The following is a 72,089-nucleotide window of genomic DNA, read 5'->3' on the forward strand; positions in this document are numbered from 1 at the left end:
AAGAAATCACTATATGGCTTGAAACAAGCTCCCAGAGCTTGGTATGATAGACTAAGTAATTTCTTAATCAAGAATGATTTTAAAAGAGGACAGGTTGATACTACACTCTTCAGAAGGACCCTTGGGAAAGATATTCTTGTTGTGCAAATATATGTTGATGATATAATATTTGGGTCTACTAATGCATCTCTTTGCAAGGAATTTTCTGAGTTAATGCAGGATGAATTTGAAATGAGCATGATGGGAGAGCTGAAGTTCTTCCTTGGCATTCAAATCAATCAATGCAAAGATGGAGTCTATGTTCATCAATCAAAGTACACAAAGGAGCTTCTGAAGAAGTTCAAACTTGAAGATTGTAAAGTGATGAACACTCCAATGCACCCTACGTGCAACTTAAATAAAGAAGATGAAGGAGCTAAAGTAGATCAGAAGCTGTATAGAGGTATGATTGGTTCTTTGTTATACCTCACTGCATCTAGGCCAGATATTTTATTCAGTGTATGCTTGTGTGCAAGATTCCAATCAGATCCTAGAGAATCTCATATGACTGCTGTCAAGAGAATCTTCAGGTATTTGAAAGGAACAACTAATCTTGGACTCCTTTATAGGAAATCCTTAGATTATAAGCTAATTGGATTCTGTGATGCTGATTATGCTGGTGATAGGATTGAAAGAAAGTCAACCAGTGGCAATTGTCAATTTCTGGGTGATAATCTTATATCCTGGGCTAGCAAAAGACAAACAACTATTGCTATGTCTACAGCAGAAGCAGAATACATTTCAGCTGCAAGTTGTTGTACACAACTACTTTGGATGAAACATCAGTTGGAAGATTATCAGATAACTGCTAACAGTATTCCCATTTATTGTGATAATACTGCTGCTATTTGTTTGTCTAAAAATCCAATTTTGCATTCAAGAGCTAAGCACATTGAAATCAAACACCATTTTATCAGAGATTATGTTCAAAAAGGAATTTTAGATATACAATTCATTGATACTGAAAATCAATGGGCTGATATATTTACTAAGCCTTTAACTGTTGAAAGATTTGATTTTATAAAGAAAAATTTGAACATGCATTTTGTATCTGATTAAATGCTTGCTTGCTCCTGAATAGGATTTTAGGTTCTGAAGTTAGTTCAGAAGCGGTAGTCCATCAGAAGCTCTTTATTGAGGTTCTGAGGAAAACTCGCTTCTGATGATGACGTCAGCATCTGAAGTCCAGAAGCTGGATTTGTTACTTCTGAATAGTTGAATTAGTGGAAACGTTGGAAGTTACCTTTTAAAAAAGTAACTTCTGGCCCACTAACTTGGTAGTTACTCTGTGAACTTCTTACGTGGCCTGTATGTGTTGGTGTATAACTAAAAGGGCAATGATGATTTTATAGCTTTGAAAGTACTTTTCACGCGCCCCCAATTTTGTCATTAGTGTTATGTTTGTTTGTCTCTTTTGAATTGCAATCGTTTTACTTTTAACACTTTGACAATTCACACACTACTCACTCACAACAAACACATTTGCTCTCAAACCTCTTGCGAAGTAAGCGCATTCTCTCAACCTTAGAACCCTAAAATCTTCATCTTCTTCAAATCTTCGTCAGTCATCATCAAATGGCATCATCAAGCTCAAAAGTTTCAGAATCTACATCAAACAAGCAAAGCGTATCAGAATCTGGGTCCGTCTACAAAGAGAAGACTATGGATATTCCATGGAAATCCTTAATCGTCCAAGTAGAATCACCAGTGGACTTCACTTCACTCAAGAAGTACGAAGTGGACATGGAAGGCTATGTAGAAACTCAGAAACTGTCTGGATACTTCAACATGCTAAATGGGCCAACATATGTGAACTTGGTCAAAGATTTCTGGTTAAGGGCTGAAATCATCAATAGAAAGCCTGTGAAGAGCAGCTGCAGGAGGGTCTGACCAACCCAACAACCAACAGAAGCTAGCAATTTACTTCATGGATATTCTGGAAAAGATAAACTTCCCCAGATATGTAATGGATCATCTCTGCTGGGCCATAAACGAAAGCACTATAAGAGGAAGAAAACAAGTACCCTATGGGAGATTGCTGTCTGAAATCTTTTTTCAAGGAAGGGTGCTGGAGTTCTTAAAGAGGACAAGGAATGCTTCTGATAGATGTTTCGATGTCTCTACTGCTGAAAGGACTATCAGTAGCAGGAGCTTATGCTCTATGAAGTTCATCAAGGAAGCCCCTAAAGATGAGAAGTGGTTAGAGTTGACAACTGCTGAAACTGAGATAATCAGGGACTTTCCTCCCATCTTTAAGGAAAGTGACTCTGATTTCCTAGTTCAATCAGTTGCTGAGTACGTCTTGGAAGAAGTTGCAAATTCTCAGGAGGAAGCTGCTCTTGCTAAAGGAAAAAGGGCCAGAACTAGTACTGTGTCAGAAGCTGCTGTTGCTATAACTGAGAAGCAAAAAGTTGCTAAGTCTGATGCTAAATCTGTTTCTGCCAAGGATAAAGGAAAGTTGCAGAAGATTGGTGCTGCTTCTATTCCTCAGAAAAGAAGAAAAGGTAAGGCAGATTTGGTAATCACCAAAGAGCTGCTGGAGCAAGCTTTTGAAGATATAGCGAAAGAAGAGGCTGAGCCCAAGCTGAAGAAGAAGAAGGCTCCCCTTCAACTTGTGAGTCCTATGGTTGAGATGACTCCAATAAGGAAAAGGATGGCAGATGAACGTGCTTCTGATCTTATATCAGACAAAAAGGATCTAAAAGCACAATACAATCATCAAAGAGATGAAAAGCTCAAGGCTCTGGGTATGGAAGATTGTGATAGGTACTTCAAAGAGAAATTGGTTGAAGTAAGAGCCATTGCTGGTAAGTCTACTGAAGACAATGAGGATGAAGAAATGATGATTTTTATGGAAGATGCTCCAGAAGACGGAACGTCAGAAGTAGTTCCTCAAGCTGCTGGTCCACAGAAGATCACTTCTGAAGGTGGCCCTGCAGCTGAGGTAATCCAGATTCCAGTCACCTCTACTTCCATTTAACCCCTTTCACCACAAGTACCTGAACCAATAGAAGACACTTCTGTCTTAGACAGTCTTGCTCTCCACTACTCAGGTGAGTTACCTATAGACAAATCTACCTCAGAAAAGGCCTCTGAAACAACTCCAGAAGCAGCTGCTTCTGAAAATGTTGTTTCAGAAAACCCCCATCAACAAACACCTGAACCAGAATGGGCTGAGTTGGAAACTGTTGCTCAATCAGAACCTGAAGCTTCTAGTCCTAAGGCTAAGATTACTTCAAAGCCAAAGAACTCTAAGTCAAAGGCTATGATCAAATCTGATTCCAAGATTTCAAAGGTCAGGATCCTGAAAAGATCAGAACCTATTCCTCAGAGTCTGGTGAAACCAAAATCTGGGGTTCTGAAGTCTAAGTCTCAGAAGAAGATAGTTACTGCTTCTGAAGTACCAAAACCTAAGGTGATGGTTAATCAGAAGCAACCCAACTCACAGCACAAGGTACAAGAAGTGAAGAGTAAAGCCTTAAGTACTAACCTTCCAGGACCCATAGAACAATGGGTACCTAAATCTAAAAATGTCAATGATGCAGGTATGTCTAAGAGCAGTGCCAAAGCAAAGATCATGGTACCTAGACAGTGGTTGCTCAAGACACATGACAGGAGACAAGTCCATGTTCCTCAGCCTAACAATGAAAGAGGGAGGAAATGTGAAATTTGGAGGCAACCAGTCAGGCAAGATCATAGGTACAGGAACTATTGGTAATTCCTCTACCTCAATTAATAATGTATGGTTGGTAGATGGTCTTGAACATAACCTTTTGAGCATTAGTCAATTTTGTGATAATGGTTATGATGTGCTTTTTGAAAAACCCAACTGTACAGTAATCAACAAGGAAGACAAATCCATTGTGTTCAAAGGAAAGAGAGTTGACAATGTCTATAAAATCAATTTTTCTGAACTGGCTGATCAGAAGGTGATGTGCCTACTATCAGTGAATGATAAGAAATGGATGTGGCACAGAAGGTTGGGACATGCTAACTGGAGATTAATCTCTAAGCTTAGTAAGTTACAACTTGTGAAAGGGCTACCAGACATTGACTATTGTTTTATCTTGGTTTTCGGGTGTCAAACATTGATTACGTTTGAACCTTTTAAACCGGTGATATCTTATTTTTTTCTTGGGAAGGGAAAAAGTAAGCAAAACCCTTGAGAATCGAGGTCCGGGAGTTGTTTTCGCTACGGGAAGGTGTTAGGCACCCATAACGACTATAGTATCCTATAGGAACCGTCTTTAATTTCTACGCGCGCGCTTTATTTTTAAATGCTATTTGAAAATGTTATTTACACCTAAGAGTTTCTAAGTGAAGAATTGGAGGGAGAAGAATGTTTTTGGATTTTTATTTTAGTTGAATTGAAGGAATTTTGTTCCTTGCCTACGTACCCGTTTAAGGGATCAAATCCACCGTAGTTCTCTTCCAAAAATGTTTTTGTTTTTGTTGGTTGATTTTAAGTTTGAAAATGGGATTTTGAAGAATGGAGATTGAGAGGCCTTAAAGGCATGAGAATTAAGAAATTGTGAGGTTGAATTAGTCATTTGCAAAATATGGTCTAAACATGATTATTTTCATTGAAATTTGATTAAGAAAATGAAAAAGGAAAATACAATGGGATTTTGATCCCAAGGTTTATTTGGAAAATGGTTTGAGTGAAGTTTGTTCATATTTTTTGGAAATTGGTTTTTCTAGGTATAAAGCCTAGGCATTCATCTAAACATACAATCCTAAACATACATCTAAACATGCATATTCTAGCTATTTATCTAAAGTGAAGTGTGTGCATGTGTCGGTGCTTGTGTCGGTGTACATCATTAGAGTACATTGTCCTTTACATCATTGGCCTAGGTACATTCTATGGCCTCTTTGCCAAGAAATTAAAATTGCATGAAAGTAAAATACAAGATTTCCTAGATGTTACATTCTAAGTATTAATATGGGAATTAAAGTGCAAGAAATGAAACTATAATGGAAGAATGAAGTAAGCTTGTGGAGATGCATGAAACATGAAACAAAATGGTTAGTGGCACAAGGAATAATAAGGATTGAAATGGATGCAAGTAAAATAGCATAGGAAAGTAATGAAACTTGACAAAAAAAGTAGAAATCCTAGCACACAAAAGTGGTAAAATATGCCTAAACTTTGTCATAAAATTCCCACAATCATAAGGCCTATAATTTTCATGCCATGACAATCTTCAAAAAGTTTTATTTCAGCTATGACATGAAAATTATAAGACAATATTACACCAAGAATTATGACACATTTTAAGCATATTTTACACTTTATTTCCACAAACAATTATTTACATGACTTGTAAAACAAGAAATTAACAAATCAAACTCCAAAACAGTAAAGAATAGCACCAAATCAGAGGCATACACATTGCAAATTCTCATATCAAGGGTCAATATACCATAGCAAGATTTTGGGATCAAGAACATGCAAGAATTTCACAAGAAATTAACAAAAAGTAACATAAAATCACAAGAAAACTCCACATATATTTTTATCAATTTTAACATGCAACAATTATCACAAAAATACCACAAAACTATCAAGAAATATGTGTGAAAATTTTTGGAATTTTTAGAGAATTTTTTAGACACAAACACATGTAAAACTTCACAATTTTTAACAAAAAATGATAAACTTTTAACAAGAAAATACTACATATTTTTTAACCAAGATTTAACACATAAAAACACCAAAAAAATGTCAAGAAAATGATCAAGAATACATGAAAATTTTTTAGGAATTTTATCAAAGATTTTGAAACATGCGGGGGGGTGTAAATAGCGAGAAATTAGTGAAACATGCAGGAAAAGGGGGGGTTCACGTAGCAGGCATGGCATGAGACAGTTATGGGCTGTAGGAAGTAGCAATGGGCTTGGGTAAACCCTACTGGGTCGGTTTGGACCCATGGGTTAAGGGTTTAAACAAAAATGGGAGTATAAAATTGGTTTGGCATAAAAAAAGGACTTTCACGTTAAAACAAAAACTGCTCTCCTCTCTCTCATTTCCATAAAACCAGCACCGCCCTACTTCTTCTTCTTCGGCCAGAAACAGTTTTCCGACGCGGTGGCCGGCGGTGGCACCGCCGCGTCGGAATTTCGGAACTCCACCATTTTTAAAACCAAACACGTATTCGAACATCCTTTTCGGTATAGATTACGAATCCGCAATTACTTTTCAACAAGAAACAAAGATAATCTCTAGATCTATCTATTTTAGCATCTATCTTTTCCAATCATTTCAAACAGAGAAGAGCACGTAATCAAGCAAGCATGGGGGATGAAAACGCAGCGAAACGGAACGGTTGATTACCTTTATTCTCCACGAAAACGACTTTGTTCCTTCTCTTGATTTTTCACAAATTGCTTCTAGTTTTGTTCTGGATTCCTCTTGCTGCTGTGATTCCGATCCAGTTCCTCTAAACTTGAATCGAACTTGCTGATTTTGATATTTGGAATGAGTCTAATATTGCAGCACTGAAATTGTTGTTTGTGAATGAAGATGAATACCGCAATTCCGAGTTGTGTTCATGATTTGGTTCGGATTGAAACTTGATGATGAATTCGAAATTGAGATGATGATGAAGGTTTTGTGATGAAGATAATGGTTGTATGATGATGATGATGATGATGATGGCTGAAAAATTTACGTGATTGGAGGTGGAAGTGGTGAAGATTGATGAAGATGGTGGTGGTTTGTGGTGGTGGAAAGAGGTGGAAGGTTGTTAAGAATTGGTTATGGTGGTTTTAGTTAGTTAGAGGTGAGAGAGAGGGTTGTTATGGTGGTTGAGTGGTGGAGGGAGGTGGTTAGAAAATTGGTTATGGTGGAGAAGAAAAGGAACACGTGATTGAAGAGAGAAGAGGAAAAAGAAAGAAAAATTTTTGACTTTCTTTTTTTGTGGAATTTTGTAAAAATGATTGGTGAATGAATGAATTGACTCTTTGACCAATTTATAGGCTAAGTCATAGACCTTGGACCAATAGGATAGAGACATGTGGCACTAGACTTGTAACAAACTCTTAAGGACCAATAACATTTGGACACATGGCACTTGGACTCTAACAAACTTAAAAGGGATTAAAACGTAAATGACAAAAGTGCGCGGACTAAAATGAAAATTAAAACTAAAATTGAATTGAAAAAGTAAATTGAAAAATAACGTAAAATGAGACGATTAAAAACAACAAAGCAGATTAAAACGAATCAGAAATATTATGTGAAATGACCAAAATGCCCCTAGGGGCTTAAAACGACTAAAAATGACTCAGATGAAATTTTAAAATGGATTTTTAACAGGAAATTAAAGCATGAACTTATACAAGACTCAGAGACAATTTTTAAGACTTGAACAGAGTTTTGACACATGAAAAGACCAAAATGCCCCTAGGGGCAAAATTGACTCAAAATGACTTCAAATGCAATTTTTTGACGAGGGTTTCGACATAGAATGAAACAAAGACTTATTCACACCACTTGAAAAGACTCAAACAAAATTTTGAAAGACTGAGAGACATTTTTGACAAAATTTTGGATGTACATGTTACATTCTGAACAACAAGCTCTACCTAAAGAAATTTGATGCCAAGGCCCAAAGAGGAATCTTTTTAGGTTACTCTGAAAGGTCAAAGGCATACAGAGTGTATAATTCAGAAACACTCTGTGTTGAAGAATCTATGCACGTTAAATTTGATGACAAGGAGCTTGAAGATAAAACTTCAAAGCAAGGTGAAAGTTTTGCAGAGATACAGGTTCCTGAAGCTACTCCAGAACCTGATCAGATAGCTGAATCTGAAGATAGTCCAGAAGCTGAACCCACATCAGAAGCGCAAGATGAAGCTGCTTCTGATGAAGCACAAGATGGCTCACATCAAGCAGATCCTCCCAGAAACACATTCAAACACAAGTCTTCTCATCCTGAGGAGCTAATCATTGGAAACAAAGATAGTCCAAGAAGAACAAGATCACATTTCAGACAAGAGGAGTCAATGATTGGACTAATCTCAATGATTGAACCTACAACAGTTGATGAAGCACTTTCAGATGATGGATGGATCCTAGCTATGCAAGAAGAGTTGAATCAATTTCAAAGGAATGATGTGTGGGATCTGGTACCCAAACCTCAGCACAAGAACATTATTGGAACAAAATGGGTATTCAGAAACAAGCTGAATGAGCAAGGTGAAGTAACAAGAAACAAAGCCAGGCTTGTTGCACAAGGATATAGTCAACAAGAAGGCATTGATTACACTGAAACGTTTGCTCCAGTTGCAAGATTGGAAGCAATCAGGTTACTTCTTTCCTATGCAGTTAATCATGGCATAATATTATATCAAATGGATGTCAAGAGTGCATTTCTAAATGGTGTCATAGAAGAAGAAGTGTATGTCAAGCAACCTCCTGGATTTGAGGATATTAAATATCCTGACCATGTTTTTAAACTGAAGAAATCACTATATGGCTTGAAACAAGCTCCCAGAGCTTGGTATGATAGACTAAGTAATTTCTTAATCAAGAATGATTTTAAAAGAGGACAGGTTGATACTACACTCTTCAGAAGGACCCTTGGGAAAGATATTCTTGTTGTGCAAATATATGTTGATGATATAATATTTGGGTCTACTAATGCATCTCTTTGCAAGGAATTTTCTGAGTTAATGCAGGATGAATTTGAAATGAGCATGATGGGAGAGCTGAAGTTCTTCCTTGGCATTCAAATCAATCAATGCAAAGATGGAGTCTATGTTCATCAATCAAAGTACACAAAGGAGCTTCTGAAGAAGTTCAAACTTGAAGATTGTAAAGTGATGAACACTCCAATGCACCCTACGTGCAACTTAAGCAAAGAAGATGAAGGAGCTAAAGTAGATCAGAAGCTGTATAGAGGTATGATTGGTTCTTTGTTATACCTCACTGCATCTAGGCCAGATATTTTATTCAGTGTATGCTTGTGTGCAAGATTCCAATCAGATCCTAGAGAATCTCATATGACTGCTGTCAAGAGAATCTTCAGGTATTTGAAAGGAACAACTAATCTTGGACTCCTTTATAGGAAATCCTTAGATTATAAGCTAATTGGATTCTGTGATGCTGATTATGCTGGTGATAGGATTGAAAGAAAGTCAACCAGTGGCAATTGTCAATTTCTGGGTGATAATCTTATATCCTGGGCTAGCAAAAGACAAACAACTATTGCTATGTCTACAGCAGAAGCAGAATACATTTCAGCTGCAAGTTGTTGTACACAACTACTTTGGATGAAACATCAGTTGGAAGATTATCAGATAACTGCTAACAGTATTCCCATTTATTGTGATAATACTGCTGCTATTTGTTTGTCTAAAAATCCAATTTTGCATTCAAGAGCTAAGCACATTGAAATCAAACACCATTCTATCAGAGATTATGTTCAAAAAGGAATTTTAGATATACAATTCATTGATACTGAAAATCAATGGGCTGATATATTTACTAAGCCTTTAACTGTTGAAAGATTTGATTTTATAAAGAAAAATTTGAACATGCATTTTGTATCTGATTAAATGCTTGCTTGCTCCTGAATAGGATTTTAGGTTCTGAAGTTAGTTCAGAAGCGGTAGTCCATCAGAAGCTCTTTATTGAGGTTCTGAGGAAAACTCGCTTTTGATGATGACGTCAGCATCTGAAGTCCAGAAGCTGGATTTGTTACTTCTGAATAGTTGAATTAGTGGAAACGTTGGAAGTTACCTTTTAAAAAAGTAACTTCTGGCCCACTAACTTGGTAGTTACTCTGTGAACTTCTTACGTGGCCTGTATGTGTTGGTGTATAACTAAAAGGGCAATGATGATTTTATAGCTTTGAAAGTACTTTTCACGCGCCCCCAATTTTGTCATTAGTGTTATGTTTGTTTGTCTCTTTTGAATTGCAATCGTTTTACTTTTAACACTTTGACAATTCACACACTACTCACTCACAACAAACACATTTGCTCTCAAACCTCTTGCGAAGTAAGCGCATTCTCTCAACCTTAGAACCCTAAAATCTTCATCTTCTTCAAATCTTCGTCAGTCATCATCAAATGGCATCATCAAGCTCAAAAGTTTCAGAATCTACATCAAACAAGCAAAGCGTATCAGAATCTGGGTCCGTCTACAAAGAGAAGACTATGGATATTCCATGGAAATCCTTAATCGTCCAAGTAGAATCACCAGTGGACTTCACTTCACTCAAGAAGTACGAAGTGGACATGGAAGGCTATGTAGAAACTCAGAAACTGTCTGGATACTTCAACATGCTAAATGGACCAACATATGTGAACTTGGTCAAAGATTTCTGGTTAAGGGCTGAAATCATCAATAGAAAGCCTGTGAAGAGCAGCTGCAGGAGGGTCTGACCAACCCAACAACCAACAGAAGCTAGCAATTTACTTCATGGCTATTCTGGAAAAGATAAACTTCCCCAGATATGTAATGGATCATCTCTGCTGGGCCATAAACGAAAGCACTATAAGAGGAAGAAAACAAGTACCCTATGGGAGATTGCTGTCTGAAATCTTTTTTCAAGGAAGGGTGTTGGAGTTCTTAAAGAGGACAAGGAATGCTTCTGATAGATGTTTCGATGTCTCTACTGCTGAAAGGACTATCAGTAGCAGGAGCTTATGCTCTATGAAGTTCATCAAGGAAGCCCCTAAAGATGAGAAGTGGTTAGAGTTGACAACTGCTGAAACTGAGATAATCAGGGACTTTCCTCCCATCTTTAAGGAAAGTGACTCTGATTTCCTAGTTCAATCAGTTGCTGAGTACGTCTTGGAAGAAGTTGCAAATTCTCAGGAGGAAGCTGCTCTTGCTAAAGGAAAAAGGGCCAGAACTAGTACTGTGTCAGAAGCTGCTGTTGCTATAACTGAGAAGCAAAAAGTTGCTAAGTCTGATGCTAAATCTGTTTCTGCCAAGGATAAAGGAAAGTTGCAGAAGATTGGTGCTGCTTCTATTCCTCAGAAAAGAAGAAAAGGTAAGGCAGATTTGGTAATCACCAAAGAGCTGCTGGAGCAAGCTTTTGAAGATATAACGAAAGAAGAGGCTGAGCCCAAGCTGAAGAAGAAGAAGGCTCCCCTTCAACTTGTGAGTCCTATGGTTGAGATGACTCCAATAAGGAAAAGGATGGCAGATGAACGTGCTTCTGATCTTATATCAGACAAAAAGGATCTAAAAGCACAATACAATCATCAAAGAGATGAAAAGCTCAAGGCTCTGGGTATGGAAGATTGTGATAGGTACTTCAAAGAGAAATTGGTTGAAGTAAGAGCCATTGCTGGTAAGTCTACTGAAGACAATGAGGATGAAGAAATGATGATTTTTATGGAAGATGCTCCAGAAGACGGAACGTCAGAAGTAGTTCCTCAAGCTGCTGGTCCACAGAAGATCACTTCTGAAGGTGGCCCTGCAGCTGAGGTAATCCAGATTCCAGTCACCTCTACTTCCATTTCACCCCTTTCACCACAAGTACCTGAACCAATAGAAGACACTTCTGTCTTAGACAGTCTTGCTCTCCACTACTCAGGTGAGTTACCTATAGACAAATCTACCTCAGAAAAGGCCTCTGAAACAACTCCAGAAGCAGCTGCTTCTGAAAATGTTGTTTCAGAAAACCCCCATCAACAAACACCTGAACCACAAAAACCCACAACACCCCCACAATCACCAACAGCTACCATTGACCCCCCCCCCTCTTTTGAAAATGCCTCAGAAAAGGCCTCTGAAACAACTCCAGAAGCAGCTGCTTCTGAAAATGTTGTTTCAGAAAACCCCCATCAACAAACACCTGTACCACAAAAACCCACAACACCCCCACAATCACCAACAGCTACCTATAGACAAATCTACCTCAGAAAAGGCCTCTGAAACAACTCCAGAAGCAGCTGCTTCTGAAAATGTTGTTTCAGAAAACCCCCATCAACAAACACCTGAACCACAAAAACCCACAACACCCCCACAATCACCAACAGCTACCATTGACCCCCAACTCAACACTCATATATCAACTTCACCACAACAACCATCAACTGAAATTGAACACTCCCCACAACCAACTCCCATGGATATTGACAACTCTCAAGTCAATGTCCAAGCCTCAACCTCTACCGCACACATTGCTTCTGACCAGCCTTCATCTTCAAACACACAAACACACTTTACCATTCCAGTTCCTAACCCTGTTCAAGATTTGGAAATCAGTGATTCTGATCTTGAAACTCTTGAACAACCACCCACAAACATCCTGGAATCTGGATATATAAATGCTGAGCTTCTGACAATCCTTAGTCAAATGCATAATCTGGTGAATCAAAGAAGGTCAATTGATCTCACCAATGCATATGAAGACTCCTGGGTATCTCTTCAGAACCGGGCAAATGAGCTCATTGAAAACATAAAGGCTAAGTGCATCAGAGTCAAGCAAGCTTCAGTCAGAAGGCTTATGGAAAAACTGAATCAGAGTCTCAGAGTAAGAAGTTCTACACTGCTCCTGGCAAACCAGCCTTTCTTCTTAGAAACGGATTACTTGACCAGAGAAGCAAGGTTGTGTAAGCTTCTAAAGAAACAGATGGCACAGCAGCAGCAAGAGGCTAGAGAAAGGGAACAAGCTCTTCTCCAGAGGCAACAACAGCTTGAAGAACTGTTGCAGAAGAAAATTGAAGAAATGGAGGAGATGAAGAAACAACAACAAACCAACCATTAGTTGCACACCTTAGTGTTATCTTTTGTTTGCTGTGTGTTTTAAATTTTTTAGTCCTTGCTTCTGAAAACATCCTGTTTTATTTTTCTATGCTTCTAAATGCTTAAATGATTCTGACTGCTTAGTTGCTTCTGATATTTGGATATTCATCTTCATATACTTTGGTCTGATTTATTTAGTTAATTTCTTAGTATACTCTCTCATGTTTAAGTTTTTCTCAAATCTTTTTGTCTTTTATGCTTATTTTTTATATCATTTTTTTTGATAATGACAAAAGGGGGAGTATATGTGACAAGTATTTAAAGGCTCTGAGCCCCATTAACATTAATGGCACTTGAAATTTTTGAAAAACTTCTATCATTTTTTTTTACCTTATTGGTATAAGCTATGAACGAACGAAGAAGTATCAAAATTCAAGTAAAATTAATTGAACCATTCTTCTTATCTATAAGTTAATTCTTTCAATGATTCAATTTTTTAAAGCTCTGATATTTTTATTGTGCGAAAAATGAATTTAATTAACCTGGATAGAACTTAGGGGGAGCTTACAAACCTCACCTTAAAGACTATCAGACTCAGGGGGAGTTTGAGCTTACAAACCTCAGATTCTGAGCTTACAAACCTCAGAACCCCAAAGTCAACTTGTTAATTAGATTAACAACAATTGATCAATTTTAAATACTTTTGTTTGTCATCATCAAAAAGGGGGAGATAGTTGGAACAAAATGTGTTTAACGATGAACCTTAAAGAGTTTTGATGATAACAAGGTATTAAAAATTGTAAATTGGACTAGCTAATATTTGTTCAAGTGTACAGGACCATAATTATAAAGTTACATCATCATTGGCTCTGAATGAGCAAATAAAGAGCAAAGGAAACAATAAAAATTTGAAGCTTGGACGCTCCTGAAGGCAACTTGTTACTGAAGGGAAAAAGCACTCCTGAAGTTAAGTCGCTTCTGAAGTAAGGATAGTGCTCCTGAAGTTAAGACGCTTCTGAAGTAAGAATAGTGCTCCTGAAGACAAGAAGTCCAGAAGTCATATCATCAGAAGCTGCATCATCAGAAGCTGCAGAAGTCATATCATCAGAAGCTGCATCATCAGAAGCTGCCTCATCAGAAGCTATTTCACCAGAAGCTGAATCTCAACTGGATTTGCAAAAGATTCAAGAATTGAAATGCAAAAGCTGTCTATTGGATTCGAAAACACAAACAAAGGATTAGTGGAATTTTGCAACGGTCATTTCAAAGGTGTTTGAAGGCTTGTGCTTGCAATTTGGACGAAAGCGTTGACATTGTACTTTGTACGAATTGTACAACCACGTTCTCCACCACTCTGTTTTGTGTCCACGCTACAAGACAAGAAAACAGCTCCAGAATACGGTCTCGCCTGCATATATGTTCCTTTGGATAAGGAATGGATTTCAAATTGGTTCTTCGTAGGACAACAACCAAACCAGGCAAAAGATCATTGGTGAAAGATCAAGCTTCAACAACGACTCTTTGGTGTGATGGCAATTTCACAACGTCTCTTTCACACCTCTATATAAAGGAGTGAAGACTTAGAGTTTTGGCAATGCAAGAACGCTGAACGAAAGACTCACAAGATTTTCACAAGTACCAAACCTCTGCTGAAATTGTTCTGCATTCACTTAGAATTTCTGTGTCTCAAAGTCATATCTTAGAAATTCTTAAGTCCATTGAGTCTGTATCTGATTTGTATTGTGAGCACCTCTGATTGTATATCAAGTGTTCAACCTTAAACAATTTTCTGTGTGATTTTGTTTAGTTAGAAAGTCTCTTGCAGTTGTGCTTGAGCAGGAAGTCTCTTGATTGTGTTCTTGAGCAAAGGAAGTCTCTAGCTTGTGTGCTTGAGCAAAGGAAGTCTCTTGCTTGTGTGCTTGAGCATTTGTAATCAGATATTACTCATAGTGAAATCTCCTTGGAAGTGCAAGGGGGACTGGACTACTTCCGGATTGTGGAAGGAACCAGTATAATTGCTTTGTGTCGTTCTTCTTCTCTCTCTCTGTTTTATTCCGCTGCATTTAGATTCTGATTATCACTTCAGAAGCTGTTTCACTTAGCTTCTGATTAGTGTGTTCAGTTTTTAGGAGAAACGAAGAATTTTTCAAAACACAATTCAACCCCCCCCCCCCCTTTCTTGTGTTTTTCTCACCTTCAAACTATATGTTGATTGAATTATGGATGTTGTTGGTGATTGTATATATGATGGTGAATTATTGTCGATTGCATATATACTAAACGTTGGTGATGGTGAGGTGATTTGTTTGTGTGAACATATGCATTGTAGTCGAGTCGTATGTTCATGCATTCATGACTGATGGTGGCGGATTTTATAACCAATTGAGGTGATTACGATGTTTTTGTTGCATCAAAGGTGACGACCTTGAGGTGATTTGGTACCACATGTATGTATGTGTCAAGTTTAGGCATATCACATTGCATGAGTCTTGATTGTTGTATTGAATGACGAATGATGATGATGAGTGTGTTAAATGATTATATACTTGCAATGATTGGGGTTGCTATATGAATGTGGATGTGGAGGTTAAATGTTCATAATGATTAATTGAGAATTGAACTGTTTTATCCATATCAAGTTATTTATATTGATCATGATTGATGTAATACTAATCTCCAGTGGTTTTGACCGCCTACCTGTCGGTACGGATGGGTAGACGCTGTGCAGGAGTAGTCCGCTTGCGGTGAGTGCTTGGATAGCTGGAGTTAGCCTCCGCTATCATTTTGGAGTTATAGTTTAGGGCTCTGATTAGGTCGAGTCAGTGTCTTTTAGTTGTGTTGGACTTATTTTATTTATTTGAGATGTACTGATTGTCGAGATTTGGAGAATTTTATGTTGATGATGTATTTGACCATGGTATATGTATTGATTTGATATGGAGATGTATGATTATACGTCGGCTGCGACTGTTGAGATTTATATCTATGCATGCAAGTTGTTGTTTAGTTTGAGACGTATCATCTATTTCTTGAATATTTTCTATATTCGCGTGTTTTATCGCTTTAATAGAAATAGGGCGTTACATAAAACAACATCAATCCATCATCAGCAACACTATCGATTTCATTAACAACAGTAACAAAGGAGAAAACTATGAATCCAACATCAATCCATTATCAACAACACTATCAGTTTCCTCTCTCTTCCATTCGCCACCATCAATCACCTCTTAACCTAAAACAACAACCACAATGATTAACACAAACAACAATCCTCAGAATCATCATTTCTTGGAAGCATCAAAAACCTCTACGGAATTGTACAAACCCTTGCTCCAGACGATGTTTGGAACAACCCTGTCTACAAACAAATGCTATTGAATCCCATGAATCCATGTGAATCACTGTGCATGAACCTTTTCTTGAATATTGATGACACTGAATCATCAAGTAAGTTTTATGTGTGTGATACTTGTTACAAGTTTACGACTTTTCAGAATCTTGTTTGTACTTGTGGAAAACCCACTAATAAACAACCTAAGAATTTGGATTCTGAGGGTCAGGGGAATGAGTTCCAAAATGGGGTCTTTGTTACTGAAAATGGGTCATTGTTTTTGGTGTATGATGATTTGAAGATTGTGCCTTGTTCTTTGATGACCTCCGTGGAACAGTTGATGGAATTAGGGTATTTAGATTTGAGTAAGTTAGAGGAAGCTCCGGTTGCTCTTGTTGGATTTTTGGATGCGGAAAGTCAGAAGGGATTTGGATGAGTGAATGAAGGATAAAATTGAATTGTTGAAGATGAAGATGGAAAAATGAAAAGAGAAGAATAATAATAAATTAAGAGAAAGAGAATTTAATTGAAGGAGGGTAGTGATGAATGATGATGAAGGAGGGAGTAAATTTAATTGAAGAAGAAGAAGAGACACAAGTGTTGGGTTTTGCAGCTCGTGTTCTTACTTTTTTGTTGTTCTCCTTTTTTTTAATTAAAGAAATACACATGTCATTTATATTTATTCTTAAATTTAGCTCAGGTGGTGAATTTTTTTTAGACATTTCAATAGTGTGGAACTACGTTTTATCACATTATTTATTTTTGGTACAAATATAACAAACAAATTTAGTACGACATTTTGTAAAGATTAGCAGTACAAACTTTATTAGGAGCATCATACTCCTTTGTGGGAAAGGTGAATTTTATTTGCTATTTTTACTTCAATTGTGGGAAAGGAGCATCATACTCCTTTGATGAAAGAAATTCAATAAAATTAAAATACTTTACGAACTTGTTTGCTCAGGAAATACTTATCCAAGACGACGAGTAATAGGAATTAAGCATAAGTCATGTTTTCTTCCTACGGTAAGCCCAAATGTTTCAGTCATATCTATCTCTTCATTCTTCATTCCATTGGGAAGCTTCCAATCAAAGTGATAAAGTAACATAGCAAGTGGCAACTCAACATTGGGTAAGGCAAATGCCATACCAGGACACATTCTCCTTCCAGCTCCAAATGGTATGAATTCAAAGTCTGTTCCTTTGAAATCAATTGTGCTATTGAGAAATCTCTCAGGTTTAAAAATCTCAGCTTCAACCCAATTTCTTTGATCTCTTGAAATAGCCCAAGCATTAATAACGACTCTTGTCTTAGGTGGGATCTCATACCCATTGATTTGGCATCTTTCTCTACTTTCTCTTGGAATTAACAATGGTGCCGGAGGATGTAGCCTCATTGTTTCTTTGATGATAGACTTTAAGTATTTCAATTGGTGCAACTCTGTGTTATCCACATACCCCTTTATGTCGTACACTCTTCTTACCTCAGCTTGGGCTTCATACATTACCCTTGGGTTCTTTACCATCTCGGACATCGCCCATAACAGAACATCTGATGATGTTTCGGTACCAGCAGTGAACATGTCCTGCAAATTGATTAGCATTAATCCGTAGAAGCTTACTTTTAAACAAGCAAATTTATAAACCAGTCTACGAATTTTGAAAATAAACGTGTTAACATGTTAAGTTGTTGACTAACCAGGATGACTGATTTTATATTGTCATCAGTCAAGAGATGCTGCGAGTGATCATTTTCCTGTTGAATCTTGAGAAGAACATCAACTATATCTTCATCCGTGCTTACTTCTCTATGATTGACGATCATCGATGATGTCTTGCAATATTATATCAGTTTCTCTATGAATTTTTTCAAGTTTGGTCTTCTCCTTGCTCACCACCCTTTGAAGCATTTTAATAGAAGGATACAAATCAGCAATACACATTACTCCTAACAAACTCCCAAGTTCCTTAATTGCTGATATGAACACTTGTTCGTGTCTGTTCTTTTTCCCAATAGTTGCTCGTGTCACGATCCCATATGTCATTGAAATAATCTTCTGAGTGAGATTAACAACTGATCCTTCACTTTCAGATATTGATTTAATAAGGCCTGACACCTCTTCTTCTCTAATGGGCTTGAATGATTCGACACGCTTTGCACTTAATAACTCTAAAACACATATCTTTCGTAATTGCCTCCAGTGTTCTCCATATTTAGAGAAAGCAACGTCAGTACCATTGTAACTAAATATTTTGTACATAAGAAAGTCTGGCCTATCACTAAAGGTGATGTCATTTGTTTTCAGAATCTCTTTGGCCATTTCAGGTGAAGTAACTATTACATATGGTACCTCTCCTAATTTTAGACTCATTAAGGGTCCATATTTAGCTGCCAAATTTTTGAAGCAGTGATGGGGAAGTGAGTTGTTGATAATCTGATGTAGGTTTCCTATAAAAGGAAGTGTTGGTGGTCCTGGTGGTAAATTGGGGGAACTGTTACAACTCCACCTTTTAACTATTTTGAATAGCACTAAAAGGAAGAGAAAGGAGACCATGAAGGTGATATTAGAAAAAGGGTTGTGAAGCTCCATGATGGTAGCTTGATCTAGAAATCTAAAGAATGCCTTCACAAAGGTGTCTATGCAAAAGACTCAAATGATGATTACCTGCATTTTCAAGACAATGCAGACATGTTAATTAATACCATACAAATATTAATAAAAAACTAATACAATATTAGCATAAAGACACACATGAAGCATAAGGTGTGCTTGGTGTGGTCAAAATAAAACAACCTGTACACAAGAGCTTGTCAATACATGATATTCCCAAATACACCTAAGCACGTATAGTTTTTAATTTTTTTGACAGCACATATGTACTTAAAATATTGATATCTCCAATCCAAAGCAATTTAAAAAAAAAAAAAAGACACGAGGATGAATAGGCATCATATTAATTATATAATATATATACGATTTGCCTTTTCATTTTCTTTTTTTTTTTAATATTTTTTTCCAAATAATACATGTTTTTTTCAATATATATATATATATATATATATATATATATATATATATATATATATATATATATATATATATTCAAAAGATGTTCACATTTGAAAGAAAAAAAATGTATATAATCAAGCAGTTAAAATCTCTAAAAAAAAAAGACACGAGGATGGATAGGCATCATATTAATAAATTTGAGATAAAGATTTACTTAAAATGCAGCACACGATGTTGGACTCGATTGTTCCCTCAAAAAAAAAATGTTGGACTCGATTGTCAACTTCCCGTCTTCAAAAACTTTCTAAATTGATCCTATCGATATTTTACTGTTAATAATATTAGTAGATGTCTATTTAATTATTTTTCCTTTAACAATTAAGTTGGTCTACACATGAATAAAACATCCACTAACATTTTAAAAGAGCATTTCTAATTAAGGAATCGAGTTTTAGAACAATGTCTTTAAGGTTTTGATGATAATAATATATAAAAGAATATGAATATTGCTTTTTTTTCCAACATAAAACGCTCACTCCAACCAAACTATCCAAAATACCCTCACCTGAGTTAACTCACGCATGTGTATATCCCAGCGTGACTTAAGTCAGCGTGAATTAACTTAATCTGGGTTCTGTTATAAGAACAGAACAACTTCATAGGAATTTCCAAAAATACATATGCGGATTTGATCTCCATTGTTGCAATTTTCTCCATCCTTAAGCCATTCAACGCCAATTACAAACACAAAATCAAGTAAGTGCTTACTATCCTATTGCATTGGCTTTTTTGATTGAATTATAAGATTTTTTGGATAATTTGCCACATATTTAAGTTTTTATGATTTTTTATTTTATAGGGTTAGATGTTTATGAGATTTGATTGAATTGTTAGATGTTGATTTGAGTAGAATTGATTGATTTGTGGTAGAAATTGTTAGGAGTTGTTAGAAATTGTTATGAATTGTTTGAAATTGTTAGGAATTTGAAATTCTAGCACACTAGTTTTAAGATGTTTTATGCGATGTTCCAACTTCAGATGAACAGAAAGCAGATGTTCTGTTTAATGTTCCAACATTATGCAAATAAACAAATAAAACGCAAGAAAATAAATGACAAGAAAGTAAATGGCACAAGAGAGTTGTTAATCCAGTTCGGTGACAAACACACATACTCTAGGCGCTACCAAGCCAGGAAGGAAATCCACTAGTGTAGTCCTTATTTTAAAGTTCTTAGCTAACTCCTCGTTTACAACTTAAGACCTATGACCTACCCGTCTAGACTTCAACCTAGGAACTCCTAGATTTGAGATCCCATCTCACTATCCTGCATGTTGCGGATTCCAATGAGAAAACCACACCAATAACAACTTGATGTGTGGAGCAAGGGATAATTAAGCAACCAAAAATCAAAATGTATGGAACAGTTATAATCACAAGCCAAAAGTAGAAAACAACAGCGAGAGAAAAGAAGAAGAGAACACAAAAGAATTTGTTGACCCAGTTCGGTCCAAATTGACCTAGTCTGGGGGAGAGAGCAGCCCTCCGTTTCACTATATGATGAGTAACAGTACAAAAGAGATGGATTACAAGAATAAGTCTCCCGCCTAATTCTACCCAAATCCCAGCCTCTTCCCGTAACCAAGAGACTCAATCCTAATAGTGTTTCCCAAGGTGAATCAACCCTCAAACCCTAGTGTTTGTTCCAAAGAGACAAACTCTACACAAACCCTAGATTTGTTGTTGCCTTTCTAAACCCTTGTTTCAGCCCCTCTATCTCTCTCTAAATAGTCTGATACAAGGCCTATATTTATAGTAAAAGTTTTGCTTAAAATTTGGAACAAATCTGCACCAGAAAATACGTTTCTGTTATTTACTGCCAACGCACCATCGTGCCACGATGCGACCCCATCGTGCCACGAAATTTCTAGTAACTTGCCTCAAAAAACTGAAACTTCCATCGTGCCACGTTGCCCTTCCATCGTGCCACGTTGCTTCTGCAGATCCTGATTTTAAGTTAACTCTCACACTACAACCAATCACAACCCCTATGATTATCAGATTCAAACACACAAATGGTGAAGTTACCTTCAAACACAAACTACAACCTTGCTTCAAAGCTTTGGTGTAGCACAATGAGTTACAACTCAATAAACAGTCCTTAACATGTATCAAGAAGATACAAGAAAGGCTCACAATAAACAAACATTACTAAACTTGCATCAAACACGATACAAGAGTAGACACACGAAGAAAACGACTCAAAACCCTAAAAAACTAATCTTTTTAGAATGACGGCTAGAATGCTCAATTAGGTCTTGAAGTCTTCCTTTTATACTGAAGCAATACGGGCTCAATAATCTTGTTGGGATTCAGAACAAATTGTAGATCGTTCAGTTGATATACATCATCAGAATCAGTGACAAAAAGGAAAGTCCTAATATGTAGGAAAATATTTAGGAACTTCCAAACATATCCAAATATTCCCTTAAATATAATCACACCTTTAGGAATATAACACAACTGATTTTGAACAGATATGCGCGTTGCTTGGTCAGGAAGATATGTGTAACGCCCACACTAAACGTATCTAGAAAGATTAGCATATGCATTAACTTGATACTGGATACATCAAAATTTACAACAATAAAACTTTGAATGCATATCTTATACAACCATAAGCGTTCGTACAACAAGAATATAATATAACTTGTCTAAAATGTAGTAAATGCATCCTTGTAATCCCATATCATTCTGCAGCGGGTACGAACGAGCACTTGCTGGAATATCCATCCGGCTACTAGCTTTCCATACCAACCTGTTTATCTGAAACAAATAAGGATTGGGATGAGACATAATGTCTCAGTGAGTTCTACCTAGCCCTAGGCTATAGGTAACCTCGGGGGAAACCTACGGTCACCACGTGTCTACAATACAACCTGCCGGTTGAATATACATGTGTGGTCATGCTTGCCTAGACGGTCGTGCACACTAGATCTGTCGTAGGTTCATCTTAACTTGTCATAGCTCTTGCTTACATCATATGTGTCATGGAGGTTAAGGGGAACCTAAGACCGCTAACTCAAAATACGCTAGACGCATCGAGACTTTACATGCTTATTCATGACACGATTCCTATACCGGACGATTAGGGAAACCTAAGATCGTATTCGGTTAACATTCATAACTTGATCTATTGCATAAACTTGTACATGTCTAACATCATATCATAATCATACGTAATCATAATCATTCATACATAGATGTTAGCGTTGAACAAACATATTATCTAAGTTCATTTTACGGAAAGCCCCGGGTGGAGTAACCCCAAGTACAATCCCATACATGACCGATGAAAACCTAGCTAAGGTACATCAGACTCCCTCAGTGACGTACGGGCCCCCCTTGCGGAGCTTATCCCGTTCTCACGACACCTACGTCTTACATACTCATTTACCACAGATCCTTAAGTGATCCTATTGGTGGTAAACTACACATACATCATAGTCTTAATCATACATACATGAAGGGTTAAACCTATACATGCTTGCTCGTTAACCACGGGTCCGTGATCTACCCGTTTAGCGGTAAACTACCTACATAGACATTCTCATCATAGTGAAGGGTTTAACTTAGCTAATCACGGCTTAACATGCTTGCATGGTCATTCTTATTCATGTGCGAAGAGAATACACTAATCACTTCGTGTCTTAACATACTTGGGACTCATGCTTATCATTCTAGTACTCAACAAACTATGTCGAGGCTCTACATTCATTCCCTTCCTTAAAGATTAGTTTGCTACCCGACTTATATCATATCATTCTCTCGTATGCCAATACGTTAAATATTTGTTTCATTCACAAGAAAACCTTTTAAAAGATTATCAAATGGGACCTTGGTTTGAGGGGTTTACTTTCATAAAAACATCACAGAGAAAACCCGACACGAAGCCGCCCAAAAACTGCCTGGAACGAGCCAACAACAAGTTTTGATGTTGTCAGCTCGCCATGGCGAGTACTTGCTCGCCCCAGCGAGGACAGTCCAGAACTTGTAAAAATGGCATTTTTGGCTCAAAAACCTCAAAACCAAGTGACCCAAAGCATATTTTAACTCTATGGATCATAGAATACCTGAAAAACATTCATACAGCAAGTATTTACATGTTTAGCAAGCATGACATGAAAAGGGCAACTAATCACAATACATGAAACCCTAGTTTTTTCATGTTTTCCTTACAAGATCAAACACATAATCCCAAAGGGGTGGGTAAACTATCTATAGAACTCACCTTAACATAATCTTGCAATATCTTCAAGCTCTAAACTTCTTAGCTTCAAACCCTATCTCTCGATTCAACATACATCCATAGCCTTAGCTCATCAATCCAACTTTCTCTTTGATTCTTGACCATGAAGAAACCATAACATGCACAAGTTCATGCTCCAACTCCCAACTTTACCAAAGACCAAAATGTAACCCTAGCCTTGAATCTCTTCTTGTGAGTGAAAGAATTGGAAAACAAGCTTAATCCAAGTTGCCAATCTCTTATAGGATCATGTAGGAACCAAATCTTGATCATAAATTATTAAAGGAACGAGGTTTGATGAATTGGTGAGGATGGGAGAGTGAGAGAGAGACCGATGGTTAGAGAGAATGAGGAGAGAATTTCTTCAAAGAAGACCTAGAGAGAGAAAGAACAAGAAATTATGAAGATTTTGTAACCAAAATCACTTTTATACCCCTTATGCGTGAAAGTACCATTTTGCCCTTCGCCTTAAACGTGTTTAATCCAACACTGATACTTAACTCATGTTTGACTGACATCATGTAATAAACATTTTCCGTCATAATTACTTTCCATAACATTAATCCTCTGGCACGTTCGACTGGTAATATTCCATTAGCTGACGAGTGGGATACTACAATATGGGGACGTGGATTCCTTATTAAGATAAAGTGCGCGTACAAATAAGCATGAAACTAGGCACACTAAACCGTGTCAGGATGTTGGAACATCGTATCCAATATCTTACATAAATGCCTAACATATGTTGGAACATAGTATCCAAAAACACAAACATGGATATTTGTTTTGGCAATAATGCAGCCAATACAAATACCCAACAATATCCCCCTTTAGCAAATTTCTGGCTAAAACAAATTGAGGCCATTTTAAATAAAGCAGAGGGATACACATCTTCCATTTCCTCAAAGAGCATGAACAGACACCTATGAATAAACAACTAGCACACAAAGTCTAAAGAGATACCTTAGATACACTTCTTCAGATCATCATAACTCATCACTACAAGAAACACTACCCTTTGCCAGGGATTTTGTGAGGGGTTTGTAACCCCTGGGAAATTTCCCAGGGAAAATGCCAAGGAAATCCCGTGGCATATAACACAAGGGCAGGCCCTCAATTATTCCCTCGCATTATGCATGGCGCCAACTCAAAAATTCAAAAGAAACATGCTGCAGGCTTGGCAGGTCAAAAGTTGTTGCATGTCAGCCCAAAACCGACGGATAAAGCCAGGGAGAGGTCGTCGGATGTGCAAAAACGAGGGGAATCTCTGCTGTGTTGACTGTTGATGAGACAATGGCCTGGCAAAGGAATCACGTGGCAGCATGCGAGGGGCAAAGGCCGTCGCTTATTGCATGAATCCTTGGCTTATTTTGGAACGTTCTGAGGCTATTCTGCACCTAGTTAAGCTAAGATTTGACCACATATGCGTGGGGCATGGCCGTGGGAAAAGCCCTAGCTTATTTTCTTTCCTATATAAGAATGTGTGCCCCGGTTGGATAGTTTGCCCAACACTTAGAAAATTTCTTTACATAAAACAGCACCCATTCTCACAACAAATTCATCAAACTTCTTTTATTTGGTAAAAAAATACTTCACTTGTTATATTTTTTATCATCATATTAATTTTTACTAATTATTAATGTTATTTATTTTGTATGTTTAATTTTTGCAGCTGTGTTACATATCTACCTCCTCCTGTGGTTAGCTAGTGCTCAACTCTTGCTGTTTGGATTGCATTGCAGATCTGCTATATTGTCAAGCTTCAACAAGTTAGTGATTTTTTTTCTCATAACTCTATAAATGATATACATGTTGATGATATGTTCTAAAATATGCTACTGTCCAATAAAATGATGTTTTTTTTTTATTCTGAAATTCTGAAGAAAAATAATTTAATTATGATTTTTTTTCGTTTTTTCATATTATGCCTGAATTTTGGTTGGTTTATTTTATTCGAATATTTCAATGTTAATTGTCCAGAAATTGATGTTGAATATATGCATGTCTGTTATGTGATATATGCATGTTTTTTTTGTGATAAAATGAAATATATGCATATATGCTGTTTTTTTTTGTGATAAAATGAAATATGCATGTTGTTTTTTGATAAAATGAAATATATGCATGTTGTTGAATATATAGTTATTAGGTTGATTTTTATATATTATAGAATATGGTTTATTTAGTAAAATAGGAGCATAATCTGTTTTTTGTAATTTAGGGCAACTCTTTTTCTGGTATTTTTTAAAAAAAAAAAAAAAAAAAACTGTTGTACGTAACATAATTTGTTTTTAAAAATTTATTATTTATTCAATTTTAAAAACTGGTTTATAAATAAAAATATATATAAAAAAAGAATGTAATAAAAAGGTTTATTGTTGTAAAACTGATTTATAATAAAAAAATAAAACAATGTAACAATGAAATATATTTATACAATAAAGAAAGCAGTTTTTTCAATGTAACAATGTAATAATAAAGCTGATTTTTCAAAAAATAAAGAAAGCAGTTTTTTTAACAAGTTTTTTTTTTTTTTTGAAAGAAAGAAAGCAGTTTTTTTAACAAGTTAAAATCTGTGTATATGTTTATACAATATTTTAAAAAAAATAATGTAATATATATAGTAGTGCCTGTTATTTAAAAATAGTAGAAAACAAGGTAATATAAAGTTTAAATTTTAAATCGGTTTTTATATAAAAATACAACGTTTAAATTTTAAATCTTTTTATATAATAAAAATTAAAATCTGTTTTCAAAATATTATAAAAATAAATCTGTTTTTTCAAAAAATAAAGAAAGCAGTTTTTTTTAACAAATTAAAATCTGTGTATATATTTATACAATATTTAAAAAAAATGTAATATATATAGTTATTTAATACCTATTGTTTAAAAATAGTAGAAAACAATGTAATATAAAGCTGTTTTTTTTAACAAATTAAAATTAAATCGGTTTATATAAAAATAAATAAATACAAAGTTTAAATTTTAAATCTTTTTATATAATAAAAATTAAAATCTGTTTTAAGAATATTATAAAAATAAAGCTATTTTTTCAATACATAAATAAAGCTGATTGGAAATAATAAGCCCTTGTATTGGAAATAATTATTATATGTTTGCACGTATAATTAATAGTTATTACTAATAAGCCCTTTTTATTGGAAATAATTATTATATGTTTGCACGTATAATTAATAGTTATTTAATGTTTGTGCGTAATATTAAATGCTTGCGCGTAAAATTGTTTGTTATAAATTGGGCGTAAATTAAATTAATTGGTATGCGCGTAAAAATTTATTTTATTGTTTGAGCGTAAAATTATTTTTTTGCGCATAAAGCTAGTTTCCTCGATTAAGTAATCATTTTTTGACGTGGAATATGATATGTCAATGAAGTTGGTGAACGTGTAGAAGATGGAGTATTATCAATATTATCGTAGTTGGATGTACGATAGGACGTTTCCGGGAAGAACAGGACTAAAACCGCAATTTGTGGAAGGAGTTGACGGATTTATTTCATGGGCATGGGAGCAAGAAATTTGTAGATATGAGGGAGGAGTTAGATGTCCGTGTCTAAAATGTAGGTGCAGACATATAATTACCGATCCTGGAGATGTGAAGAAACACTTAAAAAGAGTTGGTTTTATGCCTAATTATTGGGTTTGGGCATATAATGGTGAAATTTTTCAGAATTTTGGGGTAGGGGACAATGCAAAAGCTTCTACTAGCCATGGTGGAACAAATGTGGAAACAAATGTGGAGTACAACGAAGATGTCAACACAGAACAATTCAACATGATGGATGATATGGTTGCGGACGCTTTAGGGTTGGAATTGTCTTACGGTGATGATGTTGAAGATGATGAAGAGGAACAACCCCCGAATGAGAAGGCGCAGAGATTTTACCGATTGTTGAGTGAAAGTAATACACCTTTGTATGAAGGGTCTTCATACACTAAGCTATCTATGTGTGTGTGGATTTTAGCTCATAAGTCGAATTATCTTAATCCTGATGATGGTATGGATGATATTACGGAGATGTTGAAGGCCGTGACTCCGTTTAAAGATAATCTGCCAAATGATTATTATGCTGCGAAGAGGTTGGTGATGAGGTTGGGATTATCAGTTAAAAAGAGTGATTGTTGTAGAAATGGATGCATGCTGTTTTATGACAATGAGTTTGGGATAAATGATGGAGCATTGGAAGAATGTAAATTTTGTGATAGTCCGAGGTACGGTATCAGCAAGCAGAAACGAGTGGCGGTTAAGTCAATATTTTACTTGCCAATAATACCAAGATTACAAAGACTGTTTGCATCGATGAAAACTGCTAGTAAAATGACGTGGCATCATTCAAATGGAATTCCTGGAGTGATGCGACATCCTTCTGACGGTGAAGCGTGGAAACACTTTGATCGAGTACATCCTGATTTCGCAGCAGATCCACGAAATGTGAGACTTGGTTTATGCTCTGACGGTTTCCAGCCATATGTCCAATCCTCGGCAAAACCATATTCTTGTTGGCCAATCATTGTAACCCCGTATAATCTCCCTCCCGAGATGTGCATGACAAAACCATACTTGTTTTTGAGTTGTATTGTACCAGGACCAGATAATCCTAAAGCAGGCATAGACGTGTTTCTACAACCGTTAATTGATGATCTGAAGAGGTTGTGGGTTGGAGAATTGACATATGATATTTCTAGAAAATAAAATTTCAAGTTGAGAGCAGCTTTGATGTGGACCATTAATGATTTTCCTGCTTATGGCATGTTGTCTGGTTGGAGTACTCATGGTAGATTTGCATGTCCACATTATATGGAAAAAACAAAGGCATTTACTCTAGATAATGGTGGGAAGAGTTCGTGGTTTGACTGTCATCGTCCATTCTTGCCTCATAATCACCCGTTCAGAAGACTTAAGAATGACTTCAGGAAGGATAAGAGAGTATTTGATGGCCCGCCACCTAAGATTTCATCAGAAGAAGTGTGGACAAGAGTTTGTGATTATCCAAAAGTCGCTGATTATGGCCAAACTGTCCCGATACCAGGATACGGAGCTGACCACCACTGGACTAAAAGGAGTATATTTTGGGCCCTCTCATATTGGAAAGATAACTTGCTCAGACACAATCTTGATGTAATGCACATTGAGAAGAATTTTTTTGACAACATATTTAACACAGTGATGGATGTCAAAGGCAAAACAAAAGACAATGAGAAGGCAAGAAAAGACTTAGAAGAATATTGCAAAAGAAAGGATTTGGAGTTGAAACCTCAACCGAATGGGAAGTTGTTGAAACCGAAAGCCAACTACAGCCTATCTGCCCAAGAAGAGAAATTAGTGTGTCAATGGTTGAAGGATTTGAGAATGCCCGACGGATATTCTTCTAACATAGGGAGGTGTGCCGATGTCAACACGGGAAGGTTGCATGGGATGAAAAGTCGTGACAATCACATTTTTATGGAGAACTTTATCCCAATTGCATTTAGTTCATTGCCCAAACATGTGCTAAATCCACTTATTGAGATTAGTCAATTTTTTAAAAATTTGTGCGCTTCGAACTTGAGAGTTGATGAACTTGAGAAAATGGAGAAGAATATTCCAATCATTATCTGTCAGTTGGAGCAAATTTTTCCACCAGGTTTCTTTGACTCTATGGAACATCTTCCTGTGCATCTACCATATGAAGCTATACTTGGCGGACCTGTTCAATATAGGTGGATGTACCCTTTTGAAAGATTCATGGGTGACTCAAAACGAGCTGTTAAAAATCTGGCCAAAGTGGAAGGATCAATTGTTGCTATTTACACTGCCAAGGAAACCATGTACTTTATCAGTCATTATTTCGTTGATCGTCTACTTATTCCATCAAATACAAGAAATGAAGTTGAGGTTAATGGTGAAAGGGATCCGTCAACCTTATCGGTATTCAATCTTCCTGGTCGACACGCGGGCAAGGTGCTTCAATATTGGATGGTAGATCCGAGAGAGTTGCGGTCTGCTCATGTTCATGTTTTGATTAATTGTGCGGAGGTTAAACCATACCTTGAGTAAGTTAATCAAACCTAACCTTTTCTACTAGCCCTTTTTACAATAAGTTTTAACTCATTTAACAACTTTGTATTGAATTTTGTAATAGGGAATTTAATGCTTATTACGAGGAGTTTGGTGATGGTTCAGCAGTTGGTTCGGTACATGAATATTTTCCAGCTTGGTTTAAACAAAGAGTGTACAATGCCAAACCAACTGAAGAAGTCATTCGTTTACGGTATTTATCTCAAGGTCCTTTACAAGGTGCCAGTGAATTTCACACCTACTTCGTGAATGGATATAAATTTCATACCCACTCTTGGTCAGAAGGCAAAAAGACATATAATAGTGGTGTTTATGTAAAAGGAGTTACCGAAGGAGGTGAAGATGATTTCTATGGCGTGATCAAACACATTTATGAGCTTTCATATAATGAAAATAAAGTGGTGTTGTTTTATTGTGACTGGTTTGATCCCTCTCCTAGATGGACAAAAATTAATAAATTATGCAACACTGTTGACATTCGAGTCGACAAAAAATATAAAGAGTATGATCCGTTTATCATGGCACACAATGTTAGGCAGGTATACTATGTTCCTTATCCCCCAACTCTACCACGCAAACAAGGGTGGTCTGTTGCAATCAAAACAAATCCGAGGGGCCGCATCGAGACCGAAGAACCAAATGAAGCAGCAAATGAAGAAGTTGCTTATCAAGCCGATGATATGACACATGTTAATGAGATAATTGAAGTAGATCAAGTTACAGGTTGGCGTGACTCTCAAGTTGAAGGGGACCAGGTTGACCCTTCTATTTTGGAGATGCCTAATAAAGAGGTTGTTGATGATAATAATGAAGGGGACCAGCAAGACAAGCAAGTTGATGATCGTGATGTCGATGAATTTGACTATGCGTTTGATAATAACACTTGAAGGATATAGTTATCCACATTTGTATTTATTGTAATCTTGAATACATTTGAGTTTGAATGAAGATATGATTTGTTTTAATATATATGTTTGTTGATGATGTAGATATATTGTCTTAATATTATCTTTTTTGTTATTGATTAAAAAAAATATTATCAGATTCGCAATGCCTCCGAAAGATAAAGAGAAAGGCAAGAGCAGGGACCACAGGAGGCGGTACAATACATACGTTGTGGACGCTGCCACACTTGCCACATTGACTCCCTTCCCCAGACCACCCTCTTCTTCTAGCCAGGGATCGACTGGGTCATCCCAGGCTAGTGCTGCTGCACCCAGTGGAGTGTCTGCTGGTTCTGGATGTCCTCCTGGTTTTATCCTCCCTACGGGTTTCTAGATTTCTCCTCAAGGGCAAACCGGCTTTATGATCCCTCCACAACAGCAACCCACACCCCAACATCAACAACCCCCACCGCCCCAACAACAACAACCCCCGCCCCAACCCCAACAAGGTGTTGATGATGATGATGAGGAGATGGCGAATTATCCGCAAGATGATCACGAGCGCTATATCATTGAGCCCAGTGGCAACTCGTAAGTCTTTATTGTATTTTTGTTCAATATGTATGTTGTTATAAATTTGTGTAATGTTTAACTATGAGTTTTTATTGTTTGTAGTTTCATGCCCTGCAAGCCAGCCGCCAGTGCCATTAGAGACATCATCCAGGGAAGGTATCATGGATTTTGGAAGACATATGGTGATGTCCCTGATGATGAAAAAGATGCCTGGTTTGATCTTTTTGAGGTAATATTAATATTTATCATAATATGTATTTTAACTTACATGCACATATGTTATAATCTACTAATTTCCAATAATATGTTAACAAATATGCAGCTGAAGTGTACCTGGAACCCCAGGTACTATGATCGGATCAGGAGAAACTTTCACATCAGAGCTTCTGCCTGCCTCTCTGACATGTTGCGACATGCCCGACTTCGTCACGAGGCTGCTGGAAAGAGGCCCTACTGGATCGGGGAGCCACTTATGAGGCAGCTGGTGGACTATTGGGGGAGTGCAGAGTTTAAGATGAAATCAGAAAAGGCAAAGAAGAACAGAGCATCAAAGAAAGGAGGATGCATCCACACGGGAGGCTGCATAAGCGCAGCAGAGCATGCCCGTCGACTGGTAAAAATAATAACTCTGTTAATTAATTTTAGAATGTATGTTTTTAAATTTTTTGTGGTTAAATAGTGTAATGTTTTACTAACTACTTAATAATTGTGTTTCTTGTCAATTAGGCAAAGAAGTTGGGTAGGGAGCCATATATAAATGAGCTCCACAAGAAGACCCACGCCTATCGATCAGGCCAGTATGTTGACGATCGCTCTAGGCTATGCCAGGTAATTGTTACATAAGTCTATTTTAATTAATTTTATTTGTGGTTAATTATAATTTTTTGTTAATTTTTATTTGTCTTTAACTATTGTTATTATTTATTTTAGGAGGAGTATGATCGGCAGCTATCCGAGTCGCTCTCCAAAGGATGCTCTGTTGACGAAGCTCTCACACTCCGTACCTGTACGAAAGTTGCTAGTGAGAAGAAAAAGGGGCGATTGTACGGTGCAGGAAACTTAGCTGGCAACTACCGCAAGGGTGTTGCTGCCACTCTCAAGTTGACCCTTAATGCCGGGGAGGGATCTTCTCGGCAACCTGAGCTCACTCCCGAGATGCGGGAATTGATCGCTAGGTTGACTCAAGAGCAGCTTGCTGCCCAAATGCAATCCCAAGAGGAGCTTATTCAGGATGTGCTTAGGAGACAGCGAGAATTCTTAGACTCTCAGTTGGACTCATTTAGGCAAGAGCAAGGCTGGAATTTGGATGGGCAAGATGTTGGGCAGCAGGGTGGAAGCCAGCAAAGCCAGCAAAATGTGAGAGCTCCAACGTGTGATGATGATGCGGACGACCCCTATGAAGTGTATGGTGAAGGTGATGACGACGACGACGATGACGGGATCGAGGAGGACGATTGATGCATATGATGCTTGTTGTGTGTTTTATTTATTATTATATTATGGTTTGTATGACTTTCGGAGGTTTTCTATGCTTCCCTGCACAATATTTATTTTCCTGCATGGTCTGTAATATTATTAAGTACAATTAAGTACAATTTTTATTTCATGCCTATTAATTAGACTTAGTAGTGTTTGTGTGACTAAACTTTGTTTATATGCATTAAATTGTGTTTTAAAAAATAATTTTAAAATTTTTTATAATATATTTTATTAATTAAAATGATTTTTGAGCCATTTAATTGTATTTGAAAAACAACTTTTAAAAAAAATTCGACTTTTTTTAATTAATTTTAATACATTTTATTAATTAAAATTATTTTTAAAATATTTAATTAATTAATAAAAAATATGTTTTTATAAATAAAACATTTTTTAAAAAAAAAAAAAATAGGACGTTTGCCAGGGGTTAAACCCCTCGCATGTCCCTGGTATTTTTTGAACTGACATGACTTTCCATCAGAGTCAGTCAGAGCTGCCAGTCAGAGTCAGTCAAAGTCAGAGGCGCCAGTCAGTTGCAGAATAAAGTGCGGGAAAATACCAGGGCTTTTGTCAAGGAAAATGCCATGCAGTTTACCAGGGGTTAAGGCCCTTGTTTTTTTTCCCAGGGGTGCAACCCCTGGCAAATGGTTTGCGATGCGCCGTTTTGCGATGGCTTATGCCCCTGGGAAATTCCCTCACAAACGTCCAGTTTGCCAGGGATTCCGTCCTTTTGTCAGGGGTGCATTCCTCATTGTTTTCAATGTATACTTTTCTATAATTGAATTGTGCCAAGGATTTTTTCTTCGTTTTTATTTAATCTTCATATTTTGTTCAAACTAATATTTTAAAAACATAATAACTTAGAGCGATGTATTGAAATGAGAGGGATTAATGTTTCATGAGGAATGACCAAGACAAAGAGATAACAAAAACAGGCAGAAATACGGTGTCATTGCAACAATGTTTTTGGAAAAACTGAGATTGTGATTTGGTACAGGCAGCAAGACTGTGAAAGCTGCATAGAGTCTGTGTTGGAACGTTTGTCTTTCACCTTCGAAATAGAGAGATAAGAAAAGGGGAAGGATGGTGGTATCCTTGGCCACCGGCTAAAAGTAGCAATGTGACTCAAGGTTCTACCATTATAGTAGTTTAATATTTATCTCTTAATTAATTCGAAATTAAAAACACTCCAACGGAAGTACTCAAAAAGATTTTCTATTTCCTTCTATGATTTTGCGTAATCGTCAACACCATCGATTTTTTGGTTTGTTTCTTTTAATTTTGTGGTTGTTTTGTTTATGTGCATTGGAAGTGAGCATTTGAGAACAAGCATAAAGTAAGTAATAGGAACGATAAGGAGCGGGAGAAAGATTAAAAAGTAAGTATGCATGTTCTGAAATACATTATGAAGTGATTATGTAACAAAGTTTATTCCATTCTTTTGAAATGCAAAGTGCTAAACAAAAATATTTTTTGATATTATAATTTCCTAATGTTTCATTTATATTTCTATTTTATTGTGAATATCTTGGATAGTACAAAATGTGTTAAGTGACACATATGTTTAAAACTGTTTGAAATTACCATGTGTTCTAATCATCTCCTATTCTCTTATTATTTGATATGGACCAGGCAAATGGCCAGACCCAATAAAACAGGCCCAATACTGAATTGGGTCGTCTACACAGTCCACACACCCTCTCTACGAGAGGGGTGCTCGCAACACTTCGGGTGACCAAGTCAAATCGAATTGACACATCATCCACGTACCTGAAAAAGCCTCACCTGACGGCCACGATTACTGAGAATTTGTAACTGTCAAGCACAAGTGTGCCATTCACAGCAGTTCCTGCACCTCCTTACTATTTAAGGGGACTTTTCACAGTCCCCAAAGGTACGATATTTTTCAACCCTAACCCCTATTTTTTCCTCTTAAACTGACTTGAGCGTCAGAGTGTCTGCACCTACACATCATGTTGTTGCAAGAGCTCTCAAATACTCAAAATCATTGCACTGGACACCATCTTTCTGATCAGGTACGATCAATATCTATTTATACCTCTTTATTCATGGAATATCTACTACTCGAAAGTAACATTTTATTTTTCTACCTATCATTTTTGTTTAAATACATGCGTTTGCGCAGTAGAAAAAGCGGACACACGGGCACGGGAGTGCCCGTCTGGACGCTAGTACTAATAACTACAATATTGGTTTTATGAGAGAATGTCTTATTTTATGTAGAACATGAATTTGACTTTATATAGCCTTACACATGATTCAAAAATAGAAAGCGTGAAAATAGATGCAACCACATTACAAGCCTTATAGTGTGTACACTATGTCCCAAGAGAAATAAATTAAACATTACAAAGCCTTATAATGTGTAGACTATGTCCAAAGAGAAATAAATTAAACATACTTACTGGATGATGAACATATGAAGTGACTCATTTTGCTTCTATGTTCCTCCTTTTCTCCTTCTATGTTCTCTCTTGTTCCTCCTTTTCTCCTTCTATGTTCTCTCTTTTTCCTTATGTGTTTCTCTCTATTTTTCTAAACGTGATATCAGTAATGAATGGATAATTGAGAGAGGAAGCCGATGTTTTACTAATAGGTAGTTATTCTCCACTAACTTCCTTCCTATAAATGGGATTTGAGATCATGGGCTACTAGTTGTATTTTTTTTGGTAGTGTATATATTGTTTTTTGGTAGTGGGGCTACTAGTTGTATAACTATGAATGAGAAGTTACAATTTGAATTTTCAAAATATAAATCTATTATTGATTCATTTATTTAAACCAAATGTTGCTAGATATAAGGAGGATTTGCCATATGAACTTTAAAAAAATGTACTTACGTGCAGTATGAATCCTTTCTCTTTTTTTTTTGTTTTCTTTTTTTATTATTTTAAGTCAATGTCAAAATGTTGGAGCCTACATTCCCTTTTAGAAGAAACTATAATTATTATAAATAAAATAAATATGTTTATTTATTGTTAAGGTAAAATAAAATAAGGCCTAAATTAAATAACTAGCAGCATAGACTTGTTGATATAATCATAAAATTATAAATTAATACTGTCACTCAATAAATCACAACTATAATACATTTTATATTTTATATCAAGTTATGATAAATATTTTAGCATAAAAAAAATTAATAAAATATGCGGATCTTACAATCGGCAAATCAAGAACATCGGAAGAGTTGTGAAGATTCAAGAGGCCTCAGAAAACTTACAAATGCGAGGAATTTTGTTCCCAAAGTACCGAGACAAGTTATTTGAAGACGAAGACCTAAAAACGACAGAAAATCGGAGACAAGGCCCAGAAGGAAGACAAAATGTGCCTACGGTATTTAAAACATGCCTATGGCATGATTTGACAAGCCATGAGCCTAGGGAATATGTACCATGCGCCTAGGGCATGCTTTGAGCTAGCCTCTCATGCGCCTAGGGCATTTCTTATACGCCCCGTGCATGCAAAAAGTCGAGGCGCAACTGTCTTTTCCTGCTTTCGTTTTGGGTAAAGCCCGTAATTTTAGCCCAAACCCAGGTAGAAACTCTCACTATAAATACCAGCCTTCCTCATTCAGAATTTCCCGTTCAGAACCGTGGCAGTTGAAGAGGAAGGAGGCTTTGGAGCTTTGGAAGAGTTTCTGTCTTCTCCTTGATTTTCTAGAGTATGTTTTTATCTTTAGTAATTTGTTTTTAGTTACCATGTGTAACTAAATCTTTTTAGTTTAGAGTTCTAAGATGAAACTCTGTATATTTTTGTTGGATATTTATCTATTTATTTAATGTCGTTTATTATTTTATTTATTCTTTTGTTCCCTATTAAGTTTTGTTAGGAAGAAGTTTTATTTCTGTGAGTGCAACCCTAGATTAGGCACTTAGGGTTTGACAGGGCCTAATATTGCTTACTTTTATGAAGTTGAGGAAGATCCAAGTGAAGACGAAGGTACTGAAGCTTTCGAAGACAAAGGTATTGAAGCCTTTGTAGAGAAGGGTATTGATGTTGTCCGAAGAAAAGTACATCCTACAACGCAAGCAGACCAAGGTCGAGAAGGAAGTGTTGAGCATTTCTTGCAAAAGCTTATGAAAATAAAATTTGAAATGCCAACACAAGAAATGTTGAAACAGAATCCTTGTTGCATGCAAATGTTACAACACCTTGTGAAGCTTAAGACACACCCTACTGCAGCAGAATGGATATCATTAGCCGGAGATTACCAGACCAACTCTAAAGCTGACACCAATATCAAGATTAAAGATCCTGGAAGCTTCTATGTTCCAATATCTATTAATGGTGTATTCTTGGAGAATATTTTATGTGATTTAGGAGCTAAAATCAACCTGATGTCGCTTGCAACATTCAGAAAAATCAAAGGACTCATGATGATATCAGCTGAAAAGCTAGCAAGGTAGCTGACGGAACTGAAGAAGAACCAGAGGGTGTAATGCTAAATGGGAAGGTTGTAGTAGAAGACGTCAAGTTCCTAGCAGACATAGTTGTTGGTCTATATGGCCAATAAGATTATAAGCTAGAGGGGGTGAATAGGTTTATGAAAATGTTTTTCGGAGTTTTGATCCAAATTGATTTCAAATAAATCGACTATTGGAATCATGCGCAAACAATCACAACAATACGCACAAAGATAAATCTCTGTGCCATAAGATTCAATGTAGAATTGAGTGATTCACAATACAAATCTTATTTCAATCAAACTTTAATGTGCCTTGTAAAATTTGCAAAACTTAGACAATTTCAATACCAAACCTATATGAACAATAATACTAAGCTATCAATTGAAAACACAATGCATATGAAATTGAAGAATTGAATTGAACTTGCACTCAATTGGTCTAAGCAAATTATTTAAACCTAATTCAATGAATTAGATTAACTTTTGATGAAAAACAACTTAGATCAACCCTAGCAATAATGAAAAATAAAGAGGACAAGGAAGAGAGATAACACAGATATTTTTACAGGTAAATTCGCTCTGTAGCAAACAGATAAAAATTGCAACGTAACATTTATACCATCAAATTTACAAAAATAAGTAACAAGAATTGTTCGGACGAAAGGACAATCCCTGTGGATACAATACACTACTTATCACTTTATTACTTGATGAAAACGACTAGTACACTTGCCATTAGCAAACGCGCTAAGTTTTAGTTTACATCAACGACCAGAATACTTTGTATTCAATGATGACGACTATGATACAGTTGTATCAAGTGATTACGATTTGTACCACATGCATTTAGAGTCGTGTCTAGCTAGGTGCATTGAATACATTTGATAATTGGTGAGTCGTGTCATATTTAACTATGTGCTTGGTGATTATGTGCATTGGTGAAACTTGGTGATTTACGTAATCGGTGAGATATGTGAATTGTTTGGAAATGTGTACATGTTGATGTTTGTTATTTTTTGTGATACTTGTACACTTGGTGATAGTAATGAAACGTGAATTATATGTATGTGATTTGGTGATTTCTTTGGTGACGATGATTTCTTTACTTATACATTTGAAGTGATGAATTGTATTTGTTGATTTGATTAAGCTAAAAAAGAAATGAGGTGAGAAGTTCTTGTATGGGTTAATGTTGTTAAGGTGTTAAACTATTGATGATGATTTTTCTTGCTATGCTATGATAGAATATGATAACATGATTTGTATTGAGTTGAAGATAATATTCATGTGGAGTTAGTATTATAGGAATGTTGAGTATGTATATGTGATATATATGAACTCCTTGAATGCTTATGTTTGATTATATATTATTTGTGGAATGTTATCTAACCCCTAGTGGTCGTTTGGTTGACCGCCTGCCTATTGGTATGAATGGGTAGACGGCTTGCAAGATTAGTTGTTTTGCTTGTGTGTATGCTTGAGGCTAGCTTTCGAGCTACCTCGTTTCTTGCTTTGGAGTCTTAGTCTAGGGCTCTTATTAGGATGTTGGTCTTTTGTTGTTACTTTCATGTTTCGATGAGAGTATTACTCAGTATATTGAGATTTGATATTTATATTTGGTGATGTATTATGATACATGTGACATGACTATTTTGGAGATTTTATTATTTGTTGATGAGATATTATGATATTATTCTGATGCAATGTATTGAAAAATTTATTATTCATATTTTGGACTTATTGAATATATCATCTAAATCCTTTGTATGATTGTATTATTTGCGTGATTTATCGCTTTAAGAGTTTAGGGTGTTACACTGTGTTTATTTTTATTGTGTTTAGTTTACTTTCTTGCTTACTTACAAGTTGTAAGGTTGTGATTCCTAATCTTGTAATATATTTTTAGTACTCATGTATAGTACAATTTCTTATTCTTGGAACACCTGGTGCTTTAAATAATTTAGTAAGTTTTAAAAATATAAAATTGTGTCGTCAAAGTTTCAACAATGAATGTAAAATATAAATATCATTACAAATCAAACTTCATCAAAACTTATATGCATTACAAGATAATTACTGTTATGACACAATCTTTAAATTCAACAAAATAAATTACACATGTGGTGGTTTTTTTTTAGAGTAAAAAAACAAAGAACGTAGAAAGAACAAAATAAATACTCAAATTTCTAAAGAATTGACAAGCAAATCATTAATATATGTCTTCATTAATCCGTCAGAGTGTGTGTAGTTATCTGTATCTTTGTAAAAAACCTCAATAAAACGCGAGAGATTGAGAACACACGTCAGAATAGGTAACGGAACTTCAGTTGGCTTAAGACATTCCTGATTTATATCTTTCCAAGCGTTGTCAATTTTCTTTTGGCATTCTTGAATGGCAGCTTCCCTATTCATATCATATTCCCTCATATAACATTCCAAGTACGAAGAAACATGTCCTCTTTTCTGCTCAAACTGTTTATCAAAGTATATAAATCATATTAGATAAATTAGATATATCAAGAGTCATATTTCTTCATTATGTCAACTTATTATATTAATTTTTTAAATGTTTTTCAAAAATTACCTCGCTTGACACAATTTCATCCCTAAGCCTGCAATGTATAGCAGCAGCATTAACAATTTTTGGATTGTTAGTTACCCAATCAAAGATGTCTTTTGTCGCTATGTTTCCCATTCCAATGTAAGAAGTCGTAGCCAACACTGGGTAACCACTTGATATTGTTGATATGTGCATGTACTCCTCTGTTGTTGGTATATAGTTAGCATTCAGCCATCTGGCCTCACTCATATAAGCTTGGATTATATTTTTGAACTGTCATTAGTATACCATATAAAATAAATGTTAATAGGTTGTGTACCAAAAAAAAAACTATGTAATTAAATGATGTTAAATTGTATTAGCAATTTTTTTTAGTTTTCATCTAACCAGTAATTAAAATGTCAAGATATATCTTTCGTAGAATTAATATTACAAAGGAGCTCTTTTACGACAAAACAAAATTTATTATCGTTATTACTACAAACTGAGTTCATATAACCATGGACAATAAGTTTTTTGCATTAATTTTTATTCTTTGATAGTAGAATTTTGTTTAACATTGCATTGAATCAAATAACCTCATGATGATACATTTTTCTTTGTCAAGTCATCATGATGATACTTTATCACGTTAATGAACTCAGTTAATAAAATCCATGGATAATAAATTTTTTTACATTAATTTTTATTATTGATAGTAGAAAACTTTGTAACATTACATTCAATCAAATAACTTCATGAGGATACATTTTTCATGGCCAAGTGATTATGGTTAATTCCTAAAATGATGTAAAAATGTATTTATATTGATAGTATGTGCAAATAAAATCCTAAACTTCCATTTGATAACCACAAAAAATTTAAATGAAATTTTTGTTCAATAGTTGAATAAATTATAAATCACTAAAAGAAACAAATTTTAACTAATGCTTTATTATTACTAATAACACTAACAATAAAGCAAAACTCTTACTTCTTTTAAGAAGGGGTCAAGGGTGTACTCTCTTCCTTCTTTCTTCATTTCTTGCTCTATCTCTTCATAAACATCCAAGAGTGATTTATAAAGCAACTTCATGTAATCCGGCAGATCCTCCAAGCAATTAATATCCCACCTAAAAATCATTTTGATTGCAATATTAACCATTACTCTATTAAAAGAATTATATCGCGTACAAATACATGTGAAGAAAATGTCTATATTTCTTGAAAAAAATTGACTTAGCGACCAAGATTGAAGATGGATATATTGAAGTTATTATTAAAAAAATTCCAACTCTAAACTAGATTAAAGATAAACTTCATATTGTTTATCTCTAAAGTTTGGTCACGAATTCAATTATTCTTAACAATAATATTGTATGATGTGCTAACCTTTCAATTGCCTTAGTAAAAAGTTCTAATTCATCAATAGTTCCATATGCATCATATGTGTCATCAATGTATGATAAAATGGAGATAAATTTTGACATCATTTTCCTTGCTTGAGAATATTGGGGCTCAAAATATACGGTCATAACCCAAAAGCAACATTCTACTACTCTATCTCGTGCATACGGTAGTTTTTGAGCTATATCCAACTCCTTCCACCACCTGTATATAAAGACAAAAATAGTATAGGAAACTAGTATAATTATTTTTTGAACTCAATTTAATATACTTTTGTATTTTGATGTATGCTCAAGATGTACTTACTTGCTAATGTTTCCAAATTCCTTTTGATGCAGGCTTTGGAGCATATTAAAATCCAATTTTGCCAATGCAAGTAGAATTTCATTATGGGATGAATCTTGCTCATAGATGGAAATGTAACTTCTTGCCACTAGCCTAGGCAAGTTTTTGCGGAGAGATTGTCTTAAGCTTTGTTTTACTTGTGTTGCAAGAGAAGGACTCAATCGGGTGGCCATCGACTCAAGGTGACCAGAAGTAAAAGCCAAAGCCTCTTCCAATATTTTTTCACCATGAACCATCATATGTGAGGCTTCATACAAGTTTAACATGCCCTCAACATCTACGACCAATGTTTCACTGAAGTTTCCTTGCTCGTCCTTGAATTGGTTGAACACATCTAGTATTTTTATTAGACAACCACAATAATATTAAACAACAATTATAGACATATTAATTTATATATATATATATATATATATATATATATATATATATATATATATATATCTGTGTGTGTGTGTGTAAATAAGAAACTAAAGCAAGATTGAAAAATTGATTATGCAATCTAGATAGTGTATAGTGTGTTTCTGAAGTGCAAAAAAGGTTCTTACTTAATAGGATCCTACATGTATGCCATTAATATTACTTTATAATCATTAAGTGTTTATTTCTATGATATAAAAAAATATTATTAAAAGAGAATAATTAAAAGAGATGAGGATATGAACATTACACAGATAAGACACTCCTATTTTATGTAATTTTTTTTCCTATCTTTTATTATTATAAAATTCTCTTTATACTAAAAGTGGTATACCATTTTTTAGACATTCATATTAGACACACCCATGACAAAGTCCAATATTACGTAGTTAATATTGATTTTACGATTAGATTTTTTTAATGTTTACCAATCTAATTTGTTTTACTCAATTAGCGATCCAAATTAAAAACATAAAAAATGAATCATTAATGTGAATAAGTTGAGATATATATACCAGGTGAAACGTAAAGTCCATGTTGCCTCAACACCCTAAATAGCACAGCAAGAGAATGAAGGTTGTCTTTGAGAGTTATTTCTCCATTTTGAACATAACTCTTGTAAATATGTTCCAAAACTTGATTAATTTCGTCTTCAAAATGATAGCTCACACCCAAACGACATATTGAGTCAATCAAGTTGACTTTTTCCAAGGGTTTCTCTGTTTTTGAGACAATCATTTGTCTAACCTCCTTTTTTAGTTTATCAATTTGTGCCGCAGTATTCATATCAGGTTCCTGTATGTATTGAAAACATACATATGATTTTAGAATAAATTGATAAATGACACTTAATTGTTGTTATGGATCAACCTATGGACTGCAGTAAGCAAAATGAGTCTACATTATTGTCATTCATGAGTAAATAAATAGTATAAGGTAAATGAGAGTAACTTGAATCCTGGGCTAATATTAAGTGGTTGGTATTCAAATATGTGTGTGCTATCTATGATGTAAATCCTAGAATATCAAGTTTCATTCCTATAGATAAAAAAAAAAAAAAAAAAAAAGACTATTTAAGGTTAGATCTATCTACCCTTCAATCACTTTTCATAATATATATAACCTTGCTGTTGATTTAAAGAATTACGTACCATAGATTCTGAAGCATAAGGAATGAAAAAATCTCCCCAAACGCTAGGGTGGAAATCTGCAACATTTCTTTGCAAAACCGATTTCTCATTAGGATTGATGTAATCTACTGAAGACATACTTAATATTTCAAATGAATGGGATGCTTAATTAATCAATGGCTCTTCTTCAACTCTATGGTTTGGTTGGGGAAAGAAGAGGTCTTGATCGAAATTTATAGTGGATCAATTAAATACATTAAATCTATTTAAGATGTATACTACTAAACTATTTAATTCAAATCAAGAGAAAAAACATGTGTACGAATTCTAAAAATAATAATTTGATCAGTAAAAGTTAAACACATAGCGTCGTTTTTTTTTTTTTTTGAAGGAACACATAGCGTCGTTTGTCAAGCCTTTTTTGACTAACTATTTTATAACTTAATTTATTGCACATGTTATATGCACAAATAATTACAAAAGATAATTATTTATTATAAGGCCTAACTGAAATATAATTTAATCCATACCACCACCAAAGAAATATAATTTAATCCATACCACCACTAAAGAAATATAATTTAATCCATACCACCACCAAAGAAATATAATTTAATCCGTACCCATATGCTTAAATAAAATTGCTGGTGTGCGCACAGAATGTTTGAAACTTGAAGCCCAGCACCAGCGATAATTCTCATAAACATGTGATCTTAATACACATAAATAAATAAACAAGAAGTCCATATTTTCATGTTAATGGCCATGGATATTATAATGAATACCCCAAGGACATATTTAAATAAAATAAAATAAAAACTAATCGTGGGATTATGTTAATTTTTAATGGAAAAGGTATACATATAGACACACTCACACACATATATAAAGGAAATTCTAATGAATATCCTAAGAGTGTGTTTGGATGAGGTAATTTGGAAATTTTAAAGAATTTAAAATTCTAGGCAATTTACCTCAAAGTATTTGAATTCCCTCATAACATTACATTTCCTCAACATTACATTACATTCCTCCATCCAAACAATGGAATTCACCTCAAAGTATTTGAATTCCCTCATAACATTACATTCCCTTAAAATATTCCCCCATCCAAACACACTCTAAGGATATATTTTGTTTTGTTACCATGATATTGATACAAAGTTTTTACTGAAGCTTAGCAATAAACTAATATCCGTCGAGAAACTTGTGGACACACAAAGTGGAATTTTCCCTTTAACTTGGATTTTTTCCATATCCATGAGCCAGGAATCGAATCCTTGTCCACATGCTTAAGGGGCGCGAGTCCCGTACCACGTTGACCAATCCATTGTTAGTCTCTAAGGACATTCTTCAAGGACCTTAAATAATATTTTTTCTATGTAAAACTTTATGTTTCTTTGCATTCGAAATTGAAGTTAATTTTTTAAATGTATAACTTCTTAATTCGGAATCATTACAGAGTATCCTTATAACACTCGTTAGCAAAACTCTATAAATAAATCAGAAAGAAAATTGATTCTTTTAGATATGTCAAAAAGTTAGCACTATGGTTTCTTCTTTTGACGAAGATTCAACCAAAACTGAATTGCATCCTAGGAGTTGAGTGCTTAGAACTAGGAAGCATGTGTAGGACATGTACACCGTTAGAAAAACTAGTGAGAAAATATTAAAGCAAAAGAAAGTAAAAGGCAATGTATAAAATCGATCTTTGTTCGTAGTTCTATTAATTTTGTCTCTCTCTACGACTATAGTGCAGTTACAGTTCCATTTTATTCATGTGATGAATCAAGGTTTACAATGTTACAACCAATATATAGTATCACGGTTCAGTTAAGATTTTTACCCATACATTGTACCATCTGGAGGCAAGGCTGTGACACCCCCTAACAACAATTAGGTCCTTCTGCTGATGTTTCCAGCATGGCCACTATAGATTGAACTGATGAGTTCCATCGTGTAGGTCCTTCCGCTAAAGTAAAGACATAACATGTGGTAAACATTCTATCATGCATATCACCATCATAGTCTTAACGAATATACTGAGGGGATTCGAAGAATCCTAACCACTGCTTACTTTTCTGCATCAAAAAACAGGTAAATTCGCTCTGTTGCAAACAAATAAAAATTGCAACCTACTTTTATACCGTGCACTTACAAAAATAAGTAACTAGAATTGTTCGGACGAAAGAACAATCCCAGTGGATAGGATACTTTACTTACTATTTTGTTATTTGGTATAAACGACTGGTATACTTGCCATAACCAAAGCGAGAGTTTCACTCGCCACCACATCAATGACCTACTTTTCCGCAACCATAGCAACTAATTATTTTCTCATCACTATCTGATTATTTTCCTTTACTTGAGGCCTTCCTAAAGTTAACAAGATTTTTGTCATTGTGCTTTAACCCGTTCCTTTTAATGTAACGGTTGTACCGTCTTAGAAATAGGCTCACCTCCTATTCATTTATAGCATCATCATCGGATTCATCATCATTTTGAACCGAACAGGTAGAGACGGACGAGGTGGTGTTTAAAGCAATGTACTTTCGCTCCTTCTTCTTAGAGTCTTCCTAGCTTGACTTGAAATGATTGATCTCATGCTCATGTTCCTTTAACTTGCCAAAAAGTGTGATCATACTAAGAGCATTGAGATTTTGTGACTCGTTGATAGCGGTGTTTACCCTGGTTCTTAGTAAACAAACGCTGGTTTCTGAAAACGGTTAGCTTGAGAAATCAACTAGAAGATCTCGGGGGATATTGTGTTAGTGTTTGACAGAAATTGCGATCGTTCTTGACGTGAACCAAAAAAGTGTAAGAATCAGGATTGAACACGCGTCAGATCCTTGAGTAGATTCTTGAGAAAAGGGGATAAATTACAAGGAATTTAAAGGAAATAGGTAAAGTTGGATAAATGAATTAAAGGTGGTACACAGATTCATACATTTGCGACTTGTGTACTCGTTTCTCCTATAGTGCGGATAGTTTGAGCGTGTATGTCTTGTGTGTATGCGAATTGTGACCCGTCTTCCCTATGGAAAACTCTTATTTATACTAAGTAACTGCCTATACAGAAACCGCCGGGCATAACCGCTAGAAACTACCCTAGACATTATTTGAATTTCAAATATTAGCTCTTCAACAGTAACTGATTTTGGCTCGTATATCTGGCACCAACTTCTCTTCGGTTGTTCTGCTTGCTGGTTGTAACGCCCCGGATTTTCATCCAAGACATTACTTAAAATTATTCTTTAGAAACATATTTTGCTGGTTCTTTAGAAAATATGAGACTATATTTTGTTTTTCCAAACTATTTAAAAAAAAACTATTAGAAACATAAACTATTAAAATAAATTGATAGAAAATTTCTCTATAAAATTCATTATTTCATAATGGAAGAAATAATAGAGTTCAAAAATATTTCAAAAGTTACAATTACAAATTAATGGAAACTAGTCTTCTTTTTCATTGAAAAACCCAATTTTCCCCCGTACGCGTTTCATCACAAATCAAGCTTCATATTTCATCGTTAGTACCTACAACATTTTATTAATGTAATGGTCAATTTCCTTATCCAAATTGGTTCATACTCAAAGTGTAACGCCCATCGTAATTATTTAATTATTTGACGAGTTTAGCATATATATATTATATGATTTATATGTGTGATTTATGTGATTTAAGAATTTAAGTAGTTTACATGATTAATAGATAAATTATGTGATTTTCAAGATTGATGTGAAGTATACGATTTTGTGAAGTTATTATGTTGATGTGACTTATTTTATTATTAAATAAAATAAGATATGAAAATAAAATAAAAATATTAAGAAGTGGGGCCGTGATGTGAGATGAGTAATTTTAGTAGTGAGAAAAGAATAGAGGAGTGTTATAAATTAGAAGTTAGGTTGAGAAATAGTTTTAGAAAAAACGTACGTTTTTGGAGAAAAAGGGAGAAAAGTCTGAAAGAGGAGAACAAGAGAGAGAGCTGCGATTTCTGCAATAACCAGGTAAGGGTGAGACTAACTTTCAATATAATTAAGGGTATAATTCTGTAGAATGAATTTAACATGATTAGGTTGAGATTTTGTGTGAATTGGGAATTTAGGTTTATGATCGGTGTTTGATGATTAAACCATGAAAAGATGTTAGAATGATGCAAAACCTGTGTACATACCTTAGATATTACCTAGGGTGATAATTAGATGCTATTTGGATGAAAGAATCATGAGGATAGATGAAAAGTTGAGATTTTTATGTTTCTGGCCGTACTGACATTCATCGCTCGCAACTGCGAGCAGTAACACTCGCAACTGCGAGCTACCCCAGACGCTCGCAACTGCGAGCAGAATCACTCGCCATTGCGAGCTCAACCCAAACACTCGCCATTGCGAGCTCTACCCAAACCCCTCGCCATTGCGAGCAAGATTACTCGTCGTTGCGAGTTAAGCTGTTAGTTGCCCAATTTGTTCCCCATGCGATCCTTTCGCACGTGTAGTCATGAGTTGACCTTAGAAGTGAGAATGAGGGTTGTTTAGGAAGTTTTCAGAAGTTCCAGAAGTCTATTTAGGTGACTGAAATTATTAATGATGAAGCATGAGTAATATTATGATGTTTTATGATGTATATGTTGATGTAATTCATTCCTCCAATGATGTTAATACATTCAAGCACTGTTATATGTTGTAATCTTGTTGTTATTCGATGTTGTTGGCAGTAATGTTTTGAAGTTGCATGAGTAGGTCTAAGTTGTAAAGATTAAAGAAGTTGTCCATGTTTATGGAATTGTAAAAGATGTTCACGATGTTGTCTAAGTTGTAGGAAGATTGAGTCCCCATTGCATACTCATTAAAGATGGGGGCTTGAGGCCCGACAGCTTAATGCTCAAACGATGTTGGGGGCTTGAGGCCCGGCAGCTTTATGCTCACATGTTGAGGAGCCTAATTACGCTCATTTATGTTGGGGGCTTGATGCCCCGAATGGTATCACATGCATTTGCATATCAAGAAGTTTCACGAAGATTTAAGTTGTTAAGAGTTGCATTGTCAAGTTGAGTCACGTTGTCAAGTCAAGTGTTAAGCTGAATATGATGTCTGATTATGATTTTAATGATGAAATTTAATGATGATATTTGATGATGACAATTGATGATGATATTTGATTATGATTGATATGATGCTAAGTAATAAATGTTGATATGTTAGTCAAGATTTATGTTGTTAAATGCATTTTGATGAATTATATGTTTAATTTATTGACTGTGAAATCCCACCCCTTCTGCTTGAAAATGTTGCCATTCGTATGGGTAACTTGCAGGTAATAAAGACTAGAGGCGTTCGTAAGTGGACTCCTCATATTGTGTCTAGGTGCTCTGATACGTAACGGGATGGGGCTTGCTTTACTTCTATTCCTTACGTGTCTTTTATGAACTTTTTATGAATAAGTATTGAACCAAATTATGAGATTTTCTGATAAGGCCTGCGTGCCAAGACTTTATTCATGTTGAACTATTTCCGCTGCGTAGTTTCAAACTTTTATGATGTTGAACCTGGAAGGATAATTATTATTATTATCTATTTTATGACTTTCAAGTAGTATGTGACATTCCGTTTAAGATTTAAATACTCTGATTTATTATGAAATTTTTATGTTGGGAAAACGAGGTGTTATAATTGGTATCAGAGCAGGTCGGTCCGTCCGGTCAAGTAGTGAGTCGAGTTGTGTTGTTATTAGTTGGAATATCATTATTATGTTATTCTAAATGTTGTGTGATGTGCAGAGAAGAAGAAGAGACCTGGAGGCTGCAAATTTTATCTGTTATAAGAGGACTGGAAGGACTGGAAGGAATGATGCTGCGATTGCTGCTGCGTTGGAAGTTGTGGCCCAAGCTGTGGGACAACATCCAAATGTTGGTGCTGGTGTTAATGCTGAAGTGAGAATGTTGGAGGCCTTTCTGAGGAATCATCCTCCCACTTTCAAAGGAAGGTACGACCCTGATGGAGCACATACATGGCTCAAAGAGATTGAAAGAGTTTTCAGAGTTACGCAATGTACTGATGATCAGAAGGTGCGTTTTGGTATGCACATGCTGGCTGAGGAAGCTGATGACTAGTGGGTGAGCCTCCAACCTACCTTAGAGCAAGATGATGCGGCTATTACTTGGGCTGTGTTTAAGAGAGAGTTCCTAAACAGATATTTTCTTGAGGATGTTCGCGGGAGAAAAGAGATCGAGTTCCTTGAGCTGAAGCAAGGAGACATGTCGGTGACAGAGTATGCAGCGAAGTTTGTGGAGTTGGCTCAGTTCTATCCACACTATACTGGTGACAATGCTGAGTTTTCCAAGTGTATCAAGTTTGATAATGGTTTGCGTGCTGACAACAAGCGAGTCATTGGTTACCAACAGATCCGTGATTTTTCTAATTTGGTGAGCAGATTGAGAATCTATGAAGATGATAGTAAAGCTCATTATAAGATTGTGAGTGAGAAGAGAGGTAAGGGTCAGCAAAGTCGCCCAAAGCCTTACAATGCCCCTGCTGATAAAGGAAAGAGAAGAATTAATGATGAAAGAAGGTCGAATAGGAAAGATGCTGCTGCTGAGATCGTTTGTTTCGCTTGTGGCGAGAAAGGCCATAAGAGTAATGCTTGCACTAAGGATATTAAAAGGTGCTTTCGTTGTGGCAGCAAAGGACATACACTTGCAGAGTGTAAGCATGAAGACGTTGTGTGTTTCAACTGCAATGAAGAGGGTCATATTGGGTCTCAATGCAAGAATCCGAAGAAGGCTCAGACCAGAGGGAAAGTTTTTACTTTGACTGGTACTCAGACTGAAAATGAGGATCGTTTGATCAGAGGTACTTTTTATATTAGCGATACTCCTTTAGTTGCTATTATTGATACTGGTGCTACACATTGTTTTGTTGCTTTTGATTGTGCTTCTAAGTTGGGCCTTGATATGTCTGCTATGAATGGAGAAATGGTTGTCGAAACTCCAGCTAAGGGTTCAGTGACCACTTCTCTTGTTTGTTTACGGTGTCCCTTGTCTATGTTTGATCGTGATTTTGAGATTGATTTAGTTTGTCTGCCTTTGAGTGGAATGGATGTGATTCTTGGTATGAACTGGTTGGAATACAACCATGTTCTCATTAATTGTTTTAATAAGTCGGTGCATTTCTCTTCTGCTGAAGAGGAAAGTAGAGCGGAGTTTTTTTCTACTAAGCAGCTGAAGCAGTTAGAACGCGATGGAATTTTAATGTTTTCTTTGATGGCATCCTTATCTTTGGAGAGTCAAGTAGTAATTGATAAGTTACAAGTAGTGTGCGATTTCCCTGAAGTCTTTCCTGATGAAATTCCTGATGTGCCGCCGGAGAGAGAGGTTGAATTTTCTATTGATCTTGTTCTGGGAACGAAGCCTGTGTCTATGACACCTTACAGTATGTCAGCATCTGAGTTGGCTGAGTTGAAGAAACAGTTGGAAGATTTGCTTGATAAGAAGTTTATAAGACCGAGTGTTTCACCTTGGGGAGCGCCGGTGCTGTTGGTTAAAAAGAAGGATGGTAGTATGAGGTTATGTATTGACTATCGACAGTTGAACAAAGTAACTATAAAGAATAGGTATCCACTTCCTAGAATTGATGACTTGATGGACCAGTTAGTGGGTGCACGTGTGTTCAGCAAGATTGACTTGAGGTCGAGTTATCACCAGATTAAAGTAAAATATGAAGATATGCAGAAGACGGCTTTTAAGACGCGATATGGACATTATGAATGTAAGGTGATGCCTTCTGGTGTTAGTAATGCGCCTGGCGTGTTTATAGAGTATATGAATCGCATTTTTCATGCATTTTTTGATCGTTTCGTGGTTGTGTTCATCGATGATATTTTGATTTACTCCAAGACAGAAGAAGAACATGCTGAACATTTGAAGATTGTCTTGCAAGTGCTGAAGGAGAAGAAGCTGTATGCTAAATTGTCTAAGTGTGAATTCTGGTTGAAGGAAGTAAGTTTTCTTGGCCATGTTATTTGTGGTAGTGGTATTGCAGTCGATCCGTCTAAAGCTGAAGCAGTATCACAATGGGAAACTCCTAAGTCAGTTACAGAGATTAGAAGCTTTTTGGGTTTGGCAGGTTACTACCGAAGATTTATAGAAGGATTTTCTAAGTTAGCACTTCCGTTAACGCAGTTGACGTGTAAAGGTAAAACCTTTGTGTGGGATGTTCATTGTGAGAACAGTTTTAATGAATTGAAGAAGCGTCTGACGACGGCTCCAGTTTTGATTTTGGCAAAACCTGATGAACCTTTTGTGGTGTATTGTGATGCATCCAAGTTGGGCTTTGGCGGTGTGCTTATGCAAGATGGTAAAGTGGTTGCTTATGCATCAAGACAGTTGAGAATTCATGAACGAAATTATCCTACTCATGATCTTGAATTAGCTGCAGTGGTATTTGTGCTTAAGATTTGGAGACATTACTTGTATGGTTCGAGATTTGAGGTGTTTAGTGATCACAAGAGCTTGAAGTATTTGTTTGATCAGAAAGAATTGAATATGAGACAGCGAAGGTGGCTTGAATTGTTGAAAGATTATGACTTTAGTTTGAATTACCATCCGGGTAAAGCCAATGTTGTTGCAGATGCCTTAAGTAGGAAGACTTTACATATGTCTGTTATGATGGTTAAAGAGTTTGAATTGCTTGAACAGTTTAGAGATTTGAGCTTAGTTTGTGAAATGTCGTCTCGGAGTGTTAAGCTAGGAATGCTGAAAATTGATAATGATTTCTTGAAAAGTATTAAAGATGCGCAGAAGGTTGATGTTAAGTTTGTGGACTTGTTGGTTGCTAATAATCAAACTGAAAATGGTGACTTTAAGGTCAATGATCAGGGTGTGTTGAGGTTTCGAGGTAGGATTTGTATTCCAGACAATGATGAGATAAAGAAGACGATACTTGAAGAGAGTCATAGGAGTAGCTTGAGTATTCATCCGGGAGCTACAAAGATGTATCATGACTTAAAAAAGTTGTTTTGGTGGTCTGGATTGAAACGTGATGTAGCACAATTTGTGTACTCTTGTTTGGTTTGTCAGAAGTCGAAGGTGGAGCATCAGAAACCTGTTGGGTTGATGACACCGTTAGATGTACCAGAATGGAAATGGGATAGTATATCCATGGATTTTGTGACGAGTTTGCCGAATACTCCTAAAGGGAATGACGCCATTTGGGTCGGCACACTTCATTTCGATTAATATTAGTTTTCCTATAGCTCAGTTGGCGGAAATTTATATTCGAGACATTGTGAAGCTGCATGGTGTTCCTTCAAGCATTGTGTCAGATAGAGATCCAAGATTTACTTCTAGATTTTGGAAGAGTTTGCAAGAGGCCTTAGGCTCTAAGTTGAGATTGAGTTCGACTTATCATCCTCAAACAGATGGTCAGTCGGAAAGAACGATTCAGTCACTCGAAGACTTGTTGAGAGTTTGTGTACTTGAGCAAGGTGGAACTTGGGATAGTCATCTCCCGTTGATAGAGTTCACTTATAATAACAGTTATCATTCAAGTATTGGGATGGCGCCTTTTGAGGCTTTGTATGGTCGGAGGTGTAGGACTCCATTGTGTTGGTTTGAAACAGGTGAAAGTGTGGTTTTAGGACCAGAGATTGTTCAGCAGACTACTGAGAAGGTAAAGATGATTCAAGAAAAGATGAAAGCGTCGCAGAGTCGACAAAAGAGTTACCATGATAAGCGTAGAAAAGACCTTGAGTTTCAAGAAGGAGATCACGTGTTCTTGAGAGTTACTCCGATGACCGGTGTTGGTCGTGCATTGAAGTCAAAGAAGTTAACTCTGAAGTTTATTGGTCCGTATCAGATATCGGAAAGAGTCGGAACGGTGGCGTACCGAGTGGGTTTACCACCGCATTTATCGAATTTGCATGATGTGTTTCATGTGTCGTAACTGAGGAAGTATGTTCCAGACCCGTCCCATGTGATCCAGAGAGATGATGTGCAAGTAAGAGACAACCTTACGGTGGAGACTTTACCAGTGAGGATCGAAGGTCGTGAAGTGAAGAAGTTGAGAGGCAAGGAGATAACTCTTGTGAAAGTCGTTTGGGATGGAGCGACTGGCGAAAGCTTGACGTGGGAGCTAGACAGTAAGATGCTGGAGTCTTATCCAGAGTTGTTTGCTTGAGGTAAATTTTCGAGGATGAAAATTCTTTAAGTTGGGGAGAGTTGTAACACCCGTCGTAATTATTTAATTATTTGATGAGTTTAGCATATATATATTCTACGATTTATATGTGTGATTTATGTGATTTAAGAATTTAAGTAGTTTACATGATTTATAGATAAATTATGTGATTTTCAAGATTGATGTGAAGTATACGATTTTGTGAAGTTATTATGTTGGTGTGACTTACTTTATTATTAAATAAAATAAGATATGAAAATAAAATAAAATTATTAAGTGGGGCCGTGATGTGAGATGAGTAATTTTAGTAGTGAGAAAAGAATAGAGGAGTGTTATAAATAAGAAGTTAGGTTGAGAAATAGTTTTAGACAGAACGTACGTTTTTGGAGAAAAAGGGAGAAAAGTTAGAAAGAAAAGAACAAGCGAGAGAGAGCTGCGATTTTTGTAATAACCAGGTATGGGTGAGACTAACTTTCAATATTATTAAGGGTATAATTCTGTAGAATGAATTTAACATGATTAGGTTGAGATTTTGTGAGAATTGGGAATTTAGGTTTATGATCGATTTTGATGATTGAACCATGAAAAGATGTTAGAATGATGCAAAACCTGTGTACAGACCTTAGATATTACCTAGGGTGATAATTAGATGCTATTTGGATGAAAGAACCATGAGGATAGATCAAAAGTTGTGATTTTTAGGTTTCTGGCTGTACTGAAATTCATCGCTCGCAACTGCGAGCAGTAACACTCGCAACTGCGAGCTACCCCAGATGCTCGCAACTGCGAGCAGGATCACTCGCCATTGCGAGCTCAACCCAAACACTTGCCATTGCGATTGAAATCACTCGCCATTGCGAGCTCTACCCAAACCCCTCGGCATTGCGAGCAAGATTACTCGCCGTTGCGAGTTAAGCTGTTAGTTGCCCAATTTGTTCCCCATGCGATCCTTTCGCACGTGTAGTCATGAGTTGACCTTAGAAGTGAGAATGAGGGTTGTTTAGGATGTTTTCAGAAGTTCCAGAAGTCTGTTTAGGTGACTGAAATTATTAATGATGAAGCATGAGTAATATTTTGATGTTTTATGATGTATAAGTTGATGTAATTCATTCCTCCAATGATGATAATACATTCAAGCACTGTTATATGTTGTAATCTTGCTGTTATTCGATGTTGTTGGCAATAATGTTTTGAAGTTGCATGAGTCGGTCTAAGTTGTAAAGATTAAAGAAGTTGTCCATGTTTATGGAATTGTAAAAGATGTTCACGATGTTGTCTAAGTTGTAGGAAGATTGAGTCCATTGCATACTCATTAAAGATGGGGGCTTGAGGCCCAGCAGGGGTTTGAGGCTCGGCAGCTTTACGCTCACATGTTGAGGAGCCTAATTACGCTCATTTATGTTGGGGGCTTGATGCCCCGAATGGTACCACATGCATTTGCATATCAAGAAGTTTCACGATGATTTAAGTTGTTAATAGTTGCATTGTCAAGTTGAGTCGCGTTGTCAAGTTAAGTGTTAAGCTGAATATGATGTCTGATTATGATTTTAATGATGAAATTTAATGATGATATTTGATTATGACAATTGATGATGATATTTGATTATGATTGATATGATGCTAAGTAATAAATGTTGATATGTTAGTAATGATTTATGTTATTAAATGCATTTTGATGAATTATATGTTTAATTTATTGACTGTGAAATCTCAGCCCTTCTGCTTGAAAATGTTGCCCTTCGTATGGGTAACTTGCAGGTAATAAAGACTAGAGGCGTTCGTGAGTGGACTCCTCACATTGTGTCTAGGTGCTCTGATACGTAACGGGATGGGGCTTGCTTTACTTCTATTCCTTACGTGTCTTTTATGAACTTTTTATGAATAAGTATTGAACCAAATTATGAGATTTTCTGAGGCCTGCGTGCCAAGACTTTATTCATGTTGAACTATTTCCGCTGCGTAGTTTCAGACTTTTATGATGTTGAACCTGGAAGGATAATTATTATTATCTATTTTATGACTTTCAAGTAGTATGTGACATTCCTTTTAAGATTTAAATACTCTGATTTATTATGAAATTTTTATGTTGGGAAAACAGGGTGTTACACAAAGCACAAGAAACAATGCCCAAAATAGATAGTATAAAAACTTATCGATCAAAAAGAAATAAAAATACACTCGAGCCATATTTCAAGAAAAGAACTCAAATGAATTTATGCATGAGATGCATGCTCTTAAGTATTACATGATCCGGATATAAACAAGCCACATAGGATAAAAACGAGCCACACAGGCTAAGAACGAGCCACAAAGGCTAAACAAGCCACACAGGCTAAGAACGAGCCACACAGGCTAAACAAGCCACACAGGCTATGCAAATGTCATGAAAATGAAACAAGCCACACATGCAATGCATATGCCATGTCATGATAATTATTTCAAAAATATATATTCTAGCCACTTAGGCAAATACAACATATAACCCAGCCACTAAGGCAACTACACAATTAAATCTTAAACAAATTATCTTTTTATTCTCAAACATAACAACGCATATAAAATAAAATAAAGATCAATACCACATTCTCATAACAACACATTTATATTTTAATTATTATTATTATTATTTTTATCTTCTTTTAAACGACAAAATTTCTACAACTACTTCAAAACAAGGTCCTAGCACTTAGTAAGAACGTATGGGGAAAAAGCCCTTACCTTAGGCCGCTTCGTCTTCCTAAGGAGGAACTACATGAGCCTCAAGAGTTGCTACAGACGTTGGCGGCGTGAATGAAATTGTAAGAGATTGAACAAACAAAGGACTATGATGAGGGCGTGAGGCAGATGATTATGTGCTAGAAAATACGTGGCCTTGTGGAAAACAAAGGAGAGGCATGTAAAACTTGTTCTTGGCCGTAAATTTAAGGTAGAAAAATTCACTTTAGGAAATGAGAATTAAGGTTGAATCAATGTAAATTAAGTTAGTGCTGGGTGTAACATGAGACAAAACGCATGACCACTTAAAAGAAATTGATTTGGTTCTTTGACTAATAAATAAATGGAATAATCAGCATTAATGGAAATTAAGTGAAAGGATTAACATAATGTTTTCAATTGTAATTATTGTCTTGTTTTCTCTTGGTCGTGGTCACTAACTTGATTTGAGACAATTTTCTAAGACAATTTCCTATATCTCTCTACCAACACTATTAATTAAAATAGAATAAAACAATAACCTGTAATATCCCGCCTGTCAGTGTTTGACCTGTATCAGTCGATTGTCCCAGAGAACTTATTTTGAAAGAAAGTTTAATGGAGAATATTCATTACGTAATATCAGCTTATTACGGATTAAGTATAAGAGGCGTATATAACACGCTTAAGTCAAGGGTATTTTGGTAATTGCGCACTCAAAGGATATTTATTTTGGAAAAGGCCCAAAATATCTCATTCCACCTTATCCTTTCTCTCTCTTGTCCTTGGCAAAAGGCTTTCTCTCCTCCTTCTCTCCTCTTTCTCACACCATTCTCTCTTCTTCTTTCCCAAACTTTCCTTAAATCTCATCCTATCATGGCAAGCCTTTAAACTATGTTCCTTTGTGGTCTTTTGAACTTGAGGAAGCTTGGGTTAAGATTGGTTTCTCTACTTCTCCTCTCAAGACATGGATTAAGAATTAGGGTTATTGAAAGAAGCTTTGGGTTGGATTTGAGATGAGCTAGCAAGGATGAAGAAGCTTAGGATAGCAAGAAAACAACAAGAATGGAATGGTATGATTAAAGAAAGCAACAAGGACCAAAGATAGGGTTTTGAGGCATGAAGTGAAGTTGATGCTTGGAAGCTTTTGGGAATCAAGTGTAATCTTTTAGGTGAGTTCCTTAGATAGTTCCCACCCTTGGGATTATGTGATTCAAGCTTGCAAGAAAACATATATTTATTTAGTGTTTATATATAGAAATTATTACCCCATTTGTATGCCATGCTTGCTGGACTTGTGAATACTTGTTAAGTTCATATTTTATAGGTTTCTAATGATCCTAAGGGTCATATAGCACTTGGAGATGCTTGCTTTGAGGTTTTTAAGTCAAAAATATCAATTTTGAGGTTGCAGAACTGTCACAGCTCGCCACGGCGAGCAAATGGCTCGCGAGGCGTTCTAGAGAGCCGAACAGGGGGTCCTGCTCGCCCCCAACTCGCAGATGCGAGCTGCTGCTCGCCTCCCCAGTAATTCTACTCTCCTAGGCGAGCAACACAGTGGGGAAACCCATTGTTTTGTTCGCCTCAGGTCGTTTCGGCGTTTCGCGAGCGGTTTTTCTTGTGCAGTTTTTTTAAGAGAAATAAACCCCTCAAACCAAGATCCTAATTGTTAAAGTTTAAAAAGGAGACTTTCTTATAAATGAAACAAGTATTCGGCAAGTAGGGTAAAGCATGGTAAATGAGAGATAGTACAAAAGAATCGGGTAGCAAGATAAGCATTCGGGAAGGGAATGAAGTAGAGCCTTGACATAGCTTGTCAAGAAATAGAATAAAAGGCTAGACATTAGTAGTATGCTTGATAAGAGTGATGCGATATAAGTATTAACTTCGCATAGAAGCAAGTGCCATACGAGTATGGCAGGACGTGATTCGATTTCATGTCCATTCATAAAGTAAGTCAAGCAAGCATTAAGCTTACCTCTGGTGGGATCGTTTAAGGGTCCGAGGTAAAAGAGAAGGCATGTTTAAGTTTATTTTTCATGCATAAGACTAAGACTTATAAGAAAGAAGAAAGAGTGTCATGTCTCTTGTTATCCAAATTGGATTCAAGGGGTTCCCCAAGGGGGATTGGTTAAGCCGCAAGGGAGCCGCATTTCACTAAGCTAAGGTGCCGTGTCTTTTGTATTCCATCCAAGGTTGGGTACAAAAGGTTCTCCAAGGGGGAACGGGGTAAGCCGTAAGGGACCCGCACGTTCACTAAGGGAGTCCGGTGCGCTCTTGCTAAGCATTTCACCGGTAGTAAGGGATTATCTTCCGGGGTTACTCCACTCTGGACTAATCCATAAAATGAATTCAAGATAATTGTTTGTTACACGCTAACATAATCAATGAAGCTGACAATGCATATTCATCATACATTTATGTGTTATGTCATAGAGCCTTGGTATAGACTGTCAAGAACTAGAAAGAATATAAAAGTAAATAGTCAAGAACTAGCAAGCTAGGAAGAGTCACTTTTGTGGCAAGAGATGGTACGTTGTTAGATGCAACATATTCAAGTAAGCATATAAGCAAGTTCAGAGAGTTATACCGACGACGATCATAGGTTTCCCTAATCGTCCGGTTTAGAGTTGTGTCATGACTTTAGCAAGTGAAGGCATTGATGCGTAAATCGTATCTTGGCATTGCGGTTTTAGTTTCCCCTTAACCGCCATGACAGGTCAAAGATGAGAAGCTTATAACAAGTAAGATAAGCCTATGACGGGTCTAGAATGCACTACCGTCTAGGGAAGCAAGACTCCACACACGTATAATCAACCGTCAGGTTGTATTGTAGACACGTGGTGACCGTAGGTTCCCCCCATGGTTGCCTATAGCCTAGGGTTAGGTGGAACTCACTGAGACATTATGTCTCATCCCAATCCTTATTTGTTTCAGATATCAGGATGGTTTGCAAGCTAGTAGCCGAATGGATGTTGCGAAAAGTGTTGGTTCGTACCCTATGCCGGATGATGTGGATCTTCAAGGATGTAAACATTATGTATTAGGAAAGTTTAAGATGTAATCTCTTGTACGAACGCATGTTGTTGTATAAACATTCATTTGAAGTTTTATTGTTGTAAATTTTAATGTATCCAGTACTAAAGATAACGCACGTGCTAGACTTTCTAGATACGTCTAGTATGGGTCTTACATTTGGTATCAGAGCAGGTCGATTCAGATCGTGCATTGGGTCATTAAGTTACAACAAAGGTAGTGGGACCATTGGGTTCCGGGTAAATGTTCTAGTTGTTGTTGTTAGTTGAGCTTGATCAACTCAATCTAGCATTCGACGATTAGAACGGATGCTTGAGAGCTGAATAGGACCCTGGAGGGACGAAGTATGTGATGAAGATGCACTGAAAAGTGTGAACTCAGAAGTGAGAACTTGGAATGAGCATTAGTAAGAGTTGATCGTGCCAAAAGGTGGTTGGTGAACTAAGTAGTAGAAGTATGGATCCTCCGGGAATGTAAGATAGTGAAGAGAAGGAACGTTCTGATGGCGTTGGTAGAAAGGAATTGTATTCTGAGATGTAAGCGCAAGGCTTTAAGATAAGGAGAAGTCGACATATGTTGACGGAGTTAGTAAGCTCTCAAGAAGTGGTTATGTGATGGAAATTAAGGACTTGTATGCTCAGAGTGGACAAGGTTCTAGTGTTTGGAAGATTGTATTGAGCAACATGCAGAGAGGGAAGCTACTTGTAACGGAATAAGTTAAGAATTTAAGCTAGAGTTTTATGTCATCAGGACTAAGGCATTGATTTCCAATGTGCCGAAAACTGTATCGAAGTAGGTTGATGCTTGCCATGCATAGATGATAGAATATTTTTACGATGTTAGGGGTGACTGATGTGCATTGGATTACTTGAGAAATGATAATTGTATGTAAAGTATACCTTTCGGATAATTGAACTGAAGAAACTCGCCAATAGCAAACCTGGAATGAGATTTCATATTTTCCGAAAACCGTTATTTCATCTCCAGGGTTTCTTTGACTATTGGAGGGTTGTTTTCATAATCCTTTTGTGCTACGAAAATCTTTTATGATGTCAAGTAATAAATGCATATCACACTCTAAGGTTTCCAAGGAAAAAGGCATGGGCAACCATTAATGAAATTGATTCGGCTTGAGGTAACCTTGGAAGTTAATGCATCAGGAGTCAAGAATGAGCTTAGACCAAGAATATAGAGGTTCCGATAATATGATTGGACGTCACGGATGTGAAGACATGAAGTAAGAAGTTAAGTGGCGAAGGGTTACATAAACGCGCAAGGTTCTCATTTTGTGGAACTAAGAGTATCCCCCGAATCTATGTTTTGTATATTGACTTGCTAAGGCTCGTTGCGATGTTAAAGCATAAAGTTTATATGATTTTAGAAAGATATATGCATATGGGTGATAGAAGTTGACATTTTCGAAATTCAAAAGAAAATTTTGTAGGTACCAGATTGTTACGACTCACGTAAAGTAGGCTAAACTCACTAGAACTAAGATTTGATAGCACATATGTGTTATCGACTCGTTCTATGATTTTAGAGTGACGACTGGGACCTAGATTTAGTATAAATATTATTTAGTGGAAAATCGTCAACGTCAATGACCCTTGTGCTAGTTTATGAAGTTTTCTTTAAAAGAAAAACGAACGAGCAAGCATAGGAACGATTAAGCAGAATATAGTATGCGAGAATACTAAGATACAAGGTTAAATGTTCGAGGAAGATATGCCGAGAGCAAGAGGAGTCTACCATGGGAAGTTGTGAAGACGACTCATGAGAATAGCAAGTATGTAGTAGCAAGAGGTACACCAAGAATCAAGATAAGCTCTTTAAGTCAAGGTTGCTCGGAAATAAGTTTCAGAATAATGAGTATATCGGAAGGTAAAAACAACCAGTAAGAACATAAGGTCTATTCCCAAGAAAAGTATAAGAGTATACGATAAGTTTATCGTGAGTTGGTCTTACCAAAACCAGTCGTAAAGATTAGAGAAAGGTTACATCATGGGAGATTTTGAAATAGTTCAAGAAGATAGAAATCATGAGGTAAACAGGATTGTGGTGTTTCACTCGTCACAACGGAATAAAATATTGGTTTAAGCTAACAGGTGGAAATCAGAGTAGCGCAACGGAAATCAATTGGTAGTCATGGAATGCGGATTTGATAAGAAGAATCTTTGTGAAGAATGTTTGAGATAGTAATGCAAATTCAGTGAGAAGTATCTAGAAATGAGCAAGGAGTTTTCAATATGATAAGGAAGAGTAGAGATATCACTAGTGAAGTAATCGGTTTGTCCACTTGGTAAAGTTGAATGTGTTCAGGAAAAGTATTTACTATGTTAAGAGAAATATGTTTCGCTAAGGAATCAGGTTCCGTGTACTCGGAGCAAAGAAATGAGTTATGGTCAAGGATCTTATGTGATTTATGTATTTAGAGAATGTACCCTCTTATACCATACTTGTTAAGTGATAACAATACTTGCTAGAAAAATTTTAAGTCATGATTTCATAGCTTTAAAAGCTGAAATGGGTATTAAGGAACTTGGGAATGATGTTTATTCAAAAATTAAAATATTTCGCATTGTTGAGACCGAGGAGATACGTCAGGACCGACTTGCTATAGTCAAGTATGGGGCGAGATGAAAAAACTTTTTCCAAATATAGAGACTCGTCCTGTGGTTCTGCGGTACTAGTACAGACTCGGTTTCAAAATGAGATTTTCTTTCAATCAAGTAATTGTTCGTTCCAAGAACCTATGTACCAAAGTTTAGGATTCTAGAAGCAAAATACTAGAACAAGTATCGTTATTAATTAACAAGGAGCGGTATTAAAAAGGCGTACAGATGCTATGGAGATGAGATTTTATGAAGAGACGGCAACGTTCGTGTGAGGCCATTAGTGTTTGGGATGCACGTAACTTTCGCCATGAGTGTTCAAGTACCTGTGCAAATGGACTTGGCAAGTTATTGAATGTTATTGAGTTACCCATGAGTTCGGGTGCAATGAGATTGTAAGTTCTCTTTAAGACTCTAAGAAAAGAGAAGAGATTTGTAGCATCTTTAAGGTAAGTAACGTAAGTAAGAGGCTTGAGACTCGAAGTACAGTGAGAAAGGTTATGTATGCATGGTAAGATGTGTACATGATAAGATGTTTTGATGCAAAGGAGCACTGCAGGGTAGATCCCGAGTGTTTTAGTTAATGAAGGTTATTCAAATTAATGGTATATGCCAAGTAACTAAGTTGTGGATACAAGATGACCAAGTTGCATGCAGTAAAGATGTGGTTCAAACGCGATGTTTTGAGATAGCTCAGTGATTTAAGAAAGATAATAAGATTGGGAGATTTTATTCGTTTTAATGAGAATAAAGCAAGAAGTTAAGTTACGTGTTCTAACGAAGAAAGTATACTTTGAGATCTTTAGAGTGGGCTTGGTCAGAATCTGTTATGAGAATTAGTAGGTGGTCTCCAAATTTCGAGGACGAAATTTCTTTAAGGGGGGTAGAATGTAATATCCCGCCTGTCAGTGTTTGAACTGTATCAGTCGATCGTCCCATAGAACTTATTTTGAAAGAAAGTTTAATGGAGAATATTCATTACCTAATATCATCTTATTACGGATTAAGTATCAGAGGCGTATATAACACGCTTAAGTCAAGGGTATTTTGGTAATTGCGCACTCAAAGGATATTTATTTTGGAAAAGGCCCAAAATATCTCATTCCACCTTATCCTCTCTCTCTCTTGTCCTTGGCAAAAGGCTTTCTCTCCTCTTTCTCAAGCCATTCTCTCTTCTTCTTTCCCAAACTTTCCTTAGATCTCATCCTATCATGGCAAGCCTTTAAACTATGTTCCTTTGTGGTCTTTTGAACTTGAGGAAGCTTGGGTTAAGATTGGTTTCTCTACTTCTCCTCTCAAGACATGGATTAAGAATTAGGGTTATTGAAAGAAGCTTTGGGTTGGATTTGAGATGAGCTAGCAAGGATGAAGAAGCTTAGGATAGCAAGAAAACAACAAGAATGGAATGGTATGATCAAAGAAAGCAATAAGGACCAAAGCTAGGGTTTTGAGGCATGAAGTGAAGTTGATGCTTGGAAGCTTTTGCGAATCAAGTGTAATCTTTTAGGTGAGTTCCTTAGATAGTTCCCACCCTTTGGATTATGTGATTCAAGCTTGCAAGAAAACATATATTTATTTAGTGTTTATATATAGAAATTATTACCCCATTTGTATGCCATGCTTGCTGGACTTGTGAATACTTGTTAAGTTCATATTTTACAGGCTTCTAATGATCCTAAGGGTCATATAGCACTTGCAGATGCTTGGTTTGAGGTTTTTAAGTCAAAAATATCAATTTTGAGGTTGCAGGACTGTCACAGCTCGCCACGGCGAGCAAATGGCTCGCGAGGCGAGCTACAGGGCCGAACAGGGGGTCCTGCTCGCCCCCAACTCGCAGCTGCGAGCTGCTGCGAGCCTCCACAGTAATTCTACTCGCCTAGGCGAGCAACACAGTGGGGAAACCCATTGTTTTGTTCGCCTCATGTCGTTTCGGCGTTTCGAGAGCGGTTTTTCTTGTGCAGTTTTTTTAAGAGAAATAAACCCCTCAAACCAAGATCCTAATTGTTAAAGTTTAAAAAGGAGACTTTCTTATAAATGAAACAAGTATTCGGCAAGTAGGGTAAAGAATGGTAAATGAGAGATAGTACAAAAGAATCGGGTAGCAAGATAAGCATTCGGGAAGGGAATGAAGTAGAGCTTTGACATAGCTTGTCAAGAAATAGAATAAAAGGCTAGACATTAGTAGTATGCTTGATAAGAGTGATGCGATATAAGTATTAACTTCACATAGAAGCAAGTGCCATACGAGTATGGCAGGACGTGATTCGATTTCATGTCCATTTACAAAGTAAGTCAAGCAAGCATTAAGCTTACCTCTAGTGGGATCGTTTAAGGGTCCGAGGTAAAAGAGAAGGCATGTTTAAGTTTATTTTTCATGCATAAGACTAAGACTTATAAGAAAGAAGAAATAGTGTCATGTCTCTTGTTATCCAAATTGGATTCAGGGGGTTCCCCAAGGGGTAATGGTTAAGCCGCAAGGGAGCCGCATTTCACTAAGCTAAGGTGCCGTGTCTTTTGTATTCCATCCAAGGTTGGGTACAAAAGGTTCTCCAAGGGGGAACAGGGTAAGCCGTAAGGGACCCGCACGTTCACTAAGGGAGTCCGGTGCGCTCTTGCTAAGCATTTGACCGGTAGTAAGGGATTATCTTCCGGGGTTACTCCACTCGAGACTAATCCATAAAATGAATTCAAGATAATTGTTTGTTACACGCTAACATAATCAATGAAGCTGACAATGCATATTCATCATACATTTATGTGTTATGTCATAGAGCCTTGGTATAGACTGTCAAAAACTAGAAAGAATATAGAAGTAAATAGTCAAGAACTAGCAAGCTAGGAAGAGTCACTTTTGTGGCAAGAGATGATACGTTGTTAGATGCAACATATTCAAGTAAGCAAATAAGCAAGTTCAGAGAGTTATACCGACGACGATCATAGGTTTCCCTAATCGTCCGGTTTAGAGTTGTGTCATGACTTTAGCAAGTGAAGGCATTGATGCGTAAATCGTATCTTGGCATTGCGGTTTTAGTTTCCCCTTAACCGACATGACACATGTAAGATGAGAAGCCCATAACAAGTAAGATAAGCCTATGACGGGTCTAGCATGCACTACCGTCCAGGGAAGCAAGACTCCACACACGTATTATCAACCGTCAGGTTGTATTGTAGACACGTGGTGACCGTAGGTTCCCCCCGTGGTTGCCTATAGGATAGGGTTAGGTGGAACTCACTGAGACATTATGTCTCATCCCAATCCTTATTTGTTTTAGATATCAGGATGGTTTACAAGCTAGTAGCCGAATGGATGCTGCGACAAGTGTTGGTTCGTACCCGATGCCGGATGATGTGGATCTTCAAGGATGTAAACATTATGTATTAGGAGAGTTTAAGATGTAATCTCTTGTACGAACGCATGTTGTTGTATAAACATTCATTTGAAGTTTTATTGTTGTAAATTTTAATGTATCCAGTACTAAAGATAACACACGTGCTAGACTTTCTAGATACGTCTAGTATGGGTGTTACATAACCGCTCATAACGGCAAAATAATTTAATTAAAGGAGGACGATAATTTTCTGAAATTATTTACACATAAAACAATAGATTATAAATCAAGAACATTACTAAAAACGCACATATAAAATATATAAAATATCGGGGTGTTACATTATTACCCCCTTAAAATAGTTTCGTGCTCGAAACTAGAAAATAAAAAAATTGTAAGGCTGATTTCCCTCATTAAATAAATCATCAAAAGTAAGAGCAACAAGAATAACTTTATAAAAGATGAAGTTAAAACATTCTAGCACATAAATATAGCACATAAATAGTTTAAAATAGGGTTAATTATGTTTTTGGTCCCTACAAAATTGCAACCTTGTAAGTTTAGTCCTTACTTAATTTTAATAGCATTTTTAATCCCTATAAAAAAAAATTTACTTATAATTTTAGTCCCTGCTAAAATAAATTTTGTTTAATTATCCTTAAACTCTTAAATTTTTTAACGATTCTTTTTATACAAGTTTAGAACACTATGAACGGTTCATTTACTAAAATCTATAATTTTTTAACATGAAATAAATTAAATATGAATTTTTTAAAACGACAAAAGTTTAAGATATAAGTAACAAAAATATGGACGTAGAAATCAAATTTTTGCGATATTTTTTTCCGAGGACCTTTTAATAACGTTCTTAACACGCCTGTAAAAAATTGTTGAATAACTTAAGAGTTTAAGCACAAATTAAACAAATTTTGATTGAGTAAGGACTAATATTGAGTACAGAAATTTTTTGTAGGGATTAAAAATGCTATTAAAATTAAGTAAGGACTAAACTTACAAGGTCGCCATTTTGTAGGGACCAAAAATATAATTAACCCTTTAAAATATTAGCATATAAATAGATTAAAATATTTATCTATATGATAAAATAAAATCCAAAGGACCTACATTATACCCACCAAAATCATTCAACGCCTTTTTTTTTCTACTGAAAAACTATTTTTAGATCATTTTCAAAAGATCAAAACTTTATTTTAACTACTCCTTCAAATGGATGATAAGATAAAAAAAATGTATTTGGAAGAATAAAACTCTACTTTTCCGCTGCGCACTCTGATGTCAAATAAATACAGCAAACTAGTGAATTCTTCGATAAAATAAATAAATAAATATAAATACAATATTTAGGATAACACAAATCATAAAATAGTTCCAAGGAATATAATTTTTTTTTTTAACATAACAAAATAATCGACAAAAACTTAAGAAAATACTCCCAAGTTAGTATAAGTATTACAAATTCATTACCATAATTAGGCTAATTCATAAGGACAAAAATGAGTCTAAGAGCTTCCACCGCAAAGAAATTGGGCCTTTTTACAAAAACGAAAGTTTTCCATGATTAAAGTCGTATTTCAATTCTCTTTAATTGAATTGAAGACTTATTTCCTTTCCAAAAAAACTTGAAATCAGCGAATAAATTCAGATCTCAAAATAAAATAAAATAAATAAATTATATTCTCACAATCAATCAACTTTAATTCACTCCCCAAATTTTAAGTCAATTAATCTTTAATATTTAATTCTCTGTTATTACAACTCGTCAAAATTTAATCAAGACATATCGACTATAACTCACAACAAATTATCATAAACCTTGCTATAAAACTAACCAAATATAGAATCAATCAAATCACACATATTTCACAATTAAATCAAATTTAATTCAATCACCAAATTAAGCATGCGTGATACAAATCGTCCCACCCGAAAAACATTTGTCTGAGGATTATTGCTCTGATACCATATTGTAACGCCCCGGATTTTCATCCAAAACATTACTTAAAATTATTCATTTCTTTAGAAAATATGAGACTATATTTTGTTTTTCCAAACTATTTAAAAAAAACTATTAGAAACATAAACTATTAAAATAAATTGATAGAAAATTTCTCTATAAAATTCATTATTTCATAATGGAAGAAATAATAGAGTTCAAAAACATTTCAAAAGTTACAATTACAAATTAATGGAAACTAGTCTTCTTTTTCATTGAAAATCCCAATTTGCCCCCGTACGCGTTTCATCACACATCAAGCTTCATATTTCATCTTTAGTACCTACAACATTTTATTAATGTAAGGGTCAATTTCCTTATCCAAATTGGTTCATACTCAAAGCACAAGAAACAATGTCCAAAATAGATAGTATAAAAACTTATCGATCAAAAAGAAATAAAAATACACTCGAGCCATATTTCAAGAAAAGAACTCAAATGAATTTATGCATGAGATGCATGCTCTTAAGTACTACATGATCCGGATATAAACAAGCCACACAGGCTAAAAACGAGCCACACGGGCTAAGAACGAGCCACAAAGGCTAAACAAGCCACACAGGCTAAGAACGAGCCACACAGGCTAAACAAGCCACACAGGCTATGCATGAAGTGGAAGAAATAGTCACAAGAAAGGGGGGGGGGTTTGAATTGTGACCCTTTTAAAATTTAGTCCTGCAACTTAAATAAGTATATATACTCAAGAAGGTTCTTGGTAAATGTTGTCTAACAAGATTAGAGTATTATAAATATAACAATTGATTTATACACGACCAGAATGTTCTGGATTATATAAACCTTAAATGATTAAATAGTTTTGTCAAGGACCAAAATGTTCTGGAGAATGATTATATAAGTCGAATGAGAAAAATGATATTAAGATAAAATGTGAAAACTATTTTATCAAGGACCAGAATGTTCTGGAGAATGATTAATATAAAAGCAGAATGAATAAACAATATTAAGTTAAAATATAAAGTTATTTTAACACGGACAAGAATGTTCTGGAGAATAATTAATATAAGACAGAATGATAAAACAATATTATAAGCTGAATTTAAACTTAGTTAAATATTTATGCAGTTGTTTTATCTTGGACCAGAATGTTCTGGAGATAGTTAATATTGAATAAAATAATACAACAATATTAATGATTAATTTTGGACCAGAGAACTCTGGATTAATTTGGTTGTGATTAATTAGGATCAGAATATTCTGGAGATTAAGAAATATTAATATGAGTGTGATAGTGTGTGTATATTGTGTAGCTTTAAATAAAAGAGAAAGGGAAGAAGAATAACACAGGAGAATTATCCTGGTTCACCAAACCCGGCTACTTCCAGTCCCCACACCTCGTGTGAGATTATCCACTATAGTTGTCTTGCTAACAGAAACTTCTGACTAGCACTATAAGGTCTTGATCACACCAGATCAGTCTGTTACACACTGTATTATCAACCTCAGCAGGCTTCTACAATTCTTTGCTTTCGCACAAGAAAGGTTGTTACAATTCTTTCTCAAACTATCGTTACGGATAGACTTAAGAATTACAATACACTTTGTATGAGAGATTGGTTTGGGATCGAATTTACGCTCAACTCTTGTTTGAGGGTATGATGATAAGAACACACTCACAATATGTGATCCACAAATCTGTTATGAGCTGGAGTGTGTTATAGATGAAGAGATTATGATATTTGCACTTTAAAAAGTGGAGTTGGTTAAAATCAATCTCTTAGCCTCAAAGGCTTCTCAACTATTGTTTGAGATTTCGATGAACAAACTCTTGATGTTGATCAAAGATATATTGAGAGAGTTGGAGTTTGTTTTGTTTGTGAAGAACTTTTGTAAGTGTATTGTATTTACACTTGAGAGATAATTGCTTTGTTGTGTAAGTTCTTTATTTGATACTTGTAAGCCTTCCTCTATTTATTGACTTGAGATGCTTGCTGCCGACTTAAAAAAATCCAGCTGTCTTGCTTTAATTTGAATTGCGTTTTTGCGCTCCAAACATTTCATTTGATGAAGCCATGCAAGTTTGTACTTCAAGATTGGTCTTGAGAATGTCCAACAAGTACAAGGAGAGAAAGCACACGCTTTTGCAAGCTGTTGTTGGTTGTTTACGTGAAACAGCTCATTTGAGATAATCTTTGATGATGTCATGTGATGATGCCATGCTTATGTCACTTGGATATTTTAAGATAAGTATCGTTTCCTTTAATGGGTCAAAACATTTTTAAGGCCCATTAATTTGTCCAAATCAAATCCCAGTATTTTCCTTAAATTGGTGGGACACTAATAGTTTCTTTGATCTTCATAATTTATTTCCTTTGATCAAAATGTCTCAACTTCTCCTTTTGCGTGAATGAATTTGCTCATGGCACAAGATTGATCTTGAGAACTTTCTTATTGAAACAATGCTCACAAAATCATTAGTAGATAACAAGATGATGATTGTAATATTTTTGTTATCTTTTAAAAACATCAAATGAGGATGTTTTCTTCTTTTTGTATGTCTAGAATGATATTTTTAGGAACGTGAGAAACCTTTCTCAAAGTCACAATTCCTTTGATTGATTTCTATTCTCCAAATCATATCTTGAATAGTGATGGAAGATTCTTGGACCATCATAAGTCTTTTATGATAGACTCTCCAAGCATATGATCATGAATTTTCTTCTTTGATATTTCTCCAACCAATCTCATTAATGAGTGAATTAATAAATAATTTATTTATGAATTGGTTTCTCTTCAAAGTTGATTCTAATCATTTTGAAGAAATGATGAGACTGATTTCGAGTGTAATATGCATCCTCATCATGAGAACATTCTTTCATCGGAGTTGATAATGTTCTTTTCTATGACAATATATTCTCGGTTAATTAGCCTTGAATTATTTTGTTGGTGATGCGATTTATCTCATAATTTCTCTTGGTGATTGCACACAATGTTTCTTGTCCATTGAGTATGTAACATCCCGCTTTTAAAGACTGATATATTATTTGGACCGATAAAATGCAAACGAGTGGGACAAGGGGCATTTTAGAGTTTTCACGTGGAGAAGATATTTTTATGTGGATGAGAACCACAAATCTTCATAACTTTCTTTCCACTCTCTCTCTAGGGTTAGCAACTCTTGCTCTCCCTTCTCTCTAAGAATTTTCTTTCCTCTACTTCCCTCTACTCAAAATCTTCACACAACATCATCTAATCTTCATTCAATCTTCCATAAGTTAGAACTAAGCAAGGTTTTGCTAAGGGTGTTGGTAAGAGTTGGAAGCAAGCTTCTCCAACACACTTCTCTCCCATCTAGGGCTTTGCTATTAGGACTTTGTCTTCAAGAGCTTGAGCTTGTGAGTCTATCTTCAAAACATCAAAGGTGAGTTCTTAGGTAGATCCTTCCCAAGGTTTGGTGTGTTACTTGTGAAAGAGAAGTTTGTTTTGTTTAGGGTTTATATATGTATTTTATTTACCCCTTTTCATGTGATGCTTGTTGTGCTTATGAATACTTGCTTTAAGGTTGTTTTACAGGTTTATGTGTTCATTAGGGTCATGTTATGCTTTGGGACACTTGTATATGAGGATTTTTGATTAAAAACACCATTTTAAGTGATTCTGGACTGCCAAAGCTCGCCTCGCGAGTAGGTTGCTCGCAACGGCGAGCTCGAAGGCCGGAAGGGGGGGTTTGCTCGCCTTCTACTTGCAGCGGCGAGTAAGACTGCTCGCCTCGCGAGCTCATACACTCGCCACGGCGAGTAAGTTAGTGCAGCGTTGCACTGTTTGCTCGCCTCTTGCCCTCTGCCACTCTTCGAGCTGTTTACTTCGAGCAATCCTTTTCCAAAGTGAACCCCTCATAACAATGACTTAAGGCATAGGATTTCTAATGTGCTCTCAATGAAAAGGAGTGAAGCAAGTATTTGTATTTGATGGCAAAGCATGATATGAGGAAAGCTAAGCTATAAATGGGTAGCAACCTATACAATAAGATAATGGGAAAGAACTTAGAGCCTCGATTTATATGTATCGAGAACTAGATAGTTAAGTATTGAGTTTTTAATAATAAGAAGAATAGTGATTAGTTAATCTATTCACGATCAAGTTAAGATAAGAATTATACTTTTATAATCTTTAAGCAAGAAAGAGTGTTGTGTCTTTTGTATTCCAACAAGGATGGGTATAAAAGGTTTTCCAAGGGGGAAATGGGGTAAGCCGTAAGGGACCCGCACTTCACTAAGGGAGTCCGGTACGCCTTTGCTAGGCATTTTACCAGTAGTAAGGGATGAACTTTCGGGGTTACTCCACTCGGAACTAATCCGTAAAATGAATTCAGATATTCTTGATTGTTCAACGCTAACTTCTAGCCTAATGCTTGAACATGTTTTATGCTTGCATATGAATTAAGATATGATTTAATATGTACAAGTTTAGAAATCAAGTAAGGAAGTATGTTGAAGACGAGTTAGGTTTTACTTAATCGTCCGACTTAGAGACGTGTCATGAAGATAGTTCTTGATACTTAGTGTGTATCTTGATATAGCGATCATAGACTTTTCCCTTGATCGCCATGACATGTATAGAGTAGCGAGACCTTTAGTAAGATTATAAGAATCTATGACGGATATAGCACGCACTACCGTCTAGATAAGAAAATCCACACACGTATAATCAACAGGCAGGTTGTAATTTAGACACATGATGACCATAAGTTTCCCCAAGGTTATGACTAGCCTAGGCTAGATAGAACTCACTGAGGCATTATGTAACACCCATACTAGACGTATCTAGAAAGTCTAGCATGTGCGTTAGTTTAGTACTGGATACATTAAAATATACAACAATAAAACTACGAATGAATATATATATACAACCAAATGCGTTCGTACATAATAATACAACTCAACTTCTCTAAGAATATTATAAATGCATCCTTGATTATCCACACCATCCTGCAGCAGGTACGAACGAACACTTGTCGCATCATCCATTCGGCTACTAGCTTGCTAAACCAACCTGTTTATCTGAAACAAATAAGGATTGGGATGAGACATAAGGTCTCAGTGAGTTCCCCTAAATCCTAAGCTATAGGTAACCTCAGGGGAAACCTACGGTCACCACGTGTCTAGAATACAACCTGCCGGTTGATTATACGTGTGTGGGGACTTGCATACTTAGACGGTCGTGCATACTAGGGCCGTCGTAGTCTTATCTCACTTGTTATAGGCTTCACTTCCTATACGTGTCATGGCGGTCAAGGGGAATCTAAAACCGCAATGTCAAGAATACGCTCTACGCATCAAGGCCTAAGCATACTATAATCATGACACAATTCTAAACCGGACGATTAGGGGGAACCTAAGATCGTCATAGGTATATCTTTCTCTATTCATGCTCTATGCATAACTATGTTGTATCTAACAACATATTCTATCTTGCTATCATGCTAGTTTTGACGATCTACGTCTATGTTCTACTATTCTTGACGATCTACGTCAAGGCTCTACTAATTCTTGACGATCTACGTCAAGGCTCTGTGACATA

General features: G+C 35.9%; 6 protein-coding genes across 6 annotated transcripts; 4 read left to right on the top strand and 2 right to left on the bottom strand.

The window, feature by feature from the left end:
* Positions 1 to 16,137: 16,137 nt before the first annotated feature.
* Positions 16,138 to 16,521, top strand: LOC146916995 (uncharacterized). The gene has a single exon (XM_085721795.1). The coding sequence runs from the start codon at positions 16,138 to 16,140 to the stop codon at positions 16,519 to 16,521; it is 384 nt and encodes a 127-aa protein (XP_085577921.1).
* A 291-nt stretch (positions 16,522 to 16,812) lies between these two features.
* Positions 16,813 to 18,771, bottom strand: LOC146916996 (cytochrome P450 71D10-like). The gene is made up of 2 exons (XM_085718843.1): positions 17,785 to 18,771; positions 16,813 to 17,671 (listed from the first exon to the last, which is right to left on the bottom strand). The coding sequence occupies exons 1-2, from the start codon at positions 17,908 to 17,910 to the stop codon at positions 17,057 to 17,059; spliced, it is 741 nt and encodes a 246-aa protein (XP_085574969.1). The 5' UTR covers positions 17,911 to 18,771; the 3' UTR covers positions 16,813 to 17,056.
* An 8,047-nt stretch (positions 18,772 to 26,818) lies between these two features.
* Positions 26,819 to 28,117, top strand: LOC146916997 (uncharacterized). The gene has a single exon (XM_085721796.1). The coding sequence runs from the start codon at positions 26,819 to 26,821 to the stop codon at positions 28,115 to 28,117; it is 1,299 nt and encodes a 432-aa protein (XP_085577922.1).
* Positions 28,118 to 28,159: 42 nt separating this feature from the next.
* LOC146916998 (uncharacterized) lies at positions 28,160 to 30,369 on the top strand. The gene is made up of 2 exons (XM_085718845.1): positions 28,160 to 29,457; positions 29,547 to 30,369. The coding sequence occupies exons 1-2, from the start codon at positions 28,175 to 28,177 to the stop codon at positions 30,367 to 30,369; spliced, it is 2,106 nt and encodes a 701-aa protein (XP_085574971.1). The 5' UTR covers positions 28,160 to 28,174.
* Positions 30,370 to 31,158: 789 nt separating this feature from the next.
* On the top strand, positions 31,159 to 32,564 carry LOC146916999 (uncharacterized). The gene is made up of 3 exons (XM_085718846.1): positions 31,159 to 31,552; positions 31,666 to 31,767; positions 31,870 to 32,564. The coding sequence occupies exons 1-3, from the start codon at positions 31,208 to 31,210 to the stop codon at positions 32,395 to 32,397; spliced, it is 975 nt and encodes a 324-aa protein (XP_085574972.1). The 5' UTR covers positions 31,159 to 31,207; the 3' UTR covers positions 32,398 to 32,564.
* A 6,290-nt stretch (positions 32,565 to 38,854) lies between these two features.
* LOC146917000 (putative terpene synthase 2) lies at positions 38,855 to 42,894 on the bottom strand. Its single transcript, XM_085718847.1, has 7 exons — positions 42,710 to 42,894; positions 42,074 to 42,353; positions 41,100 to 41,472; positions 40,779 to 40,997; positions 40,381 to 40,519; positions 39,432 to 39,680; positions 38,855 to 39,319 (listed from the first exon to the last, which is right to left on the bottom strand). The coding sequence occupies exons 1-7, from the start codon at positions 42,824 to 42,826 to the stop codon at positions 39,026 to 39,028; spliced, it is 1,671 nt and encodes a 556-aa protein (XP_085574973.1). The 5' UTR covers positions 42,827 to 42,894; the 3' UTR covers positions 38,855 to 39,025.
* Positions 42,895 to 72,089: the final 29,195 nt, after the last annotated feature.

The sequence above is a fragment of the Medicago sativa genome, chromosome 6 (genome assembly GCF_051527215.1).
Source record: "Medicago sativa cultivar Bolivia chromosome 6, Bolivia_mono, whole genome shotgun sequence".
Taxonomy (NCBI): Eukaryota; Viridiplantae; Streptophyta; class Magnoliopsida; order Fabales; family Fabaceae; genus Medicago; species Medicago sativa.

Coding starts and splice junctions, on each gene's coding strand:
- LOC146916995 (XM_085721795.1), top strand. CDS start 16,138: ATGAATCCATGTGAATCACTGTGCATGAACCTTTTCTTGAATATTGAT.
- LOC146916996 (XM_085718843.1), bottom strand. CDS start 17,910: ATGATCGTCAATCATAGAGAAGTAAGCACGGATGAAGATATAGTTGAT. Junction 17,672..17,784: donor ATATAAAATCAGTCATCCTG/GTTAGTCAACAA, acceptor ATCAATTTGCAG/GACATGTTCACTGCTGGTAC.
- LOC146916997 (XM_085721796.1), top strand. CDS start 26,819: ATGGAGTATTATCAATATTATCGTAGTTGGATGTACGATAGGACGTTT.
- LOC146916998 (XM_085718845.1), top strand. CDS start 28,175: ATGTTGTCTGGTTGGAGTACTCATGGTAGATTTGCATGTCCACATTAT. Junction 29,458..29,546: donor GAGGTTAAACCATACCTTGA/GTAAGTTAATCA, acceptor ATTTTGTAATAG/GGAATTTAATGCTTATTACG.
- LOC146916999 (XM_085718846.1), top strand. CDS start 31,208: ATGCACATATGTTATAATCTACTAATTTCCAATAATATGTTAACAAAT. Junction 31,553..31,665: donor CAGAGCATGCCCGTCGACTG/GTAAAAATAATA, acceptor CTTGTCAATTAG/GCAAAGAAGTTGGGTAGGGA. Junction 31,768..31,869: donor ATCGCTCTAGGCTATGCCAG/GTAATTGTTACA, acceptor TATTTATTTTAG/GAGGAGTATGATCGGCAGCT.
- LOC146917000 (XM_085718847.1), bottom strand. CDS start 42,826: ATGTCTTCAGTAGATTACATCAATCCTAATGAGAAATCGGTTTTGCAA. Junction 42,354..42,709: donor CTTATGCTTCAGAATCTATG/GTACGTAATTCT, acceptor CAATACATACAG/GAACCTGATATGAATACTGC. Junction 40,520..40,778: donor TTTACTAAGGCAATTGAAAG/GTTAGCACATCA, acceptor AATGATTTTTAG/GTGGGATATTAATTGCTTGG.